Source organism: Pleurodeles waltl, chromosome 1_2 (assembly GCF_031143425.1).
Source record: "Pleurodeles waltl isolate 20211129_DDA chromosome 1_2, aPleWal1.hap1.20221129, whole genome shotgun sequence".
Lineage (NCBI taxonomy): Eukaryota > Metazoa > Chordata > Amphibia > Caudata > Salamandridae > Pleurodeles > Pleurodeles waltl.
Window position 1 is genome coordinate 1,310,801,711 of NC_090437.1, and position 72,089 is coordinate 1,310,873,799.

The window sequence follows — 72,089 nt, forward strand, 5'->3', positions numbered from 1 at the left end:
CATAAGCCAGTCTACACCGGTTCAGGGGACCCCTTAGCCCTGCTCTGGCGCGAAACTGGACAAAGGAAAGGGGAGTGACCACTCCCCTGACCTGCACCTCCCCTGGGAGGTGTCCAGAGCTCCTCCAGTGTGCTCCAGACCTCTGCCATCTTGGAAACAGAGGTGCTGCTGGCACACTGGACTGCTCTGAGTGGCCAGTGCCACCAGGTGACGTCAGAGACTCCTTGTGATAGGCTCCTTCAGGTGTTGTTAGCCTATCCTCTCTCCTAGGTAGCCAAACCCTCTTTTCTGGCTATTTAGGGTCTCTGTCTCTTGGGATTCCTTAGATAACGAATGCAAGAGCTCATCCAAGTTCCTCTGCATCTCTCTCTTCACCTTCTGCCAAGGAATCGACTGCTGACCGTGCTGGAAGCCTGCAAAACTGCAACATAGTAGCAAAGACGACTACTGCAACTCTGTAACGCTGATCCTGCCGCCTTCTCGACTGTTTTCCTGGTGGTGCATGCTGTGGGGGTAGTCTGCCTCCTCTCTGCACTAGAAGCTCTGAAGAAATCTCCCGTGGGTCGACGGAATCTTCCCCCTGCAACCGCAGGCACCAAAAAGCTGCATTACCGGTCCCTTGGGTCTCCTCTCAGCACGACGAGCGAGGTCCCTCGAATCCAGCAGCTCTGTCCAAGTGACTCCCACAGTCCAGTGACTCTTCAGTCCAAGTTTGGTGGAGGTAAGTCCTTGCCTCACCTCGCTAGACTGCATTGCTGGGAACCGCGACTTTTGCAGCTACTCCGGCCCCTGTGCACTTCCGGCAGAAATCCTTTGTGCACAGCCAAGCCTGGGTCCACGGCACTCTAACCTGCATTGCACGACTTTCTAAGTTGGTCTCCGGCGATGTGGGACTCCTTTGTGTAACTTCGGATGAGCACCGTTTCATGCATCCTCGTAGTGCCTGTTTCTGGCACTTCTCTGGGTGCTACCTGCTGCTAAGAGGGCTCCTTGTCTTGCTCGACGTCCCCTCTACCTCCTGGTCCAATGTGCGACCTCCTGGTCCCTCCTGGGCTACAGCAGCATCCAAAAACGTTTACCGCACGATTTGCAGCTAGCAAGGCTTGTTGGCGTTCTTTCGGCGGGAAAACACTTCTGCACGACTCTACAAGGCGAGAGGGATCCGTCCTCCAAAGGGGAAGTCTCTAGCCCGTTGCGTTCCTGCAGAAACCACAGCTTCTTCTGTCCAGTAGAAGCTTCTTTGCACCCGCAGCTGGCATTTCCTGGGCATCTGCCCATCTCCGACTTGCTTGTGACTTTTGGACTTGATCCCCTTGTTCCACAGGTACCCCAGATTGGAAATCCAGCATTGTTGCATTGTTGGTTTGTGTCTTTCCTGCCTTATTCCCCTATCACGACTTCTTTGTCCTTTGGGGAACTTTAGTGCACTTTGCACTCACTTTTCAGGGTCTTGGGGTGGGCTATTTTTCTAACCCTCACTATTTTCTAATAGTCCCAGCGACCCCCTATAAGGTCACATAGGTTTGGGGTCCATTTGTGGTTCGCATTCCACTTTTGGAGTATATGGTTTGTGTTGCCCCTATCCCTATGTGTCCCCATTGCATCCTATTGTGACTATACATTGTTTGCACTGTTTTCTAAGACTATACTGCATATTTTTGCTATTGTGTATATATATCTTGTGTATATTTCCTATCCTCTCACTGAGGGTACACTCTGAGATACTTTGGCACATTGTCATAAAAATAAAGTACCTTTATTTTTAGTATAACTGTGTATTGTGTTTTCTTATGATATTGTGCATATGACACTAAGTGGTACTGTAGTAGCTTCACACGTCTCCTAGTTCAGCCTAAGCTGCTCTGCTAGGCTACCATTATCTATCAGCCTAAGCTGCTAGACACCCTATACACTAATAAGGGATAACTGGGCCTGGTGCAAGGTGCAAGTACCCCTTGGTACTCACTACAAGCCAGTCCAGCCTCCTACATTGGTTGTGCAGCGGTGGGATAAGTGCTTTGAGACTACTTACCACTCTTGTCATTGTACTTTTCATAAGAGTAAAATATACAAAACAAGTTCAGTGTATATACACATAACCAAAACGTTTTGCATTTCCTCTTTTCACTCTTTTCTAAGTGCTGAAAAGTACTTCTAACTTTCTAAAAAGTTCTAAAAAGTTAAAAAGTTTTTTTCCCAGTCTTTCTAAAAGCTCTGACAAACTTTTTTTCTTTTTCTATCACTTTAACTCTCTCTAAAAATGTCTGGCACAGGCCAAAATGTTGATCTGTCCAAACTTGCATATGATCACCTTAGCTGGAAAGGAGCAAGGAGTCTCTGCATAGAGAGAGGTTTGAGTGTAGGGAAGAATCCTTCCTTGGAACTGTTACTTAACATGCTTAGAGAACAGGATAAGGCTAGAAGTGCCCCATCTGTAGAAAAAGTAGCTAATGGTTCCCAATCTGATCCAGGGACTCCCCCAGGAAAAGATTCAGGAAAGAAACTTCCTAGCCTTCCCATTACTAGACAGTCTAGCATAGTTGGTAATGATGAAGAGCCACACCATACAAATAGTGTTGTCTCACATCATAGCAAAAGCATTTATTCTCACCACAGTGGTACTGATGTTTCTGTTAGCCAAGCTGTTAGGGTGCCCTCTGTAAGGGACAGGTCTCCTTCTGTCCATTCTCACCATACTTCTGTTTCAAGGCATGTCCCTCCCACCCACCCTGATGACAGATTGTTAGAAAGGGAACTAAATAGATTGAGAGTGGAACAAACCAGACTGAAGCTCAAAAAGCAACAGCTGGATTTGGATAGACAGACTTTAGAAGTAGAGAAGGAGAGACAGAAACTGGGTTTAGAAACCCATGGTGGCAGCAGCAGTATTCCCCATAGTCATCCTGCAAAAGAGCATGATTCCAGGAATCTGCATAAGATAGTTCCCCCTTATAAGGAGGGGGATGACATTAACAAGTGGTTTGCTGCACTTGAGGGGGCCTGTGCTGTACAGGATGTCCCTCAAAGGCAGTGGGCTGCTATCCTATGGCTATCATTTAGTGGAAAAGGTAGGGATAGGCTCCTTACTGTAAAAGAAAATGAAGCTAATGATTACAAAGTTCTTAAGAATGCACTCCTGGATGGTTATGGCTTAACCACTGAACAATACAGGATAAAGTTCAGAGAGACCAAAAAGGAGTCTTCACAAGACTGGGTTGATTTCATTGACCATTCAGTGAAGGCCTTGGGGGGGTGGTTACATGGCAGTAAAGTTACTGATTATGACAGCCTGTATAACTTGATCCTGAGAGAGCATATTCTTAATAATTGTGTGTCTGATTTGTTGCACCAGTACTTGGTGGACTCTGATCTGACCTCTCCCCAAGAATTGGGAAAGAAGGCAGACAAATGGGTCAGAACAAGGGTGAACAGAAAAGTTCATACAGGGGTGACAAAGATGGCAACAAGAAGATTGATGGTAAGTCTTCTGACAAGGGTGGGGACAAATCTAAAAATGAGTCTTCATCAGGCCCACAAAAACACTCTGGTGGGGGTGGTGGGCCCAAATCCTCTTCTAATCAAAACAAGGAAAAGAAACCATGGTGCTATTTATGTAAAATAAAAGGCCATTGGACAACAGATCCCAGTTGTCCAAAGAAAAGCACCAAGCCTCCTACCACTACAACCCCTACTGCTATACCTAGTGTCCCTACTAATAGCAGTGGTGGTGGGAGCAAACCTACTAATAGCCAATCCAAGGGAGTAGCTGGGCTCACTATTGGTAACTTAGTTGCGGTTGGTCTTGTTAGGGAGACCACAGAGGCTATATTAGTCTCTGAGGGGGCTATTGATTTAGCCACCTTAGTTGCTTGTCCCCTTAATATGGATAAGTACAAGCAGCTACCCCTAATAAATGGTGTTGAGGTTCAGGCCTACAGGGACACTGGAGCCAGTGTAACTATGGTCATAGAGAAACTGGTCCACCCTGAACAACACCTACTTGGTCACCAGTACCAAGTAACCGATGCTCACAACAACACACTTAGCCAACCCATGGCTGTTGTAAATCTCTACTGGGGGGGGGTTACTGGTCCAAAGAAAGTTGTGGTAGCTTCAGATTTACCTGTAGACTGTCTATTAGGGAATGATTTGGAGACATCAGCTTGGTCAGATGTGGAGTTGGAGGCCCATTCAGCAATGCTGGGCATCCCAGGGCATATTTTTGCTTTGACAAGGGCTCAGGCCAAAAAGCAAAAAGGACAGGGAAGCTTGGATCCTGGAACAATGGACCAAGTGCTCCCTAAAGCTAGGGCTAGTAGAAGCAAACCACTTCCTACTATCCCTCCCTCTACAGTGGATTCTACTTCTGAGGAAGAAGAATTCCCTCCCTGTGCAGAACCTACACCAGAGGAGCTTCAAGCAGACACTGCTGAGCTTTTGGGTGAAGGGGGGCCTGCCGGGGAGGAGCTGAGTGTGGCACAGCAAACCTGTCCCACATTAGAGGGTCTAAGACAGCAAGCTGTCAAACAGGCTAATGGGGATGTCAGTGACTCTCACAGAGTTTACTGGGAGGACAACCTCTTTTACACTGAGGCAAGGGATCCTAAACCTGGAACTGCCAGGAGATTAGTGATCCCTCAGGAGTACAGAAAGTTCCTCCTAACTCTTGCACACGACATTCCCCTAGCTGGGCACCTGGGACAAATGAAAACTTGGGACAGACTGGTTCCCTTGTTTCATTGGCCTAGGATGTCTGAGGACACAAAAGATTTTTGTAAGTCCTGTGAAACCTGTCAAGCCAGTGGCAAGACAGGTGGCACTCCAAAGGCACCCCTTATTCCACTGCCTGTGGTTGGGGTACCCTTTGAAAGGGTAGGGGTTGACATAGTTGGCCCCCTTGACCCTCCTACTGCTTCAGGCAATAGGTTTATCTTGGTGGTAGTGGACCATGCCACAAGATATCCTGAAGCAATTCCTTTAAGGACCACTACAGCACCTGCAGTGGCAAAGGCCCTCCTGGGAATATTTTCTAGGGTGGGCTTCCCAAAGGAAGTAGTATCAGACAGAGGAAGCAATTTCATGTCTGCATACTTAAAGGCCATGTGGAAGGAGTGTGGTGTAACTTACAAGTTCACTACACCCTATCATCCACAAACAAATGGACTGGTGGAGAGATTTATTAAAACTCTCAAAGGCATGATTATGGGTCTCCCTGAAAAACTCCGCAGGAGATGGGATATTCTGTTACCATGCCTCCTTTTTGCCTACAGGGAGGTACCCCAGAAAGGAGTGGGCTTCAGCCCCTTTGAACTTCTTTTTGGACACCCTGTTAGGGGTCCACTCACACTTGTCAAGGAGGGTTGGGAACAACCTTTAAAAGCTCCAAAACAAGATATTGTAGATTATGTACTTGGCCTCATATCAAGGATGGCTGAGTATATGAAAAAGGCCAGTAAAAACCTTCAGGCCAGCCAAGAGCTCCAGAAGCAATGGCATGATCAGAAGGCTGTTTTGGTTCAGTACAAACCAGGGCAGAAAGTGTGGGTCTTGGAGCCTGTGGCCCCAAGAGCACTCCAAGATAAATGGAGTGGACCCCACACAATTGTTGAAAAGAAGGGTGAAGTCACCTACTTAGTTGACTTAGGCACTGCAAGAAGTCCCCTTAGGGTACTCCATGTAAACCGCCTAAAACCCTACTATGACAGGGCTGATCTCACCCTGCTCATGGCAACTGATGAGGGACAGGAAGAAGACAGTGATCCTCTACCTGATCTCTTCTCTTCCACAGAACAAGATGCTCTTGTGGAAGGTGTAGTTTTGGCTGATTGTCTTACTGCTGAGCAGAAAGACCATTGCATAAACCTCCTAGATCAATTCTCTGAACTCTTCTCTACTGTGCCAGGTACCACTTCTTGGTGTGAGCACACTATAGATACTGGAGACAGTTTACCTGTCAAAAGTAAGATCTATAGGCAGCCTGACCATGTCAGGGACTGCATAAAGCAAGAGGTGCAGAAAATGTTAGAACTAGGAGTGGTTGAGCACTCTGAAAGTCCATGGGCTTCTCCTGTGGTACTTGTACCAAAACCCCATTCCAAAGATGGAAAGAAGGAAATGCGGTTTTGTGTAGACTATAGAGGTCTCAACCTTGTAACCAAAACTGATGCTCACCCTATACCCAGGGCAGATGAGCTCATAGATACACTGGCATCTGCCAAGTATCTAAGCACTTTTGATTTGACTGCAGGGTATTGGCAGATCAAATTATCAGAAGATGCTAAACCTAAAACTGCATTTTCAACCATTGGAGGACATTACCAGTTCACAGTAATGCCTTTTGGATTGAAGAATGCACCTGCCACTTTTCAGAGGTTGGTGAACACAGTCCTGCAAGGGCTGGAAGCTTTCAGTGCAGCATATTTGGACGATATAGCTGTCTTTAGCTCCAGCTGGGATGATCACCTGGTCCACCTATGGAAAGTTTTAGAGGAACTGCAAAATGCAGGCCTCACTATCAAGGCTTCAAAGTGCCAGATAGGGCAGGGGAAGGTGGTTTATCTGGGACACCTTGTTGGTGGGGAACAGATTGCACCACTTCAGGGGAAAATCCAAACAATTATTGATTGGATTCCCCCTACCACTCAGACTCAGGTGAGAGCCTTCCTAGGCCTCACTGGGTATTACAGGAGGTTCATTAAGAACTATGGCTCCATTGCAGCCCCTCTCAATGACCTCACATCCAAGAAAATGCCTAAAAAGGTTTTATGGACAGCAAACTGTCAGAAAGCTTTTGAGGAGCTGAAGCAGGCCATGTGCTCTGCACCTGTCCTGAAAAGCCCTTGTTACTCTAAAAAATTCTATGTCCAAACTGATGCATCTGAATTAGGAGTAGGGGCAGTCCTATCACAACTTAATTCTGAGGGCCAGGATCAACCTGTTGCTTTTATTAGTAGAAGGTTGACCCCTAGAGAAAAGCGTTGGTCTGCCATAGAGAGGGAGGCCTTTGCTGTGGTCTGGGCTCTGAAGAAGTTGAGGCCATACCTGTTTGGCACTCACTTCATTGTTCAGACAGACCACAAACCTCTACTTTGGCTAAAACAAATGAGAGGTGAAAATCCTAAATTGTTGAGGTGGTCCATATCCCTACAGGGAATGGACTATACAGTGGAACATAGACCTGGGAGTAGCCACTCCAATGCAGATGGACTCTCCAGATATTTCCACTTAGACAATGAAGACTCATCAGGTCATGGCTAGTCTTATTGTCCTTCGTTTGGGGGGGGTTGTGTAGGAAAGTACCATCTTGCCTGGCATGTTACCCCCATTTATCACTGTATATATGTTGTTTTAGTTGTATGTGTCACTGGGACCCTGTTCTCCAGGGCCCCAGTGCTCATAAGTGTGCCTGAATGTGTTACCTGTGTAGTGACTAACTGTCTCACTGAGGCTCTGCTAATCAGAACCTCAGTGGTTATGCTCTCTCATTTCTTTCAAATTGTCACTGACAGGCTAGTGACCAATTTTACCAATTTACATTGGCTTACTGGAACACCCTTATAATTCCCTAGTATATGGTACTGAGGTACCCAGGGTATTGGGGTTCCAGGAGATCCCTATGGGCTGCAGCATTTCTTTTGCCACCCATAGGGAGCTCTGACAAATCTTACACAGGCCTGCCACTGCAGCCTGAGTGAAATAACGTCCACGTTATTTCACAGCCATTTTACACTGCACTTAAGTAACTTATAAGTCACCTATATGTCTAACCTCTACCTAGTAAAGGTTGGGTGCTAAGTTACTTAGTGTGAGGGCACCCTGGCACTAGCCAAGGTGCCCCCACATTGTTCAGGGCCAATTCCCCGGACTTTGTGAGTGCGGGGACACCATTACACGCGTGCACTACATATAGGTCACTACTGTAAGGAAATGCCTCCTTGGCATGGTTGCCCCCTGACTTTTTGCCTTTGCTGATGCTATGTTTACAATTGAAAGTGTGTTGAGGCCTGCTAACCAGGCCCCAGCACCAGTGTTCTTTCCCTAACCTGTACTTTTGTATCCACAATTGGCAGACCCTGGCATCCAGATAAGTCCCTTGTAACTGGTACTTCTAGTACCAAGGGCCCTGATGCCTAGGAAGGTCTCTAAGGGCTGCAGCATGTCTTATGCCACCCTGGAGACCTCTCACTCAGCACAGACACACTGCTTGCCAGCTTGTGTGTGCTAGTGAGGACAAAACGAGTAAGTCGACATGGCACTCCCCTCAGGGTGCCATGCCAGCCTCTCACTGCCTATGCAGTATAGGTAAGACACCCCTCTAGCAGGCCTTACAGCCCTAAGGCAGGGTGCACTATACCATAGGTGAGGGTACCAGTGCATGAGCACTGTACCCCTACAGTGTCTAAGCAAAACCTTAGACATTGTAAGTGCAGGGTAGCCATAAGAGTATATGGTCTGGGAGTCTGTCAAAACACGAACTCCACAGCACCATAATGGCTACACTGAAAACTGGGAAGTTTGGTATCAAACTTCTCAGCACAATAAATGCACACTGATGCCAGTGTACATTTTATTGCAAAATACACCCCAGAGGGCACCTTAGAGGTGCCCCCTGAAACTTAACCGACTATCTGTGTAGGCTGACTAGTTCCAGCAGCCTGCCACACTAGAGACATGTTGCTGGCCCCATGGGGAGAGTGCCTTTGTCACTCTGAGGCCAGTAACAAAGCCTGCACTGGGTGGAGATGCTAACACCTCCCCCAGGCAGGAGCTGTAACACCTGGCGGTGAGCCTCAAAGGCTCACCCCTTTGTCACAGCACCGCAGGACACTCCAGCTAGTGGAGTTGCCCGCCCCCTCCGGCCCCGGCCCCCACTTTTGGCGGCAAGGCCGGAGAAAATAATGAGAATAACAAGGAGGAGTCACTGGCCAGTCAGGACAGCCCCTAAGGTGTCCTGAGCTGAGGTGACTCTAACTTTTAGAAATCCTCCATCTTGCAGATGGAGGATTCCCCCAATAGGGTTAGGATTGTGACCCCCTCCCCTTGGGAGGAGGCACAAAGAGGGTGTACCCACCCTAAGGGCTAGTAGCCATTGGCTACTAACCCCCCAGACCTAAACACGCCCTTAAATTTAGTATTTAAGGGCTACCCTGAACCCTAGAAAATTAGATTCCTGCAAACTACAAGAAGAAGGACTGCCTAGCTGAAAACCCCTGCAGAGGAAGACCAGCAGACGACAACTGCCTTGGCTCCAGAAACTCACCGGCCTGTCTCCTGCCTTCCAAAGAACTCTGCTCCAGCGACGCCTTCCAAGGGACCAGCGACCTCTGAATCCTCTGAGGACTGCCCTGCTTCGAAAAAGACAAGAAACTCCCGAGGACAGCGGACCTGCTCCAAAAAGACTGCAACTTTGTTTCAAGGAGCAGCTTTAAAGACCCTGCAATCTCCCCGCAAGAAGCGTGAGACTTGCAACACTGCACCCGGCGACCCCGACTCGGCTGGTGGAGAACCAACACCTCAGGGAGGACCCCCGGACTACTCTACGACTGTGAGTACCAAAACCTGTCCCCCCTGAGCCCTCACAGCGCCGCCTGCAGAGGGAATCCCGAGGCTTCCCCTGACCGCGACTCTCTGAAACCTAAGTCCCGACGCCTGGAAAAGACCCTGCACCCGCAGCCCCCAGGACCTGAAGGACCGGACTTTCACTGCAGAAGTGACCCCCAGGGGTCCCTCTCCCTTGCCCAAGTGGAGGTTTCCCCGAGGAAGCCCCCCCTTGCCTGCCTGCAGCGCTGAAGAGATCCGTTGATCTCTCATAGACTAACATTGCAAACCCGACGCTTGTTTCTAAACTGCACCCGGCCGCCCCCGCGCTGCTGAGGGTGAAATTTCTGTGTGGGCTTGTGTCCCCCCCGGTGCCCTACAAAACCCCCCTGGTCTGCCCTCCGAAGACGCGGGTACTTACCTGCAAGCAGACCGGAACCGGGGCACCCCCTTCTCTCCATTCTAGCCTATGCGTTTTGGGCACCACTTTGAACTCTGCACCTGACCGGCCCCGAGCTGCTGGTGTGGTGACTTTGGGGTTGCTCTGAACCCCCAACGGTGGGCTACCTTGGACCAAGAACTGAACCCTGTAAGTGTCTTACTTACCTGGTAAAACTAACAAAAACTTACCTCCCCCAGGAACTGTGAAAATTGCACTGTGTCCACTTTTAAAGTAGCTATTTGTGAATAACTTGAAAAGTATACATGCAATTGAAATGATTCAAAGTTCCTAATGTACTTACCTGCAATACCTTTCAAACAAGATATTACATGTTAAATTTGAACCTGTGGTTCTTAAAATAAACTAAGAAAAGATATTTTTCTATAACAAACCTATTGGCTGGATTTGTCTCTGAGTGTGTGTACCTCATTTATTGTCTATGTGTATGTACAACAAATGCTTAACACTACTCCTTGGATAAGCCTACTGCTCGACCACACTACCACAACATAGAGCATTAGTATTATCTATTTTTTACCACTATTTTACCTCTAAGGGGAACCCTTGGACTCTGTGCATGCTATTCCTTACTTTGAAATAGCACATACAGAGCCAACTTCCTACAACTACCTATATGTAGCTTCACAATGGTAACTCCGAATATGGCCATGTAATATGTCTATGATCATGGAATTGCCCCCTCTATACCATCCTGGCATAGTTGGCACAATCCCATGATCCCAGTGGTCTGTAGCACAGACACTGGGACTGCCAAACTGCCTTTCCCGGGGTTTCACTGCAGCTGCTGCTGCTGCCAACCCCTCAGACAGGCATCTGCCCTCCTGGGGTCCAGCCAGGCCTGGCCCAGGATGGCAGAACAAAGGACTTCCTCTGAGAGAGGGTGTTACACCCTCTCCCTTTGGAAAATGGTGTGAAGGCAGGGGAGGAGTAGCCTCCCCCAGCCTCTGGAAATGCTTTCTTGGGCACAGATGTGCCCAATTCTGCATAAGCCAGTCTACACCGGTTCAGGGGACCCCTTATCCCTGCTTGGGCGCGAAACTGGACAAAGGAAAGGGGAGTGACCACTCCCCTGACCTGCACCTCCCCTGGGAGGTGTCCAGAGCTCCTCCAGTGTGCTCCAGACCTCTGCCATCTTGGAAACAGAGGTGCTGCTGGCACACTGGACTGCTCTGAGTGGCCAGTGCCACCAGGTGACGTCAGAGACTCCTTGTGATAGGCTCCTTCAGGTGTTGCTAGCCTATCCTCTCTCCTAGGTAGCCAAACCCTCTTTTCTGGCTATTTAGGGTCTCTGTCTCTTGGGATTCCTTAGGTAACGAATGCAAGAGCTCATCCGAGTTCCTCTGCATCTCTCTCTTCACCTTCTGCCAAGGAATCGACTGCTGACCGCGCTGGAAGCCTGCAAAACTGCAACATAGTAGCAAAGACGACTACTGCAACTCTGTAACGCTGATCCTGCCGCCTTCTCGACTGTTTTCCTGGTGGTGCATGCTGTGGGGGTAGTCTGTCTCCTCTCTGCACTAGAAGCTCCGAAGAAATCTCCCGTGGGTCGACGGAATCTTCCCCCTGCAACCGCAGGCACCAAAAAGCTGCATTACCGGTCCCTTGGGTCTCCTCTCAGCACGATGTGCGAGGTCCCTCGAATCCAGCAACTCTGTCCAAGTGACTCCCACAGTCCAGTGACTCTTCAGTCCAAGTTTGGTGGAGGTAAGTCCTTGCCTCACCTCGCTAGACTGCATTGCTGGGAACCGCGACTTTTGCAGCTACTCCGGCCCCTGTGCACTTCCGGCGGAAATCCTTTGTGCACAGCCAAGCCTGGGTCCACGGCACTCTAACCTGCATTGCACGACTTTCTAAGTTGGTCTCCGGCGACGTGGGACTCCTTTGTGTAACTTCGGGTGAGCACTGTTTCACGCATCCTCGCAAGTGCCTGTTTCTGGCACTTCTCCGGGTGCTACCTGCTGCTAAGAGGGCTCCTTGTCTTGCTCGACGTCCCCTCTACCTCCTGGTCCAATTTGCGACCTCCTGGTCCCTCCTGGGCCACAGCAGCATCCAAAAACGCTTACCGCATGATTTGCAGCTAGCAAGGCTTGTTGGCGTTCTTTCGGCGGGAAAACACTTCTGCACGACTCTACAAGGCAAGAGGGATCCGTCCTCCAAAGGGGAAGTCTCTAGCCCGTTGCGTTCCTGCAGAAACCGCAGCTTCTTCTGTCCAGTAGAACCTTCTTTGCACCCGCAGCTGGCATTTCCTGGGCATCTGCCCATCTCCGACTTGCTTGTGACTTTTGGACTTGGTCCCCTTGTTCCACAGGTACCCCAGATTGGAAATCCAGCGTTGTTGCATTGTTGGTTTGTGTCTTTCCTGCCTTATTCCCCTATCACGACTTCTTTGTCCTTTGGGGAACTTTAGTGCACTTTGCACTCACTTTTCAGGGTCTTGGGGTGGGCTATTTTTCTAACCCTCACTATTTTCTAATAGTCCCAGCGACCCTCTACAAGGTCACATAGGTTTGGGGTCCATTCGTGGTTCGCATTCCACTTTTGGAGTCTATGGTTTGTGTTGCCCCTATCCCTATGTGTCCCCATTGCATCCTATTGTAACTATACATTGTTTGCACTGTTTTCTAAGACTATACTGCATATTTTTGCTATTGTGTATATATATCTTGTGTATATTTCCTATCCTCTCACTGAGGGTACACTCTGAGATACTTTGGCACATTGTCATAAAAATAAAGTACCTTTATTTTTAGTATAACTGTGTATTGTGTTTTCTTATGATATTGTGCATATGACACTAAGTGGTACTGTAGTAGCTTCACACGTCTCCTAGTTCAGCCTAAGCTGCTCTGCTAAGCTACCATTATCTATCAGCCTAAGCTGCTAGACACCCTATACACTAATAAGGGATAACTGGGCCTGGTGCAAGGTGCAAGTACCCCTTGGTACTCACTACAAGCCAGTCCAGCCTCCTACAGAAGGGTATGCCCAGACGTGGGTCCCTTGCTCACTGTGCCACTGGATTCAAGCTAGCCTGGCTGATTAAGGGTGATACCCTAAAACCGGTCCCAGGATGCTTGTTTCCAGTCAAGGGAGGACTAAAGTTGCCCTAAGTGGGAAGGGTATGCCCAGACGTGGGTCCCTTGCTCACTGTGCCACTGGATTCAAGCTAACCTGGCTGATGAAGGGTGATACCCTGAAACTGGTCCTAGGATGCTTGTTTCCGGTCGAGGGAGGACCTGGCTTGGCAGTTCGGGCTGGACTGTTCCCATGAGGAACAGGGTCAAGACTGATTTGCATATGGCTGGGTCCAAACTGGGGTGGCATGGTGAGCAAAGGAACGATGGATTAAACCCAGATCTGTGACTGGGGGTGAGTGTTTGCATTGTTCAGCACTCCATCCATCATCCTTTTGTGTTGCTATAGAAGTGCAATGAGAAGCACTAGAAAAGCAACTATTATGACTTAGAGGAAGAGAAGAAGTCTGGGCTGATATCTCTTCTTTTTAAAAAAGAAGTTCAACAGGAACTTTCCCTTTCGGTAGGCTTGTTCCTCACAAATAAAGTTATATGTGATGACACTGTGCCTGGACCATGTGAAAAATGATCAAAGCTCAGGAATCAGCCCCAGCCCCCTCAGATTACCACACTGAAGTTCAAGTCCTGCCTGCTGTGTAGGCCTCAGTAAGGGGTCTCCCTTACATTTCTTTAGGCTGTCCACGATTTTAGGCGCTAACTTTTATTCTGCCAAGGCTTACCTTTAGAATAAGTAACACCTGTGAGAGAAACTAAGCATCACTGAGTTATTTAAACCTGTGCGGCAGTGCACAAACGGCAAGGGGACTGTCCGGGAGGGGGGGGAGGGGTGTTAGTGTGCAAATTGCTCCCAACTGGGTGTCAGGGTGTTGTGCAGAAAAAAAGAGGTGCAAGGACACCCGGCACAAAATAACCACTTTCACCCACCCACCACCCATGTCTCTGTCTTACCAGCAGACACACAGCATTGGTTAGGGGAGCCTGTATAGTAACGGTCAGAATTATGTTGTTCCACGTGTGGTAATGCGCTCGTAGTTTAGTTTATTGGTTGGAATAACATGGATATATTGCTGAGTTAGCCTAATAACAACTTGCTTAAATGAGCCATCCAGTCTAGAGTAAAAAACAGTTCTCTTTGTTACCCAGTCCTGCATGGCTAACAGTCACATACAATATGCATTCTGGATGTCCCTTTGGTTGATGATGTCAGCTTGGGTTTTGAGACTTATTGGTCAGCCTTGCTAAGTGCCACGCATCAAGGGTCAAACTAACTCAGTTCTGGAAGAATGCCCGCACTGGAACACTGTGTCACGCAATTTTGAGGGCTCCTTTAAGGCCACCGACAGTCCTTTGTTTGCCAGTGGAAAAAATATGTACAGTGCAGCTGCTATAAAAGTCTACAACTGGGCCAGATAATAAGGAGGATACTTTCTAATATGTTTCCTAGAAAGTGGTTTTTCTGTTTGTTTTTAAAGTTTCACTCTAAGTGTCTCACAAAGGGCATGGAATGTCACTCATAAGCGCACTTAAGCGGTGATCATGTCACGCACTTGTGATCTGAAAACTTGGCAACTCTGATTGTTACATCATCCACCGGCAGTCCCTTTAAAGGACCGTCTGAAAATGGCTTTTCTAAAAAATAGCGAATTAAAACTCATCCTCTGCCAAAATCACCTCCACAGCGGGAGATAAGAGGAGACGGTGATGATTACTCGCAGGAACCCCCACAATCACCGCCATCTGCTAAAAAAAAGTTTGAGCAGACTCGCCTTCCCCGCCCAGCCCTAGAATGTGTGGGGCTTTCTCCCCACTTGTAATAGCTGCGAAGGTATCTGAACGCCTTGGCGGGGGGAGTGCCCGAATTTATCTTAATAACTGGGAGATCATACATCCGCCGCAGGCTCTCAGCCTACTGCACAAAGATGTAGTTAATCTCCACCTCTGACACTGCTTTCCTAAATGCCCTTCTTGACGTGTGATCTTGGACAGATCGCAGATCCCCTTGTTCTTCGGTTCCCCTGGTTTGTCCGATTCTTAGAAAGTCGCCCACGGAAACAAGATATCTTGATTTCTCGTAGTTTGCTGGGGATGCATGGACTGTATTCGCTGTTGTGATTTGTTGCATGTTTTGAGTTTTAGAAAGCGATTGGACACTCGGGGACCTCTTATCCACGGTAAACCGATGATGGTTCTAGTGCTTTATAGAACATAGATGTGGTAATCTGTGGTATTTACCACGCGCCAGTGTAAAGAGAGGGGTTACCATAACAGACCAGCGGCGCAACCCAACCTGCATCTTGTAAACTTTGGCGTTTCAATCTGACTTTCAAAACTTGGGTTCACGTGAGAGGCTGTCCGAGGCTTGTTTCTAAGAAAATATATTCGTATTAAGGGATTATCCGGTACCTTTCTGTACAAATTCTGCTATGCACGTTGTAAACGTGACCCAGGGAGCGGATCAGAGCGGTTTGGGGTGGGGTGGGGGGGAGTGTAGGTAGGCTGTAAACTCATCTGTTCACAAACACTGAAGATCCGATGAGTTACCGATCAGGTGTATTGATCTAATGGCCTGTGATCTCCTCTCCAAACACCCATCAGACCCCGGAGAGGGCCGAGGGGGGCTAAACTGCAGTGTGCGCTCCCCAGCTGCACGCCAGGGGCCTGTTTGAGGAAGGCAAGTGGGTGTGAGCTGCCGCCCCCCTCCCGCCGCTTTGCATATTAATGCCCTGTTTGCACCGCCGAATGGAGACCCCCTCATAACGCCCCCTTCTCCTCACCCGGCATCAGCGGTCCCCAGAGGAGAGCAGACGAGCGTGCCCTGAGCTGCAGAAGTCTCCGCTCACAGGCACTTCACTGGAGTGCCACAGCACGGCACCACAGCCTCACTGCACCCCAGCTTCACTGCACGCCGGCCTCACTGCACCCCAGCCTCACTGCACCCCAGCCTCACTGCACGCCAGCCTCACTGCACGCTGGCCTCCGTGGACCCCAGCCTCACTGCACCCCATCCTCACTGCACGCCGGCCTCACTGCACCCCAGCCTCACTGCACGCCAGCCTCACTGCACCCCAGCCTCACTGCACGCCGGCCTCACTGCACCCCAGCCTCACTGCACGCCAGCCTCACTGCACGCTGGCCTCCGTGGACCCCAGCCTCACTGCACCCCAGCCTCACTGCACGCCGGCCTCCCTGGACACCAGCCTCACTGCACCCCATCCTCACTGCACGCCGGCCTCCTTGGACCCCAGCCTCACTGCACCCCAGCCTCACTGCACGCCGGCCTCACTGCGCCCTGTCCCTCACAGCACTCCAGCCTCACTGCACGCCGGCCTCCTTGGACCCCAGCCTCACTGCACCCCACCCTCCCTGCACCCTATGCCTAGCTGCCGACCCTCAGCTCACTGCACCCAGACTCGCACTGCCCCAGCCCAGACAACACTGCACTCATCCGTTCTTGCTCGTTAGACTCCACTGCATTACATACAGTACGCTTGCACAACGGACCCCATTGCAACCCAGGGTCCCCTGCACTGCCCACCCCAGCCTTGGCACTGCGTACTAGCACTGTGACGTATACCGTCCACTGCATCTAACAGTGGCCCAGGCATTGCACTGAGCTGCACTGCACACTCCAGTGCCCACCCCCCACCACCAGACTTTGCACCCCCTCCTAACTCTCTCCCAACCCCACAGGGCTTGCCCTGCACCTTCCAACGTGACACCCACACCCCACTGCAGGCCGCATAAATGCTGCAGCGTGCAGCTCTCCCTGGCCTCGGCCACCCGTGGACAGACACCGACCCCCCGAGGGGGACCCCAGAGCTGCCCCCTAAGAGCTCCTTCAACATCGACTCCATCCTGGCCAGACAGCCGCCCCGTGTCCCGGCAGAGGGGGCCCCCTGGCAGTCGGCGGTTGCCCCAGTGCCGTACGGGGTTCTGCCCTACTACCCAGGCCTGTACCTGTACCAGAGCGCGGGGTACCCGAGGCTGGCAGCGGACGAGCCGCCAGGCACCCCACAGGGAGGATACCCCTTCACGGACCCTAGGTGTATGCGAGGTAAGAAAGGGCACTGGGTGGAAACACTGCCTGGGGTTACTGTCAGGGGGCACTGCCGGGAGTCAAGGGAGGGGCACTGGAAGAAAACACTACCTGGCGTTACTGTCAGGGGGCACTGCCAGGGGCCAGGGGACACTGGACGGAAACACTGCCTAGTGTTATTGTCAGGGGGCACTGCCAGGGGACACTGGACGGAAACACTGCCTAGTGTTATTGTCAGGGGGCAGTGCCAGGGGACACTGGATGGAAACACTGCCTAGTGTTACTGTCAGGGGGGACACTGCCAGTGGTCAGGGGATACTGGATGGAATCAATGCATAGGGTTACTGTCAGGGGGGCACTGCAAGGAGTCAAGGGAAGGGCACTGGAAGGAAACACTGCCTGGCGTTACTGTCAGGGGGCAGTGCCAGGAGTCAGGGAACACTGGAAGTAAACATTCCCTAGTGTTAATGTCAGGGGCACTGCCAGGGTTCAATGGTCACTGGATGGGAACACTGCCTGGGGTTACTGTCAGGGGGCACTGCCAGGAGTCAAGGGAGGGGCACTGGAAGGAAACACTACCTGGCGTTACTGTCAGGGGGCACTGCCAGGGGACACTGGATGGAAAGACTGCCTAGTGTTACTGTCGGGAGGGGCACTGCCAGGGGTCAGGGGACACTGGATGGAATCAATGCATAGGGTTACTGTCAGGGGGGGCACTGCCAGGAGTCAAGGGAGGGGCACTGGAAGGAAACACTGCCTGGCGTTACTGTCAGGGGGAAGTGCCAGGAGTCAAGGAAGGGGCACTGGAAGGAAACACAGCCTAGAGTTACTGTCAGGGGGGCATAGCCAGGAGTCAAGGAAGGGGCACTGGAAGGAAACACTGCCTAGTGTTACTGTCAGGGGGGCACTGCAAGGGGTCAGGGGACACTGTCAGGGGGCAGTGCCAGGGGTCAAGGGAGGGGCACTGGAAGGAAACAATGCATATGGTTACTGTCAGGGGGGGACTGCCAGGAGTCAAGGGAAGGGCACTGGAAGGAAACACAGCCTGGCGTTACTGTCAGAGGACGCTGCCAGGGGTCAAGGGACACTGGGAGTAAACATTCCCTATTGTTACTGTCAGGGACAGTGCCAGGGGTCAGGAGACACTAGATGGGAAACACTGCCGCGATGTGCGACTGCCTATGGTTAGTGTCAGAGGGCACTGCCGAGACGAGTCACAGGAAGGAGGGCACTGACAAGGCTCGCTGGAACGAAGCAGTTCCTAGGGTTACTGTCAGGGGGCACTGACGCTGCCAGGGCGAGTCAAAGGAAGGAGGGCACTGCCACGGATCACTGGAAGGAAACGCTGCCTAGGGTTACTTCCAGAGGGCACTGCCAGGGTGACTTACAGCAAGAAGGGCTCTGCCAAGATTTAATGAAAGGAAACACTGCCTAGGGTTAGTGCCAGAGGGCGCAGTCTCTTCCCCGTAAATATCCAAAGCTCACTGTGCTCTCCTCACATACCCCTCGAGTACGCTGTACCCCTAGAAATACTCTCATGTACCCCTGCCAGTGTGTCCTCCGTGCCTCAGGCATACCCAGGACTCTCCTCTTCACAGATACCCGGGCTGTGCTCTGCCCCTCAGAAATACCCCTCGTGTACCCCGTCCAGAGTGTCCTCCGTGCCTCAGGCATACCCAGGACTCTCCTCCTCACAGATACCCGGGCTGTGCTCTGCCCCTCTGAAATACCCCTCGTGTACCCCTGCCAGTGTGTCCTCCGTGCCTCAGGCATACCCAGGACTCTCCTCTTCACAGATACCCGGGCTGTGGTGTCCTCCGTACCTCAGGCATACCCAGGACTCTCCTCCTCACAGATACCCGGGCTGTGCTCTGCCCCTCAGAAATACCCCTCGCGTACCCCGTCCAGAGTGTCCTCCGTGCCTCAGGCATACCCAGGACTCTCCTCTTCACAGATACCCGGGCTGTGGTGTCCTCCGTGCCTCAGGCATTCCCAGGACTCTCCTCTTCACAGATACCCGGGCTGTGCTCTGCCCCTCAGAAATACCCCTCGTGTACCCCGTCCAGAGTGTCCTCCGTGCCTCAGGCATACCCAGGACTCTCCTCTTCACAGATACCCGGGCTGTGGTGTCCTCCGTGCCTCAGGCATACCCAGGACTCTCCTCTTCACAGATACCCGGGCTGTGGTGTCCTCCGTGCCTCAGGCATTCCCAGGACTCTCCTCTTCACAGATACCCGGGCTGTGCTCTGCCCCTCAGAAATACCGCTCGTGTACCCCTGCCAGTGTGTCCTCCGTGCCTCAGGCATACCCAGGACTCTCCTCTTCATAGATACGCGGGCTGTGCTCTGCCCCTCAGAAATATCCCTGTTGTATTCTTCTCTTGAGGAATCTTCTGTGGCCACTGCCAGCACCAGAGCGCAAAATATGATAAAAGGACGACTATAAGGCCCATATTTATGCTTTTTTTAACACCGCATTTGCGCCGGTTTTTGACGCAAAAGCGGCGCAAATTTACAAAATACAATTGGCCCGTATTTATACTTTTTGACGCTAAACTGCGCTAATGCAGTTTAGCGTCAAAAAGTTTTGCGCCGGCTAACGCCATTCTGAAGTGCCATGCGGGCGCCGTATTTATTGAATGGCGTTAGCCGGCGCTAGCAGACCGGCGCTGCCTGGTGTGCGTGGAAAAAAAACACGTACACCAGGCAGCGCCGGCGTTGGGGAAAATTGCGTTAGGGCGTCTTAAAATGGGGCAAGTCAGGTTGACGCAAAAAAATCGCCTCCACCCGATTTGCGCCATTTTAACGACGCCCAGACGCCATTTACATGACTCCTGTCTTAGTAAAGACAGGAGTCATGCCCCCTTGCCCAATGGCCATGCCCAGGGGACTTATGTCCCCTGGGCATGGTCATTGGGCATTGAGGCATGTAGGGGGGCACAAATCAGGCCCCCCTATGCCCAAAAAAATTATTAAAAAAATAAAAAATTATACTTACCTGAACTTACCTGAATGTCCCTGGGATGGGTCCCTCCATCCTTGGGTGTCCTCCTGGGGTGGGCAAGGGTGGCAGGGGGGTCCCTGGGGGCATGGGAGGGCAGCTGTGGGCTCATTTTGAGCCCACAGGTCCCTTAACGCCTGCCCTGACCCTGGCGTTAAAAAGAGGCGCAAATGCAGGTTTTTTTGCCCCGCCCACTCCCGGGCGTGATTTTTGCCCGGGAGTATAAATACGACGCATTTGTGTCACAGTCATTTTTTTGGACGGGAACGCCTACCTTGCATCTCATTAACGCAAGGAAGGCGTTCACGCAAAAAAATGTCGCTCATTCCTCATACTTTGGCGCTAGACGCGTCTAACGCCAAAGTATAAATATGCCGTTAGTTTTGCGCCAAATTTGCGTCGAAAAAAATGACGCTAATTCGGCGCAAACGGAGTATAAATATGCCTCACTTGTATTTTCCAAATTTGCGCCACTTTAGCGTCAAACAATGACGCAAAGGCGGTGCTAAAAAAGTATAAATATGAAAATGCGCAAAATGCGCGCAGTCGCCATTTGCTCGCCTTTACCTCTCTGCGCAGCGGCGCAAATGTCCTTGTCCCTGAGCGGTTTCTGTGGCCAGAGTCACCCCTGGGGTAGACATGGCCAGGCACCATTACTCACAGACAAACAAACCCTTGCCCCCCCTTTTGAGGGTGAAAACTGGGTCTTGTCACTGCACAGTTCACTTTGCAACAGTCCCTCTGCCACAAGCAGCAGAAGCCGTGCAAAACCCCTGTTACCCAAATACAAAGTTTAATATAATACACGATAGCGGGAGACCTGCTAACGTCCTGGTAGATTGTGCTAAAGACACGTACGTTGGGAATGAGATCCCTGATCCACAGGAGAGGGTGCGAGGGATGGGAACTCCTATTTTATCTCGAAATGATGAACGTATTATTTCAGTGTTCTGTATTTTTTGACTCGTGTATCCATATTTATTCTGAGGCATGAAATCCCGAGAGGGCATGTGTTTGTGGGCGTGCTGTGCTGCAATAAAGGACGTATGTAGCACGATATTCAATCCCGCGATGGGGAACATGCAGTGAGAAAGATGGGCAACTATGGCCCTCTAGTGCCCCCCCAAGGCGGTCTAATGATATTTGCAGACAAAGCTGCAATAACCCCAAAATCGCATTACGTTTTTAGAATAAAGGCCCATATTTATACTTTTTGACGCTAAACTGCGCTAACGCAGTTTAGCGTCAAAAAGTTTTGCGCCGTCTAACGCCATTCTGAAGCGCCATGCGGGCGCCGTATTTATGGAATGGCGTTAGACGGCGCAATCAGACCGGCGCTGCCTGGTTTGCGTGGGAAAAAACCACGTAGACCAGACAGCGCCGGCGTAGGGGGAAAATGGCGCATGGGCGTCTTAAAATGGGGCAAGTCAGGTTACGTCGAAAAAATCGTCTTAACCCGACTTGCGCCATTTTTTAACGACGCCCATCCCCCATCAACATGACTCCTATCATTGTAAAGATAGGAGTCATGCCCCCTTGCCCAATGGCCATGCCCAGGGGACTTCTGTCCCCTGGGCATGGTCATTGGGCATAGTGGCATGTAGGGGGGCACAAATCAGGCCCCCCTATGCCACAAAATATTATTAAAAAAAAAAAAAAAAAACTTACCTGAACTTACCTGAATGTCCCTGGGGTGGGTCCCTCCAGCCTTGGGTGTCCTCCTGGGGTGGGCAAGGGTGGCAGGGGGGGTCCCTGGGGGCAGGGGAGGGCACTCTGGGCTCATTTTGAGCCCACTTGTCCCTTAACGCCATGCCTGACCCAGGCGTTAAAAAGCGGCGCAAATGCGCCGTTTTTAGCCACGCCCACTCCCGGGCGTCACTTTTGCCCGGGAGTATAAATACCACGTAAAGGCCTGGGAGTCATTTTTTAGACGGGAACGCCTCCCTTGCATATCATTAACGCAAGGAAGGGGTTCACGCTAAAAAATGACGCACATTCCGGGAACTTTGGCGCTATTCGCCTCTAACGCCATAGTATAAATATGGCGTTAGTTGGCGTTAGTTTAGCGTCGAATTTGCGTCGAAAAAAACGACGCAAATTCGGCGCAAACGGAGTATAAATACGGCCCAAAGTACCACCACCGGCTGTTTGTTGTAAGGCTATTGCAAATCACCCAGGGGTTTAGTGACTATACAGCACAACCAGTCCAAAAGCTGAGTTCCTTTCTTAGGACATGGAATTCCGAGGTAACTTGTGATATCTTTTTTATTTAAAATCATTTTTATTAGAGTTATTCGTGCATAGCAAAACTTTTATGCAGTATGCATTTCGTGCATTATCCTTTTAAAATTCAGCACTTGGTATTTTATTCCTTATAATACATGGTAACACCATCAACCTTCCCACATAACCACTTTATTTCTTGATGCCGTTTTATTTTATAAGAAAGAAATAGTATGTTTGCCCAAATGAAGATTAAAAGTATAATCTTTATTGCAAAATTAAACACTCATAGTCAGTTAATAATTTTTATAACAAGATATTAGAATCATTTTAGAATAAGTCAAATTTAAAACTTGCTGTAGCTCAGGCCATACATGCAGGGATTCTGTCGTTCTTGTACTGACCTAGGGCATAGGAAAAAGTAAACATGCTGCCAACAATATATTTTTTCCGTCTGATTACGGTTAATTTGAGGAAAACAATTCAGAAGAAGAAATTATTTCCATTGTATAAACTGCAGATGTTATATGGTCCAGGGCCTGCCGTTCACCTTGGCTGCTGGCACTGGACGTAGGGATCATAGCGTCATAACTCTACTGTAATTGTTATTATTACAGTTGAAAAGCTACGTAATTTCGTTATTAAAGACATAACCACTGGGTTGAATGAGGAAATTATTAAGACATTTTTTAATGTGGGAATTGCAGGTTATTGTACACTACGAATAATGATGTACTGTGGTCCTATAGTGCCATCTAGTGGTACTCCTGGCAAGAAAACAACATTTTTAATTGTTCAGAAAAGGGAAGTAAAACATACACAAAACACCCACTCACCTGTTTCAAATTCATAAATCCATTCAAAGTGTTAGTATGTTTCTCTCACCCCAGTCATAGAACAACTAGGGCAAATACTTGGTGGGGGTGGGTGGGCAGGGGGACTCAAGTGCATTTTGCACAGGAAACAAAAAAAATAATATATATATATAAATATATATGTAGTTCAGCCATCTTCTCCCCGAGCCATTCCCCTTTCCACCGTCTATCTTTTTTCGATTCAGTGGCAGAAGAAGACTCAATGTATAACATTCATTCCCTTTGGAGTTTTCAAAGCATATGTTTGGAAAACATTTTACGAACTTAGATATTTTTGAGTCTTCTCGGAATTACACCCCTATGTCCCACATGGTACATATGCATGTATGTATAACAGGAAGAGGCGAGAAAGGCCTCAACCAGGGGCATAACGCAGACTCCTGCACACCCTGGAGCGTGTGGGGGTAACCCTTCAAGTCCCCCCACCAATCCATCTGGGGTCCCCCATTCAGCCAAGTATATCAACCAGTTAGGTCCAGTAAGATAGCGCAGAGTAGGAGCCGTCAGAGGAAGGGCTCAGACATTGGTCCAGCACGCAAGCGGTTTTCGACCTGTTGTAACTATTCTGGGGGCTTTTAACCACGCCTACCTCACACCCATTACTTTCACTCATTCGTTGGCGCGCCTTTCAAAAATCCCCTAATGTCATTGAAAAATGCTTTACGTTTGTCCTGCCTCGGGCGGTTTTGTAACCACCTTGCAGGTTGACCCTGTTACATGGACTATTGTACGATCAGAGCCATTTCTTTTGGCTCTCCCGTTCGCGCTCCATAGCTTTCACAAAAACATTTGTAGTTGATAAATGCTTTACATAAAAAACACAGAAATCCTCAAAGCGGCTCTTCCAACAGTGGGAAAACCGATACCAATATATTCACTGCACTTGGGAAACACACCCCATAATGCTGTGCAGCGCATTACTTTTATAAAACATGTTTGCTCATAACTCAGCCTGTGGTGGTCCTAGGACAATGGGACCACCATCAAAATGTTCACCACGGCTTGCCCTACAACTTCTCTGGGTCCCCACAATGGGTTAGAGGGACCCCAAAATAATAACCCCTTCCCACCGTTGTGTCCTTTTGAGCTCTTTCAAGACTGGAACCTTTGTTTTACAGCTAAGAGTAGTTTGTGTTTTAAGGGCCTTGTTTGCAATATCATTGCAGTAGGCCTGTTAGTTCAGAAAATGTGTAACGCACTACACCCTCTAGAGGCTAAATATATGGATGCACCACATTATTTTCTGCCATTTTCTTTCCATGTGGTTATGCTCTCTAGGGGCTAACTATATGGTTATATATAACGTTTCTTACAAATGCTATTTTTATTGTAGTGTCCTCTAGGGCCTGTTCTGAGCATTACAGTCAACATATCAACATAGTACGATATTCATAGCACTTGGTCATTCGCTTCATAATGCTTTGCAGGGCATTACTTTTACAAAACATTTTTGCTCATAACTCAGCCTGTGGTGGTCCTAGGACAATGGGACCACCTTAAAAATATTCACCATGATGTGCTTCTCTGGTCTACATTAGGTTAGTGGGGACCACAAAATATTAACCCCTCCCACCATTCAGTGTCTTTTTAAATTCTTTCATGGCTGGAAGTTTTGCTTTAGAGCTGGCATTAATTTTGTTTTAAGGGCCTTATTTGTTGTATTATTGCAGTAGGCCTGGTAGCCTTCAAACTGTGTAAAGCGCTACGCACTTTAGGGGCTTAGTATATGGTTACACTGCATTACATTCTGCCATTCTCTTTTCATGTGGTTATGCCCTCTAGGGGCAACCAGCAACTCCCATGGTGGGTGGTGAAAGTGGTATTCTATTGGAATTGGCATGGCAGATTTAAATTAGGATGCTAAGTGGTAACATTTTCATTTTTGGCTGCAGATAGAGGAAGAAGGCAAATGGAAGTGTTTTAGTTATATACAGGGCCACTGGAATTATGTGGCAGGAAAAGACCAAATTTCAAGGCAGGGTTGACAAAGTTATGTGGCAAAAAAAGTCAATTTATAAATTTACAATGCCAATAGCTCTAACTCAAGCAAATGCGAGACCCACTGCAGTGCAAATGCTTAGTTTTAACCAGAAATTTTATTTCAGACTGGAGAAACAGCTGCCAAGCCAGTGTCAATGGTTTATGTTTTTAATTATTCGTGTCGTAGTGGATGTTCGAGGCATGACAGAATCAAAACACTAGAATGGTTTAACATACTAATAACGTGATACTGCTATTGTAAAGAAACACGTTAGCAAGGTTTTAGTGGCAATATGGACTAACCAGATAATAACCAGTTGCTACAATGGCACTAACACACAATAAGGTGGAAGTAACATGCCTTTGCCCGTACTTAATTTGTGCCAGTGTCATTTTTTTTTAGCAGATCACATTAAGTATTTGAAAAGTAGTTAACATTATAATAAAATTATCGCACTCACGCCACTCTTACGTGCTTGTGTTGCATGGAATTGTCCAATTTGCCACATTTGTTGGATTGTGTGGTTAGTAGGCAAGAATGGCACTGGTGTTAAGCAGTTGCTAGCAGGGGCCTGGGGCCGTGCAACCTGCAGTAGCCACTTTAATACCTAGGGGCCCTTGCACTTCCTTTTTTTCACAAATTAAGCATGGTCATTACCAACATACTAGACATAAAGCATTAAGCGCGCCACTTTATAGCACTACAGTACCAGGACAGCCGCATCACAGTCACATGAGACCAGGTGAGGTGTTAAGGGTAGTGAGGTGGCACGCACATGCCAGTGCACATGTGTCTCCCCTGCATGCATGATCCGCTCCTCACCAAGCCTTCTCTTCTCCCCGCACAGGCCTAGGCCTCAGCCCGTGTGCGGCCGCCCCCTGGAGGCCGGGAGGCTACAGGACGAAGAGGGCGAGGACGGTCTTCACGCCCGAGCAACTGGGGCGGCTGGAGCAGCAGTTCCTGAAGCAGCAGTACATGGTGGGCACCGAGAGGGTGCAGCTGGCAGCCGCTCTCCGCCTCACCGAGACACAGGTAGGAAGCCCCCACTAATGGCCCCCAGGCCCTGAGGTACAGACAAGGCCACTGGAATTATATATTCGTGCAGCCCTGGCGATTTTTGCATCTTTATAGCTATGCCGCAGTTGCCACATGATCCATTCTCTGCTGCATAATCTGCAGATTTTAACAAAGAAAAAATGTTTCTAGCTGAAACGGTTAAAATGTTACTGAAAATGCAGCAACACGTGTTGTCTCACACTAGAAGGCCCTTTGGAAAGCTGGACTGGTTACCTTTTTTGTTGCTTATTGCTATACTTGGGTATTATAATGGTACTAATGAGGTGCAACCAATACACAGACAGTGTTGCCAAATTGAAAAATTACAAAAGAATGAGTACTACTATAACAAAACCTGCCACTTCATGCCGCATAATTTGCCTTTTCTTTATGCATAATCTACTCAACCCTCTTGCATTGGCCCTCCCCTGCTGCATAATTCCAGTGTCCGTGGATATAGGATAGATTCAGGAATGCAGTGATTGCTTGCCCCCACTCAACTCCTCACTGCTTAATTTGTAAATAAAACCATGCCGGTGCTCAAACTCTCCTCTGAAACACGTGGCTGCTGCAATTAAATGTGCAAGCACAGAATACACAGGCAGCCTAATCCTGATGCCATCTCGGCCTCTTTAATACATTTACAGCCACTCCTTGCCCTTTCAGCTCACTCTTACAGTTTTCTGCTTTCTCCCTTTCTGACACTTTTCCGTCTGTCCTCGCTCTGTCTTTCCCATATGTGTCTTTTGCTCGCAGTAATTGCCTGATGCAGAAAATTAAGTGCTGGTGCCCCCCACCGAAAACCACCGGCTCACATTAAGCACTCTTCTACACTCTTAGATGAGATATTGTGCTTCTCTCGAACCCTTTTCACTTTTGCAACCTTTACATTCTATGTTTACTACATGCTCATTTCCATGGAATGAATTTTCTGTGTTGTAACTACCTGCTTTTTTCACCTGACGACCAACTTAGTGTGCTTCCCTTCTTGGCCTCCCCTCATTGAGCCAACATGTAGTTGTAGCAATGTCCTTGTCCAGATGCCACTACGTGATCACTATTTATTGTTCTTTACCACTTTATCCATGCCTGGCTTCTAGCGATATAAGAATGTTGTTGATCCTCTCCTGATGTAGGGCTTGTGAAGTGTTGGAATCAAAGCTTTACTCGCGCCATATCACTCCCTAAAGACCCTTCAATAAGTCTTACACATTTCAGATTTGCTATTCTTACCTTCACAAATATGTGCCATGATGCTTATACACACACACACACACACATATATGGTACAGGGTAATATAGGCAGAACCACTGGAATTGTGCGATTGTGCGGCCGCAGGTTTTTTTGCATAGTAATAGCTTTGCCACTTTTGCCATATAATCCAGCACCAACTGCTTAATATGCCGATCTTAGCAAAAATATTTTTTGTTTCTATCTCAAACGGTTAAAAAGTTACTAAACATGCAGCAACATGTGTTGCTCTGCAGTGAAAAGCTCTTTGCAGAGCTTGACTGGTCACCTTTCTGTTGCTTATTGCTAAATATGGGTGTTAAAGTGTGCTAATAAGGTGCAACCAATGCCAAGACAGTGTTAACAAGTGTAAAAGTGACAAAATAAGGAAGTAAAACTATCATGAAATGTGCTGCAATATGGCACATCATTTGCCTTTTCTTGCTGCACAGTTTATTGAACCCTACCGCATAATTTGGCCTCCTACGGCATAATTCCTGTGGACCTGGCCATAGGGTCTATGTGGAGTTCAGTACAGTAAATCTATAGTTACAATGTATACTCACCTTCACAATATTGTGGTAGTCGTTATTCTACCTACAATACTTTTATAGGATGATATTTAATACAAAGTATTCTGGTAAAATCCCGTTCTTGGAGTCTTCGGTTAACTCAGACCTGGGTAACATCATAAAACTCCAGCCATCATGGAGGTTTATTGAGACTCACTGTAGGGAACCCATTTGAGTTTTTCAGTGACAGCCAATCTAGACACCTGGAAATTTGCAAGAGTCATTAGAGGGACACACCTTCCCACCAAACACTGATAAAGCACATAGACATGTGTGTTCAGCTACTCAACGAAGTAAGTGGTCCGAGTTTTTTTCTCACTCTCTCACACATACAAAAATAACGCGCGTTGTAGGCTTGTAGAGCGCATTACAGACAGTTGGGCTGTAGGGCTGATATGTCCTTATGAGGTCACCAGATATGGAAGCATAGCCACACAGCACAGCACAAACCTTCAGAAATGTTTATCACTTCTCTGCAGTAGATATAATCAATCCTATTCTTGCAGGTGAAAGTATGGTTCCAAAACCGACGGATTAAGTGGAGGAAGCAGAGCCTGGAGCAGAAGAAAGCGAAGCTCTCGAAGTACGGTGTGCTACCACCTGCGGCTGAAGACCAGTCTGAAGACAAGGACAGTGAGGATGACCATGTGGAGATTGAGCTCTGAAGAGCGATCCCTTGTGGTGCCTGACATCTCTACCCTGTGACTGTCATTGAACAGGGCTGATGTCTGCAGTTACCTTCAAGGCGGCGTCTGGAGTCCTACTGGGATGTGCCGTCTCGACGGAAGACAGCACGCCAGAATATTTGTGCCTTAAGTTATCCACAGGACCTCACTGATCAATGTCCACTATGTTTGAGTAATTGGATATAGTATTCAACTGAGACCCAAAATGTTCACATTATGGGAAAGGAACACACCCTGTGCACCATATAGTTTCAATTTTATCTCCTTGGAGCCAAGAACCCCATTGCTTTTGATGCCAAGCCAACCAGCATAGACAGGCCAATGGTAATTGAACAATCACAGAGTAAAGCAGTTGTTACCTCTAACTGAGGTAGGACAGCGGTGTGCTTGCTTAGGAATATCATCACAACAGAGGTTGATGGAAAGCTATGCAGCTCGCCCATACCCACTTGGCCTCTGTGATAACTTCCTGCCTTCTGGGCTCAGCAGACTATGCGGCAAAGCATTGCTACAGTTTTTTCGGACATTACTGCCCAGTTCTTTTAATCTGGTACAGACGTTATTTCCCTCTGTGTTCAGCCTCTTATAGACATTCATGAAATGTGTTTTCAGACAAATGCATATTTGTTTGCCTAGCGTTTCACTCTGTTATAGATTTGACTGTGTGTGGTTTCCAGACTGGTCCAGAAGTTATTGCTCAATCTTGTCAGAATGCTATGCAAACTTCTACGTGATGTTTTAAGCCTAGTACCAATATTGCTGCCCTCTGTTTTAAGCAGGCCGTCATTTTTGTCATTTCATTATGGCTTGGTGTAGCACCTTGGCTGCTGGGTTCTCCTGCGATACAAATGTAACATTATATATGTTTGCCCACAACCTTGTCTGCCAGGCCAGACTTGCTTGGTTTTCCAGTTGAAGTCTGCTCCGTACCTCATCACTTGCTCTGTTAAATTGAAATTGCATTGCACAGACTCTGAGCTTGATTTAGATATTGGCAGAGCGATTACTCCATCACATCGGTGGCGGATATCCCGTCTGCGGAATCTAAATCCCTTTGGATATAATGGGATATAGATTTCGGCAGAGGGGATATCCATCAGCGCCGTGACGTAATAATTCCTCCGCCAATATCTAAATCAGGCCCTCAGATGTTACACTAAACGGTAACCTAGAACTGACGTGTTCTACCGGGAAGCTTAAAGGTCGGTGGTGAGGGTATGTTTTCTACTGGTATTAAGTTCTTGATTTGGCACAAGAAGCTTTTTTATAATTCCTAGTTCAAATTCTAATTAATAAGGGTTACCAGCACTTGAAGAGGTACTCAGGTGTACGTTAAATGTCTCTCTAACATCATGGTCTATAGAGTGGATTGATCTTTACAATGGAACTGTTTCCACAAATGTCATTTTGCTGAAGGTCAGAACAGACAGCACTTGCCAGTATAGACAACATAGCCTTCCACCTCTTCCCATCAAATCCATGCCAAGAGGTCAGATGGCAGTGTGTGGGTACTTACAGCACCACAGCCGTTAGGTGTCATTGTAACCCGTGATTAGCCCAAACTCTAAATTTACCTCCAAGTGGATTTTTTTAATGTGTCATATATAGGCAGTGGGGGATATACATTATTGATCAATTCCCTTCCCACAGGCTATAGTACATGAAGGAGCTGATTTTGAGTTTTACATGCTAAATTTCTGTCCACCAGTGAGGTTGATGTAGGTTCTCTGTTCCACTGGCAGGGGTGAAAAATCCACTGCAATTTGTATTTGTCACAGTGGCTGCAGGTTTCTCTATGAAAGCGGCAGCCCCTCCCCTGTCTTCTTTAACATGCTGGGTGACCTTTTCTAGTAGGTTATGAAGATGTACCTGTTTCTGAAGGTTTTCCCTTCTTTCCATGGAGGTCTCTAGTATTGGTAACTAGCTATACATGGTGGTGGATCACACACTGTAAATGTGACGGCTGAACAGAAGACATCTTTTGGAGTCAGCATCACATCCTAGTATAACTAATGGTGAACCAGGCAGTGATGCCAACCATCTGCTGTCTTTGTCTAAAAGTGACTTAGAAACACTCTGGCATATGCATGTTGAACTTCCCCTTAGTCTCTTTGCATACATTGCAAACCGCATCGCCCTGTCCCTGCATTGGTGGTCTCTACACTGGGGTCCTCATCGACTTTTGACAATTTGTGATCTCTGCTGGACTAACACTGTCCGAACCAATGCCAAAAAGACAAGCTGCTCCAAAACCTCAGGATAATTTATGGAGCTTACTTTAAAAAAAGTTCAGACTAAATAGATTTTTTATAAATGCTTTATTCTTGTATGCTTATTTATATTGTCCCAGTACACCATCTCTTTTTTTAAATGTTCTTTATTTATTGGCCTCTTTTTTACCTTAATAAAAATGTAGTTTGATTTAAGAAAATGCTACAAGCTTTGCTTTCTTTCTTGGAGAGTACTTGTTTCCCTGCTCAAGCCACAGATGCAGAACTGTTGTTATAATAATTCATCAAACATATGGCATTTTATTTTTCATAAACTGGTCCATTTTGTTAGTTTATAATTATTCCGTTTAGTAGAAACTGGCACACTACCATTCCTCTGACTAACATTATTTCATTATTTCCATCTTCACCATTCATACTATTGGCATTCATAAGATCATCATTCATAATATCAACATTCATAAGATCATCATTCACACTATCACTACCCAGACTGTTGTTGTTATTACTCTCATCATTCAATCTATCAACATTCATAAGATCACCATCAATACTATAATTACCCAGACTATTATTATTAATATTCTTATCATTCATACTTTCAACATTCATAGGATCTCTATCCATACTATTGTTACCCAGACCATCAGTATCAACACTCTCATCATTCATGCTATCAACATTCATAAGATCATCATCCATACTATCATTACCCAGACTCTCATTATTAACACTCTTAACATTCATAATATCATCATCCATACTATCATTTCCCAAATTATCATTATTAATACTCTCATCAGTCAATCTATTAACATTCATAAGATCACCAGCAATACTATCATTACCCAGACTATAATTATTAATACTCTTATCATTCATAAGATCCCCATCCATACTATCATTACCCAGACTATCTTTATTATTACTCTCATCATTCTTACTGTCAACATTCATAAGACCATCATCCATACTATCATTACCCAGACTATCATTATTAATACTCTCATCATTCATAAGATCACAATCCATACTATCATTAACTAGATTATCAATATTAACACTCCCATCGTTCATACTATCAACATTCATAAGATCATCATCCATACTATCATTACCCAGACTATCAACATTAACACTCTTATCATTCATAATATCATCACCCAGACTATCATTATTCTCATCATTCTTACTGTCAACATTCATAAGACCGTCATCCATACTATCATTACCAAGAGTATCATTATTAATACTCTCATCATTCAATCTATTAACATTCATAAGATCACCATCCATACTATCATTACCTAGACTATCATAATTAATACTTGTAAAAAATAGGGTCTCTAGTTGGCAGAGATGTGCATCTCTGTCCAAGTAGGGACCACAATCCTAGTCAGAGCAAGTAAGATACACAATAAGGGGCATATTTATGAACCCCTAGGGCCACCAGAGAGTCATTTTTTGTGATGCTCAGTTGGTGCTATGGCCTGCGCCGTATTTACAAGGTGGCGTTAAGCCACTTTTTGTGACTTAATGGCACCTTGTAAATATGACCCCTTCACACGCAGCCCTTTGCGTGGAAGGTGCGTGCAATGAGTGCTGCTGTGCGTGTGCCACAGCAGCACCCATTGCATTTTGATGCTGACTTAGATTTACGAGTTTTCGTAAACCTGAGGCAGCACCAAAATCTAATGCCACCGCAGCGGTGGCATTAGCAAGGCGCAGCGAGGTGGAATACTTTTATTCCTCCTCGTTTTTTGCTTTTTCTATGCGTGCTGTATTCTGCAGTGCACATAGAAAGAGCAAAATGCCAGACATGATTGATTATGTGTGGGAAGATGTCCCTTCCTGCACATAAACAATCATTTCAAAATGACGCTTTGGCACTTCTGCATTGTGCAGCACACACAGAAGTGACAAATCGCCATTAGTGATTGTTTATGTGCAGGAAGGGACACCTTCCCGCACATAAACAATCAAACCCCTCAACGCAGACATCCTCGCACGATGGTGCAAGAATGCCTGTGCTGGCAGATAAATTTAGCGTCAGCACAGGGGACAATACAGGGGTGCGCTGTATTCAATTAAATATGGTGCATCCCTGCGTTATGAAAATGACGGAGCACGGCGCTGCCAATTTTGGCACAGCGTCGCGCTCAGTCATTTTCCTTTACATATGGGGCCTAAAAGTTTACCTGTGCTCATTCTCTGGTAGCTTGGCACAGAACAGTCATGCTAAACTAAAGAGGCAATGTGTAAAGTATTTATGCACTCAGTGCCTTGAGACCCTACCGCTGATTAGCAGCGCTTTGCAAATCCTTGATTGATTGATTGACACGCACAATAACGCAGTGAAAAAAACACAAAACAACTCCACACCAATTTAGAAAAATAGCCAATATTTATCTGAGTCAAAGAAGGCCAAAATGACAAAAATCTAACATACACAAGCAAAGTTATGAATTTTGAAAGATCAAATTAAAATGCAGTCCTTAGAAGACAATAGCTCCCACCCGGGGAGTTCTTTCAAGTAAAATAACTCATGCCCTAAGGTATCCATAACTTGTGTCCTCGTATGCACAGCTTTTTGTTAAAAAATGCGACTGCTAATGTTTCATTTATAGTTTTAATGGACGTTAAAGAAGTTGTCATGGCTGCTACAATATCTGGGGTAATTAGCAGTGCATGGCGAGAGAGCAAGTTATAGTTACCTTAGGCCGCAAGTTATAGTTACTTGAAATAAGTCTATCTATAACTGCTGAATTTCTGTGGTTTTGTATGTGTAAATTCAGAACCTCACTGTAACATCCCTCTATCCTTTCTTTGTTTTTTTCCCCAGTAAATATATATATATATATATATATATTTATATATATATATGTATATATATATAAATATATATATATTTATATCCCACACTCTCTTTCAACTTGAGAAAAGGTACTCTGTCAGCCTGCTACCCGTATTTATTAGAGATCAGCACATCCCAAGGAAACAGAACATGTTTTGGCAGCAAACTGCCTTTGTCAACCTGTACGTTGCCATTTTGTTTGAAGTTAAATACCCCCACTGCGTCATTACACTCTACGTATAAAATGGCTTTCATCATAAAAGACACAGAAGACATTTCCAAACATTTACCAACTTGCATTTAAAAACTATAACTCTTATTCATCAACCATCTCTTAAAACTGGTCGTATATGTCATTTCCATCTCACAGTAATGACGTAAATCTGTTACAAAAACTACCTTATTTCTGTCGGCAAGGTACAATCAGTTTTTGTCCATATTAATACGTGTCTGCCCTAGTGGGCTATTACCACTCCTATACAGAGAATTGCTGGCTCCTATGGTAGTGGTAATAGCCCACTAGGAAGTACATGTATTAATATGGATTTCTGATGAAATTATAGACTTTTATGCCTGAAGAGAGAGCAAAGCGCTAGTACTTCCTCTCCATGTGACATGCAGTAGAAACCTGAGGTAAGATGGCCACTGGGAGGACGCACAGCCATGTCACTTGAACTCATTGGCATGACTGTCTTTTGGAATGAGGTGATTAGGCTACTAAAGTGATAATGTTCATGGCCTGTTATACTCTCATACTGCGGTTTTTGTAAAGCTACTGTGAGACTGTTGTGAAGCATGTGAACCATTCCCTATCAATGAGGTGATAGTCAAGCATCTGAATACTTGAAAGATCCATGTTGGAGGATAGGGAAATCTTGAGTGGAATGGGAGATTGTAGCATGACTTGAAGACTTGTGTTAGCAGGATTTCTGATATCAGCCTTCACAGTATTACTAGTGCGGAAACATGAAGCCAGGATGAATTGTGATAGGATGGCCAATGATAATATGGATGATGATAGTATTAATAATTATAGTCTGTGTAATGATAGTATGGATGGTGATATTATGAATGTTGATAGATTCAATGATGAGAGTAATAATAATGATAGCCTGGGTAATATTAATATGGATGGTGATCTTATGAATGTTGATAGTATGAATGATGATAGTATTAATCGTGATAGCCATGGTAACAATAATATGGATGGTGATCTCATGACTGTTGACAGTAAGAATGATGAGAGACTTAATAATGATAGTCTGGGTAATGATATTATACATGATGATCTTATGAATGATGAGAGTATTAATAATTATTGTCTTTGTAATGATAGTATGGATGGTGATCTTATGAATGATGAGAGTATTAATAATGATAGTCTGGGTAATGAGAGTAAGGATGGTGACATTGTGTAGGAAGTTGGCTCTGTATGCACTATTTCAAAGTAAGAAATATACTTTCTTAGAGGTAAGATAGTGGCAAAAAGAGATAATTCTAATGCTCTATTTTGTGGTAGTGTGGTCGAGCAGTAGGCTTATCAGAGGGTAGTGTTAAGCATTTGTTGTACACACACAGGCAATAAAGGAGGAACACACACTCAAAGACAATTCCAGGCCAGTAGGTTTTTATATAGAAAAATACATTTTCTTAGTTTATTTTAAGAACCACAGGTTCAAGATTTACAAGTAATACTTCAAATGAAAGGTATTTCACTCAGGTATCTTAGGAACTTTGAATCAACACAATGTCATGTACAGTGTTAGCAAAAATGGCAATAAGCTATTTTAAAACTAGACACTGCAATTTTCAACAGTTCCTGGGGGAGGTAAGTTTTGGTTAGTTTTGCAGGTAAGTAAAACCCCTACAGGGTTCAAAGTTGGGTCCAAGGTAGCCCACCGTTGGGGGTTCAGGGCAACCCCAAAGTTACCACACCAGCAGCTCAGGGCCGGTCAGGTGCAGAGGTCAAAGTGGTGCCCAAAACGCATAGGCTTCAATGGAGAAGGGGGTGCCCCGGTTCCAGTCTGCCAGCAGGTAGGTACCCGCGACTTCGGAGGGTTTTGTAGGGCACCGGGGGGGACACAAGTCAGCACAAAAAGTACACCCTCAGCGGCACAGGGGCGGCCTGGTGCAGAGTGCAAACAGGCATCAGGTTTGTAATAGGTTTCAATGGGAGGCCCAGGGGTCTCTTCAGCAAAGCAGGCAGGCAAGGGGGGGGGGGGCTCCTCGGGGTAGCCACCACCTGGGCAAGGGAGAGAGCCACCTGGGGGTCGCTTCTGCACCGGAGGTCGGATCCTTCAGGTCCTGGGGGCTGCAGTGTCTTTACCAGGCGTCGGGTTCTTTGAAGCAGGCAGTTGCGGTCAGGGGGAGCCTCTGGATTCCCTCTGCAGGCATCGCTGTGGGGGCTCAGGGGGGTCAACTCTGGCTACTCACAGGGTCACAGTCACCGTGGAGTCCTCCCTGTAGTGTTGTTTCTCCGCAGGTCGAGCTGGGGGTGGCGGATGCAGAGTGGAAAGTCTCACGCATCCGGTGGTAAACATGGAGTCCTTTAAAAGTTGTTTCTTTGTTGCAAGTTTCAGTCTTTGTGGAACAGGGCCGCTGTCCTCTGGAGTTCTTGGTCCTTTTAGATGCATGGTAGTCCTCTGAGGCTTCAGAGGTCGCTGGACCCTGGGGGACGCGTCGCTGTTGCAGTTTTTCTTGAAGTGGGGAGACAGGCCGGTAGAGCTGGGGCCAAAGCAGTTGGTGTCTCAGTCTTCTCTGCAGGGCTTCAGGTCAGCAGTCCTTCTTCGTCTTCAGGTTGCAGGAATCTATTTTTCTAGGTTCTGGGGGCCCCTAAATACTCAATTTAGGGGTGTGTTTAGGTCTGGGGGTTAGTAGCCAATGGCTACTAGCCCTTAGGGTGGCTACACCCTCTTTGTGCCTCCTCCCTGAGGGGAGGTGGGGCACATCCCTAATCCTATTGGGGGAATCTTTCATCTGCAAGATGGAGGATTTCTAAAAGTCAGATTCACCTCAGCTCAGCACACCTTAGGGGTTGTCCTGACTGGCCAGTGACTCCTCCTTGTTTTTCTCCGTATCTCATCCGGCCTTGCCCCCAAAAGTGGGGCCGTGGCCGGAGGGGGCGGGCATCTCCACTAGCTGGGATGCCCTGTGGCACTGTAACAAAGGGGGTGAGCCTTTGAGGCTCACCACCAGGTATTACAGTTCCTGCAGGGGGAGGTGAGAAGCACCTCCACCCAGTACAGGCTTTGTTACTAGCCTCAGAGTGACAAAGGCACTCTCCCCATGTGGCCAGCAACATGTCTGGTGTGTAGCAGACTGGAAAAACTAGTCAGCCTACACTGGAAGTCGGGTATGTTTTCAGGGGGCATTTCTAAGAGGCCCTCTGGGTGTATTTCACAATAAAATGTACACTGGCATAAGTGTGCATTTATTGTGCTGAGAAGTTTGATACCAAACTTCCCAGGTTTCAGTGTAGCCATTATGGTGCTGTGGAGTTCATGTATGACAGACTCCCAGACAATATACTCTTATGGCTACCCTGCACTTACAATGTCTAAGGTTTTGCTTAGACACTGTAGGGGCATAGTGCTCATGCACCTATGCCCTCACCTGTGGTATAGTGCACCCTGCCTTAGGGCTGTAAGGCCTGCTAGAGGGGTGACTTAGCTATGCCATAGGCAGTGTGAGGTTGGCATGGCACCCTGAGGGGAGTGCCATGTCGACTTAGTCATTTTCTCCCCACCAGCACACACAAGCTGGCAAGCAGTGTGTCTGAGTGAGGGGTCCCTAGGGTGGCATAAGACATGCTGCAGCCCTTAGAGACCTTCCCTGGCATCAGGGCCCTTGGTACCAGGGGTACCAGTTACAAGGGACTTACCTGGATGCCAGGGTGTGCCAATTGTGGAGACAAAGGTACATGTTTAGGGAAAGAACACTGGTGCTGGGGCCTGGTTAGCAGGCCTCAGCCCACTTTCAAATCATAACTTGGCATCAGCAAAGACAAAAAGTCAGGGGGTAACCATGCCAAGGAGACATTTCCTTACACCTTATGCATGATGAGAGTATTAATAATTATAGTATGGATGGTGATCTTATGAATGATGAGAGTATTAATAATGATAGTCTGGGTAATGATAGTATGGCTGGTGATCTTGTGCATGATGAGAGTATTAATAATGATAGTCTGGGTAATGACGGTATGGATGGTGATCTTATAAATGTTGACAGTAAGAATGATGAGAGTATTCATAATGATAGTCTGGCTAATGATATTCTGGATGATGATTTTATGAATGTTGATATTATGACTGATGAGATTATTAATAATGATAGTCTGGGTAATGATACTATGGATGGTTGATTTTATGAATGCTGATATTATGAATGATGAGGGTATTCATAATGATAGTCTGGCTAATGATATTCTGGATGATGATTTTATGAATGTTGATATTATGACTGATGAGATTATTAATAATGATAGTCTGGGTAATGATACTATGGATGATGATTTTATGAATGTTGATATTATGAATGATGAGGGTATTCATAATAATAGTCTTGGTAATGATAGCATGGATGATGGTCTTATGAGTGTTGATAGTATGAATGATGAGAGTAATAACGACAGTCTGGGTAGTGATAGTCTTCACTACTGATGATCTTATTAATGCTAATAATATGAATGGTGAACCTATAAATAATGAAATAATGATGGTCTTGGTACTGGTAGTATGGATGGTGACCTTATGAATGTTGATAGTACGAATGATGAGAGTAATAACAATGATAGTCTGGGTGATGACATAAGGGATGATGATCTTATGAATTTTGAAAGTGTGAAAGATGAGAGTATAGTTTGACCCGTCAGCTCTTGACATGGTTTTCCCTTACTTTTTTGCTTTCTGACCTCTTGCTTTGAATGTGTGCTGAACTTCATTTTTGCTGCCTTCATGACTCTGCACCCTTTACCACTGCTATCTACTGCTAAAGTGCACGTGCTCAGTGTCTGAAACATGACATTGGCTTCTCCATGATTGACATATTTGATTTACTAGTCAGTCCCTAGTAAAGTGCACTATGTGTGCACAGGGCCTGTGAGTCGAATGCTACGAGTGGGCCTGCAGCAGTGGTTGTGCCTCCCACTACAGTAGCCTTTCAAAGATGCCTCAGGCCTCCCATTGCAGAGCCTATGTGTGCTGTTTAAACTGCTATTTTGACCTGGCAAGTTTACCCATTTACCAGGCCAAAACCTTCCTTTTTATTACATGTAAGACACCCCTACGGTAGGCCCTGGTTAGCCTTTGTCCCTGCAACCTTTGTTTTCTTTTAGGTGAATTTCTAAGAGTTTTTTAAATTCTATTTCCTAACTGTAACATTGTTACTGAACATTTCAGCTAACTAAAACATTACTTTAATCTTTTTTTTTTTAGTGAATAATTTTATATAAATAGGGGTTTTACTTACCATTAATATACATACATGCATGTTAATGGCATCTGCGTGGAAAAGGCATTCATGGTAAAGGTATTCATCGTAATGTCATACTCTCTCGCAGAGGGATCATAGGAGCAAGACTGCCACCACAACCAAAATCATCAGCACAAGAAGCTTCAAGCAAAGCACACCACTGATATAGTTAGCACTAACCAGTGCTGGTACACATAAGGATATGGGGATGCCATTGTTTTGAAAACAACAAAGAACAGGACTCTGATAAAAAAAAATGGGTGCAAAAGGAAGTGAAGTAGCCAGTGAGCTTAGACACCCCAGCAAGTAAGAGACTAAAGCTGTGCAGGGGCTCAGAACCCAGTGTTAACCTTGAAAGGCAGGCCTGTTGTAGTGGATGCAGAAGAGCTGGATGCAAAGAACTTGGTCGAGAGGGTAGAGAGGGCATCAACAAAATCAGGCAGGTAAACCGTCTGAAGCAGGTGCGTGACCTGTGTGGCAGTTATCTCCTAATGGAGAGCTTACCATTCAATTGCTACAGTGAATATCATAATAACAGAGAGACTATGGGCCTGGTTTAGACATTGGCGAATATCCTGTCTACTAAAATCCAAATCCCATTATAGCCTATGGGGTGTCAATTTAGGCAGACGGGATATCCGTCACCGTTATGAGGGAGTAACCCCTCCACTCATTGTGGGAAACTGGCACTTCGTTGCAGTACCCCACACCCCCACTTTTTGTCTGGCTTCTGGGTGCAATTTGGACTGGCGTGCACTGGGATCCTGCTAACCAGGTTCCCAGTGCCAGTGTTCTTTCCCTAAAACATTGTAAAGGTAATTGGATACACCTTTAGCTGCCACTATTAATCCCTAGTAAATGGTACTTAGGTACCCAGGGCATGGGGTACTAAGAGTAGGCCCCTGAGGGCAGCAGCACTTATTGTGCCACCCTCTAGGGCCAATCAATCAAAATTTGTAAAGCGCACTACTCACCCGTGAGGGTCTCAAGGCGCTGAGGTGGGGGGCTGCTACTGCTCGAACAGCCAGGTCTTGAGAAGTCTCCTGAAGGTAACGAGGTCTTTGGTGTGATGCAGGTGGGTGGGAAGAGTGTTCCACATCTTGGCGGTGACGTGCGAGAATGATCTGCTGCCGGTTGAGGTTCTGCGGATGCGTGGGACGGTTGCGAGGACGAGGTCGGCAGGGCGGAGTTGCCGGGTCGGGGTGTAGAAGGAGAGCCTTCTGTTGAGGTAATCTGGTCCGGTGTTGTGCAGTGCTTTGTGAGCATGGGTGAGGAGTTTGAAGGTGAATCTCTTGTTGATGGGAAGCCAGTGCAGGTCTCTCAGATGGCCTGTGATGTGGCAGTGGCGGGGTATGTCCAGGATGAGGTGTACGGAGGCATTCTGGATGTGTTGCAGCCTCTTCTGGAGTTTGGCCGTGGTTTCTGCGTAGAGGGCATTGCCGTAGTCCAGGTTGCTGCTTACGAGGGCTTGGGTGACTGTTCTTCTGGTTTCGGTGGGGATCCATTTGTAGATCTTTCGGAGCGTGCGGAGGGTGGTGAAGCAGGAGGAGGAGATTGCGTTGACTTGCTGGATCATGGATAATGAGGAGTCCAAGATGAATCCTAGATTGCGTGCGTGGTCGGTGGGAGTTGGAGGGGATCTGAGAGTGGCAGGCCACCAGGAGTCATCCCATGTGGAGGGGGTGGAGCCGAAGATGAGGACTTCCGTCTTGTCAGAATTGAGTTTGAGGCAGCTGTTCTTCATCCATCCGGCAATGGCCTTCATTCTTTCGTGCAGGCTGGTCTTGGCGGAGTCCTTGGTGAGAGAGAGGATCAGCTGGGTGTCATCGGCGTATGAGATAATGTTGAGGTTGTGAGATCGGATGATGTTAACGAGCAGGGCCATGTAGACGTTGAAGAGGGTCGGGCTGAGGGACGAACCCTGGGGTACACCGCAGATGATTTTGGTGGCTTTGGAGCGGGAAGGGGGGAGGGGTGACTGTCTGGGTTCTGCCGGTGAGAAAGGAGGTGACCCAGTCCAGGGCTCTGTCGCGGATTCCTGCATTGCTGAGGCATGTGCGTAGGGTGTGGTGGCAGACAGTGTCGAACACGGCTGAGAGGTCCAGGAGGATGAGGGTCGCGGTTTTGCAGTTGTCCGGTATGGTTCTGATGTCGTCAGTGGCGGCGATGAGGGCAGTTTCGGTACTGTGGTTGCTGAGGAATCCGGATTGGGGAGGGTCCAGGGTATTGTTCTCCTCGAGGAAGCGTGTGAGTTGTCTGTTGACAGCCTTCTTGATTACTTTTGCCGGGAAGGAGAGCAGGGAGATAGACCGGAAGTTCTTGAGGTCCTTTGGGTCTGCCTTGGATTTTTTTAGGAGGGCATTGATCTCGGCGTGTTTCCAGCTCTCCGGGAAGGTGGTGGACTCGAAGGAGCTGTCGATGATCTTCCGTAGTTGGGGTGCGATGACGGAGCTTGCTTTGATGAGGATGTGGTGAGGGCAGGAGTTGGATTGAGAGCCGGAGTGGATGGTGTTCATGATTTCGATGGTGTCGTTGTCGTTGACGGGGGTCCAGGAGAGTAGGAGGCTGGTGAGTCTGTAGTGTTGGTGGTTGCCGGGGGATCTGAGTGCTGAAGCTGCCGTGGATGTCTGCAATCCTGCGGGGAAGTAGGAGGCTAGGGAGTCGAAGAGGTCTTGAGATGGCGGGATGTCGTTGGCGTTGGAGCTGAGGTTGGAGAGTTCCTTCCAGTTGCATCCAGATGTACCAAGCACTGCCATAGCAGGCTGAGTGTCCTGGTGCATCCCTAAAATGCAAACTCAATATGGGATACTGCCTGTGTGCCCTGTCCACCATACACTGCATACCATATAGGTAAGTTACCCCTCAGGCAGGCCCTTCAGCCCTAAGGCAGGGTGCACTATATTGTATGTGAGAGCATATCTGCATGAGCAATATGCCCCCACTGTGTCCTTGCCAAACATAGTGAGCAAACAGAGCAGCCATTTTAAATGTATGTGCTGGACACTGGTCAGTACGAGTTTCACAGCTACATGATGGCCACTCTGAACCCTGGGTTGTTTGGTATCAAACAAATCAGGATGATAAATCCAAACTGGTACCAGTACTGGATTTATTATAAAACGTACCCAGGGGTCACCTTAGAGGTTCCCCCTGCAAAAACAAACTACCCTGGCATGGTTGCTGGCTGGTCCCAACCAGCCTGCCACCTCCAGACACAAGTCTGAACCCCTGGGATGAGAGCTCCTGCTCACTGGGATTCATAGCAATTTCCTTCCTGGGTGGAGGTGCTAACACTCCCTCCCCCAGGAATGTGCACTGCCCTGCTGGTGAGCTTCGAAGGGCTTACCACCCTTGAAACTCGACCCCAGGCCTGCTGCTAGCAGCAGATGGCCTCCCCCTTTGCAAACCCCCACTTTTAGCGGGAGCAAAGGCGGGAAACTCCACAAAGGGTAGGAGGAGTGGCCCCACCTGGCATACACCACCCCAAAGGTGTTGCCTGCGAGGTGGACACTCCATTTCATTGTCCTCCATCTTAGATGGAAGGAAAATAGCCAATCAGGGATAGGGAAGTGACCCTTCCCACAGGAAGCGGTCAATATAGTGGGTGTAGCCACCCAAAAGCAGGTGTCCCATTGGACACTACCAGGTTCCCCTAAAATGCCCACTAAATTCAGTATTTAGTGGGCAGCCCTAGACCAGATAATCAGATTCAAAGGATACAAAGAAGACCAGAACAAAGAAGATCCAAGGCAAGAGAACTGTGGATCTGCTGCACAAAGAAAAGGCGCCAAACCCTGCCTGCTGCACCCAGAACCCGACAATCACTGCTGAGGAGCTGCTGGACAACTGGACTGACCTCAAGAAACCCAGAACACCTCCAGGCTTTGTCAATCGCCCAAGAAATTCCTCCAGAGTGGAGGTACCACTCTGCAACAAAGAAGAAACCAGCAACCCAGTGAGGGTCACTTCACTGACCGACTGCTAACTCCTGAACCGGAAGTCGCAGCCAGACCCAACGACACATCAATGACCACAAGGACAAACCCTGCAAGTGTGACAAGTTTGGTAGCACTGCGCCCTTCAGTGGCCGAACAGTACCAATACCCTGGGTACCGCTCAGCTGACTTCGGACACTAAGAAAACCAGTCTGCCCGGGACTGAAAAAGGACCAGGAGGAAGCCCCAGTCGAGCGACTTCAGGAACATCCTGGAACGTCTGCCAGAGTGCCCCCGTTGTACTGTAAGCGACCCTTAAACTGACTTACCTCCAGATCCAAAGGGCATCTTTGTGCACAGCTCCTGGCTCACAGATTCGCTCTGCACCCGGATACCATGTGCCCTACAACAAAGAACCCGCAATGCTCTAAGGGCTCCTCACCCCTTGCAACCTTGACACTCCAAGGGGACCCCCAGGAACCACCTCTAAACTTACCTGTACAGGCCTTTTCCAAGTGGTCTCTCGCAGTGGCCCTGTGCCAGCTCCAGAGTCTTTTCCCAGTTGCTCCCGCCGGAACAGAGAGCTGCCCAAGTTTCTCCAGCTGGCACAGTGTGTCCACCGACGACCTCGACCAACCTGCAAAAGAAGAACTTGGTAAATCAACTGTGTGATTTAATATGTATTTTTAAAGGTGATTTTCCATTGATTCCTATGGTGCGTAATTACGCACAAAAATACTATTTTCTTTAAATTCAAAAATCGATATCTCCAAAAGTACTTATCCAATTTTGATATTCTTGGTCTTAAAATGTATATAAAAATCTGAAGTATCTTGAGTTATTCCTTCGAATATGTGAGTTGCATGATTGATACTGTGAGTACAACAAATGCTTACACTTTTTCAAGACTGGCCTAAGTGCGCAACCAAGCTACCATAAAAATTAGAGCATTATGTGATCTAGTTTTTACCTCTGTAAACCAACGTGTGGTTGCCTGGACCCCCTGCACAGTGTGCCTAGCTTTGCACACTACATAGAGGGCCAGCCTTCTACAACAATATGTAAATAAGGCCCTATATTTGACGATTTATGAATGTGCAACAGGGTTAATTTATTGGAAGATCAATGCAAGAAAGTTGCTGCTTTGTGCGGCGCTGTGAAGAAGGTGACAACGCAACAACGTTCTGACACCGTGACTAGATAAGAATCCCAGCACAGATACTACAGCTTGGGCATGAACACCTAAGACCCATTTTGTAATAAGGGATAGCGTTGTGGAACGAGAGATCTAGGAGCCACATTAAAAATTACCCTGGCTGAGAACTTCTATAGAAAACGTATCACTACTTCCCTACAAAAAAGAACAAGCCGACAGCACTCAGTAATACAAGTTCATAGTTAAGTAGATAGTAATATGTTTACAGGCTGTCCCCTCTGTAATGTCTAATATTATAAGGTGGACGTGAAAAACACCTGAATAGTTTAATAATTGGAAATCCTTCAAAACAATACACTAGGGCCCGTTTTTATACTTTTTTAGCACAGGATTTGCGTCATTTTTTTACGCAAATCAGCGCAAACATACAAAATATAATTGTATTTTGTAAGTTTGCGCCACTTTTGCGTAAAAAAATGACGCAAATGTGGCGCTAAAAAAAGTATAAATATGGGCCTGGCTACTTCCAAAAGCATTCAGAGCAAAAGGTTGGAACAAAAGGTGTATCATCCAAGAGAGACCAGGGACTTCTGTGTAATCTCAGTGCTTCTAACGCCTATGCACATTAAAGATGGGTCTTTGTGGACGCTGATTTCAGTCATCCCTCACTCAGTGACAGCAGTGGAATCCTGCTCAGACACTGAGGCCCATATTTATACTTTTTTGTATTTTGTAAGTTTGCGCCGCTTTTGCGTCAAAAAGTGACGCAAATGCGGCGGTAAAAAAGTATAAATATGGGCCTGAATATATTGCTGAGCCACAAGGTGCACATTGTCTGTGGCAGAGCAACTTCGATGTTTTTACTTTCAATCTCTCATACGTACTTAGATTTTTTTTCTGGTGTGAGTAAACAGATTTCTGCATGAGGGTTATTAGATTGAGTGGGAGGAAATCTCACTGCTGTTTAATTGGACGAGTTGGACCTGTAAAGAAAACATCAACATGCGCGTTTTCATTCATCGTTGTGCACAGTTACAGAAGGAATCAGGTCACTGGAGGCCTTTTTGGAACAGTGGCAGCTGATGATCCCTGAAAGTGGTGGTGCGTAATACTTGCCACAGGTTCTCCTCATTATTTTTTCAAAATGTGCCTTGGGTGTCCTCTGTATGTTAAGAATTACCTCCAGTGTGCCAATGCCAGATGTTTTTCATGGGTACCCCCTTATGTCGAGAATTTCACACAATAGGTCAGTATCAGAATCTTGCCATTGACACCGCCCATTTACCATTGGTGACCCGTATGTCAAAATTACCCTAGTACATCAGATCCAGCATTTTCTCATGGTTTGCTTCCTCCATCCAGATCTCCCACACCCATACCCCTATAATATGGTTGCCACGTTTTACATCCAGTATGCCAGCACCATTATTTTGCCATAGGTGTCCTCATACGACAAGAATTACAACCAGTATGTCAGGGCCTGCATTTTTCAACGGATTCCTGCCCTTATGCCAAGAATTACCTTCAGTATGCCATGCACAGCAAGGAATCTTGGGTGTCCCCATAAGCCAAGAATGATCTTGAGTGTTTGATGATCAGCAGCAGATTCACAAGCATACTCACTGAGACTCTGTTTCATTCTCTCTCCACCTCACTCACTCTAACTCAGACTCTCACATAATCATTCTGATTCATACTCATCCCCAGACACTGTCACTCACAAATACATTTACCCATACGCTCACACTCACTGATTCTCGCTTTCACTCACATACTTACGCACACACTCTTTCTCAATCACTGACCCTCATTCATAACTACTGCAATGCAGGGGCTTTGGTTGTAACTCCTGAGGTACAGGTACTCTGCTTCAACATATAGGTGTTAGAAGGCTTTTCAGGCCTGTAGGCTCTGGATCAACTGCAACTGCTGCACCATTAATAGCAGCACCCCTGACTCACTTCCTCCCCTCCTCACTCACTCATTCTAACTCACTCACTTTACTTTACTCACTCTTTCGCTTTCACTTATTCATACTCACTGTCACACTCACTCACTGATTTTCACACTCTTTTACTCTTATTGACACTCCAAAATCACAGGTGTCCTGTGCAAGCAGTGGACTGACGGTCCCCAGAGAGTGAATGTAGACTACTCTCAAAAACACTAAACACACTCTCTCTCTCTCAGTCTCATTCTCCCTCGATCACTCACAAATTCTCACTCACAGACACCCTTTCACTCACACATGCACAGAGAAACAACATTTCATTTGTTTTATTTACCTCTCTTACTTTGCTGCCAACTCAAAGGCTCCATGGCAGCAGCAGAGCCGGAAATCGACTGTGGGCATTGGAACTAGTAGCCCATGATTCCCAACGAGGAGCCAGACAGAGTAGCAGGGCCACGAGTAAGAGGAAGACCGACCTCAAGCCCTCTCCCATCTTGATAGGATTGGAAGCACAGCCCTATAGGAAGATGGGAAAGTGCGGTGGGCCGTGCCCCTGCTGTTTTGTGCGCTTCTTGTTGGCCTCAAGAGTGTACTGATGTGCGCCCTGACAGCCCCATTATAGCAGATATACCATGCTGCCTGAGGCATGCGTAGTAGATCGGCTAAATAAACTGGATGCATACCTGTGCCTGTGTGAGGGGGTCATACTCAAACTGGTCCCCTCACATGAACAATCAAGATATTCATATAAATCGTGCAGTGTTTTTAAACAACGCTTTGTAGATGGATTGTTCCTTTCCCCTCTCTCCTTGTCATCAGGAGCTTGGAGCAGAGGACGAGAGGGCTGACCTGCGCACTCAGGCCCTCATTATGACTTTGGCGGTCAGCTGACCGCCAAGCCAGCGATGGCGGTAGTACCGTTTCCAGGCTGGTGGCGGAGACCGCCAAATTATGGCGACGGCAGTGATCCCTCCCATATACAGCCAATGAACTGCCTGAACCACCAGTGTGGTCTGGCCACTGACCACAGCGGTTGCCATCTTCAGGCCGGCAGAACACCATTCACCGCCCATCATATTACGACATAGCAGACCTCCAGGATTTCCAGGGCGGGATCACGCCACGAAAAGCTTGGCGGAAATGACCCAACCCAAACTGGAAGTCCAGTCGATGCTGTACCGTGCGATGGGAGTCCAGGGGCAGCCACGTTGACGAAAACGACGACGGTGAGTACAGCCTCCTAGCACACAAGGGAGGGATGGGAGAGTGGCACACCCACACGCACTACACCCAACATACACACATACCACACACGGAGAACAATCCTCTGAAAAGTACAACAACAATATAAGCCAGAAGTAAAGAAAGCCAGGACAAATACCTTTGATTCAACCACTGTATTTCGGTGGGAATAGCGACCACATAAAATTAACTGAACTATATACTCAAAGGGCCATTGGCCAGTCCAAAAGTGTCAATGCCACTACACAGGGCAATGTGAGAGGCCCATCTTGAATCCTAACAGCCCAAGTGACTCCACTGGGCAGGAGCATCAATGTGGAAGGCAGGCACCTCAGGGGGCAGGGAGGGGTTTCTTGGAAGGAGGTTCTTTGGATTTTGGTTTGGGAGAGGCCAGGCTTTTGCTCCTCTGTTTAGGGGGTGGAGGAGTGGGCCTGAAGCGGGGGTCGGAGTGGCTGCCTTGTGTTCTGTAGTGGGAGGTTATGTAGTGGGGGAGGGACATGTGTAACACTAGGGGGGCCATGAGAGGACTGGGAGCTGGAGGTACTGGGCTGGGGGAGCGGGACCTTCCGTTTCAGGAGAGAACACAGGATGGATCAGGAGGACAGGTGGTCAAGAGGGGAAGGATAAGTTTCTCAGGTACAGTGGGGCAGAGTGTGGGAGGAGGTTTGGGAGTGGAGGTAGAGAGAGTGGTTGTAGGAGGTGTGGGTGTTCTGGACTGGGTTGTAGGTGCATGTGAAGTGTGCGTGTATGAGGTGGTGTTAGAAATGGGGGCTCTAGATGGCAGTTGGTTTGCACCCTGTGCAAGTAGGGACCCTCACTCTAGTCAGGATAAGGGAGATACCCGTGTCGGGAAGACCCGCAAACAGTACCTTGGATTTGCAGGGCATTGTGATCCTTGCGGTGAGCTCCGGAAGGCGGCGTAACTGACGTCGCGGTGTCGGGTCCGGAGTCGGTGCAGGAGTCGTCAGGCCCTTGAGGTCACATGCGTTGCAGATCGAACTCCAGGCTGATGAAGTCAGGTGCGCCGGCGTGGATGGCGTCTGGGCTGCGTTGTGAAGTGGGACGATGCGACGTGCAGAGCCCACAGGTCACAGTGCAGGCAGCGGCTCGGTGACGGCGTCCAGCGGCATCGGTGAGACCAGGGCTGCGGTGTGAAGCGGAGCGGTGCGACATGCGGTGTCAACAGGTCACGGTGCAGGCAGCGGCATCATCCTTGCTGAAGCGCTGTCGTCGGTAGGCCCAAGCCAGCGGTGCAGGACGGGACGGTGCTTCATGACCCTCACGAGTGGTGTCCACAGGCCATGGTGCAGGCAAGGATGCCTGGTCATGACACTGGAGCCGATGGTGCTTTCATCGGTGGACCGGGGCTGCGGCGCAGGACGGGACGGTGCTTCGTGCTCCTCATGAGCAGTGTCCACAGGCCACGGTGCAGGCAGCGGCGCTGGTGTCAGCAGGAGCGACGTCGGGGATGCCCAGGCTGCGGTGTGAGCAGGTGACGACGGAGTGCAGGGCCCACAGGCTCGGTGAAGTCGTCCGATGACGGCATCAGTGAGACCAGGGTCGCGGTGCGAAGCGGGGCAAAGCGACTCTGTGCGGCGGTGGCAGGTCACGGTGCAGGCCAGCGGTGTCATTGGTTGCGGCGCAGTAGTTTCTCCTCTTGAACAACACAAAACGTACAGTTCCCAGTGCTGCAGGTCGAGGAAGCTGAAGTCTTTGGTGTCCCTGAGACTTCCAACAGGAGGCAAGCTCTACTCCAAGCCCTTGGAGAATTTTCTCAAGCAGGACACACAGCAAAGTTCACCCTTTGCACTCTTTTCAGGCAGAAGCAGCAACTGCAGGCAAGTCCAGCAAAGCAACACAGCAAACGGACAGTACTCCTCCTTCTGCTCTTCCCAGGGCAGAGGTTCCTCTTGATTCCTGAAAGATTCAAAAAGTCTGGGGTTTTGGGTCTTCTTCTTATACCCAGTTCTCCCTTTGAAGTTGGCAAACTTCTAAGCAAAGTGTCAAGTGTTTGCAAGATCCTTCCTTGTCCAGGCCAGGCCCCAGACGCACACCAGGGGGTCGTAGACTACATTGTGTGAGGGCAGGCGCAGTCCTTTCAGGTGTGAACGACCAATCCTCCCTCCTCTCTAGCTCAGATGGCTCATCAGGATAAGCAGTCTACACCCCTGCTCCCTTTTGTGTCACTGTCTAGAGGAGAGGTGTGAACAGCCCAACTGTCAAACTGACCCAGACAGACAATCCACAAACAGGCAGAGTCACAGAATAGTATAAGCAAGAAAATGCCTACTTTCTAAAAAGTGGTATTTTCAAACAGACAATTTAAAAACCAACTTCACTAAAAGATGTATTTTTAAATTGTGAGTTCAGAGACCCTAAACTCCAAATTTGTATCTACTCTCAAAGGGAATCTGCGCTTTAAGGATATTTAAAGGCAGCCCCCATGTTAACCTATGAGAGAGATAGGCCTTGGACAGTGAAGCCTTACATGTAGTAAAAGGGAAGGTTGAGGCCTGGCAAGAGGGTACACTTGCCAAGTCGAATTGTCAGTTTAAAACTGCACACACAGGGGCATAGTTATACTCCGTTTGCGCCGGAATTGCGTCGTTTTTTTTGACGCAATTTCGATGCAAAACTAACTCCATATTTATACTTTGGCGTTAGACGTGTCTAGCGCCAAAGTCCATGGAGTTAGCGTCATTTTTTAGCGTGGACACCTACTTTGCGTTAATTATATGCAAGGTAGGCGTTCCCGTCTAAAAAATCGACTCCGAGGCATGTGCGTCGGATTTATACTCCCGGGCAAAATTCACGCCCGGGAGTGGGCGGGTCAAAAAAAATGACGTACGGCCGCTTTTGCGCCGTTTTTTAGCACCTGCAAACGGCAGGCGTTAAGGGACCTGTGGGCTCTGAAGGAGCCCAGAGGTGCCCTCCCATGCCCCCAGGGACACCCCCTGTCACCCTTGCCCACCCCAGGAGGACACCCAAGGCTGACGGGACCCATCCCAGGAACATTAAGGTAAGTTCAGGTAAGTGTTTTTTTTTAAAAAAAATTGTGGCATAGGGGGGCCTGATTTGTGCCCCCCTACATGCCACTATGCCCAATGACAATGCCCAGGGGACAGAAGTCCCCTGTGCATGGCCATTGGGCAAGGGGGCATGACTCCTGTCTTTGCTAAGACAGGAGTCATTTCTATGGGGGTTGGGAGTGAAAAAAAATGGCGCAAATCGGGTTGAGGCGAAAAAATTGCCTCAACCTGACTTGCCCCATTTCTTGACGCCCAAGCCCCATATCCCCCTACGCCGGCGCTGCCTGGTGTACGTCGTTTTTTTCCACGCACACCAGGCAGCGCCGGCGGCTAACGCCGGCTAACGTCATTGATTAAATACGGCGCCCGCATGGCGCTTCAGAATGGCGTTAGCCGGCGCTAATTTTTTTGACGCAAAACTGCGTTAGCGTAGTTTTGCGTCAAAAAGTATAAATATGGCCCACAGACACTGCAATGGCAGGTCTGAGTTATGTTTACAAGGCTACTAATGTGGGTGGCACAACCAGTGCTACAGGCCCACTAGTAGCGTTTGATTCACAGGCCCTGGGTGTCAACACCAGGACAGTGCGCGCTCTCCGGGCATCTAGAATGCAAAAACCCAACACTCACAAGATAATGTAATTTATGCATTGTGATGATATGTTAATGTTTAACCTTTTACATTGCAGAATTCCATCCAAAAGATTCATTTTTAAGGTGCTTATAAATACTGTACATTTGCAATGTATTGCTGCAGACATTCAGAGTGTGTTAGGGTGTGGTCCCTTTCCAGGGCCTTCTAGAGACTTTCCCTGCAACATGCCTGGGCGTGGTTCTAGGCTGGGCCAAGACTCTATTAAAGAGAGTCAGCCCAACTTCCAGTGCTCACTATTCAGAGGTCCCGGTGCAGAGCAGCAGCTTCTTCCTGAGCTCCTGTCCCGGAAGCCTATTTGGATTTTCCAGTCTTCTGCACTCATCTCTCATTGGTGATCACTGTTTCCAGGCGGTAAGACGGTGTTTGGACATTTCCCAACACCGTAATTGAGAATATTCATATTCTTGACTTTAATTCTTAAATGAATAACAGATTACTTGTGCGCTGCCATTTTTTGACATTTGTATGGTGGTTTGCAAATAGGGAGGACGCGCAATTTATTCCATAAAGATTTGACTTCGTTATTACATTGTTGTTCATTGAGCGCTGATATTTCTTGACATTTACATGATGTTTTACGAGTTGGCAAGACGTGCAACTCATTTCATGAGCATTTAACTTTGTTGTTCATTGCGCGCTACCTTTTCTTGACATTTACATGGTGGCATTCGAATCGGCGAAACTCGCAATTCACTTCTCGTGTGTAATTCATGCTGTTCATTGTGCGCTACCATTTTCTGGCATTTACATGGTGGCATTCGAATCGGCAACACGCGCAATTCTTTCCTTGAGTGTTTTTTCATGTTATTCATTGTGCGCTACCATTTCTTGGCATTTGCATGGTGGCATTTGAATCGACAAGACGCGCAATTCTTTCCCTGAGTGCTTTTCATGTTGTTCATTGTGCGCTACCTTTTCTTGGCATTTGTATTGTGGCATTTCAATCGGCAAGACGCGCAATTCTTTCCTCGTGTATAAATAATGTAAATTACTGTGCGCTACTATTCTAAGACATTTTCTTGGTAGCATTTCTAGTTGACACGTTGCGTGATTTATTCCTTGAATCTACGTTGTGTGATTTCATGGTGCACATTCCTTTATGGTGTTTAATACTCATATAAAAATCTGCAATGTGCGCAATTCACTTCCCAATGTTTTTTCTGAGAAGAACACAACAATACCAGAGTTCTAGATGTAATGCTGTGTGTTACTGATATGTATTCTTAAAAGGAGATTCATATGGTTGTTTAGAAATTGCTCAGAGTGTTTCCTGATTCTCATGCTAAAGAAAGTATTTGAATCTGAAAGTCCTATTTAACTTTTCCTGTTTCCTCCTCAGGTATTCGGTCATCTAAAGCCTAGTCAGTTTTAGGACTCTTCTAGGGTTGTTCATGTTTTTCGGAAAAAAGACGAAGCTTAGAGTTGTAGCATGGTACTGAATTCATGAGATGTAATTTTGATGTTGTGTTTTAACCTTTTGCTTCCTACAGGTCTCCTACCCAGCTGTTCCCGTCCTAATCCCCTTTTCCCCACTTGGACTCTCTTAGACTCTGTGATAAATCTAATCAGAGTATTGGAGCTGTCTTGTGGTAGAAGTGTTGGGAACGTGCACAGACCCCGAGGATCTGGTGACTCTGACAGAATAGTGAACCCACTAATTATTATCCTCCTGGTTTGTGTATGTTCTCAGCATGGCCACACTGGACGAGCTAGTCAAGGCTATCACCCAGCTCCAGTCAGAAGTGGTATCATCAAAGGATTTGACAAATAGTCTAGCTGAGAGGGTGAGTCAGTTACAGAATAAGGTTGAGAAGAAAGAACAAAGTCCCACAGGTGTGTCTTGGCCAGGTACTTCTTCTCAGGCTTCTGGAGGTAATCCGACTAACATTTCCCTCAATGTTCCTTCAGCCATTGCTTTAGCTCCCCCAGAACGCTTCTCAGGTGATCCCTTGAAAGCGCAATCTTTTCTGGTTCAAGTGGAACTTCACTTCACCTGCAGACCACATACTTTCCCCGATGCCCAGTCTAAAGTAGCTTTCTTGTTTTCATATCTGTCTGGAGATGCAGCTACCTGGGCTATTTCTCTTGTGCGTAAAAATAGTCCCCTGTTGTACAACTGGAAAAATTGTGTTCGTGAATTTGAGAGAGTTTTCGATCGTAGAACTGTAACACAGTCAGCAGATCGTGAATTATTAGACTTACGCCAAGGGAATCAGGACTTAGTGTCATATTTAGCCAACTTTAATCGGCTGGTCGCTGAGACATCCTGGCCTGAAGAAAAACAAGCGGCCTTGTTTTACAGGGGACTCAAAGAGGAGCTAAAAGACATCTTAGCGCAAATCGACCCACAACCTGCAAACTGTCAAGATTTAATAAACCTTGTCTTGAGGCTTGATCATCGTTTAAATGAACTAAAAGGAACGCGTAAAAATACTGAAAAACATTCTTGGCATGCTCATGATAACAAAGACTCAAGAACTCCGAGAGAAAGAATGTCGGAACCGGTGGAAATTGGAACCATCAGGAGACCTTTGACCAAAGATGAAAAGGACCTACGCAGAAAAAATGGGCAATGTCTCTATTGTGGTCTGAAAGGTCATTTCGCCAAAGATTGTCCAATCAAAACAAAGAGTAAGCGAGGCCCAGTTCAGAAAGTTGCAACCAATGCATCAGTCGAGTCGGAAAATCTAACGCACCCAAGTTGCAGAGAAGGGTTGCTCTTGGGTGTCACCGTGGATCCTTCACAATCCAAACATCTAAAATTGGAAATAAGAGTTCAGGTCAAGAAAAAGACCTATTTCAAGAAGGCTCTAGTCGACTCTGGGGCTACCGGAAACTTTGTTGGCGCCCAATTGGTTCGTGCATGGGGGATCCCATGTATTGAAAAGAAGACCCCGGAAACCATCCAGGCAGTTCATGGAAAACTCTTGACTGGAGGTCCGATAACTCTTCAGACTGTCCCCTTGCCAATAATTTGTGAAGGTAAAAATCAAAGAAAGAAACATAAAGAGGAACTCATCCTTGACGTGATCCATGCTCCCCAGTATGGGATCATCCTTGGCTTGCCATGGTTAACTCATCACAATCCAGAGATTAATTGGGCAGAACGAAAGATCGTGTTCTCATCAGTGCTATGTAAAGAACATTGTCTCCAAAGGACTCAAGAATCGGAAGTTCACCATTCTTACATAGCTACCGCCGCAGAGAAAGAAGTTCAGTTGCCCAAACAGTATTCGTCTTATGAAGATGTATTTGATGAGAAGGAAGCAGAGAACTTACCTCCTCATAGATCTTATGACTGTCAAATTGATCTAGTCCCAGGGGGGATACTTCCCAACTGTCGTGTGTATGCCCTGTCAGAACATGAAAATCAACATTTACGAAAATACTTGGATCAATTCTTAGAGAATGGTTTCATCCGCCTCTCTAAGTCTCCCACAGCTTCTCCTTTGTTTTTTGTTCCAAAAGCGAACGGAGAGCTTCGAACTTGTATCGACTATAGGGGCTTGAATAAAATCACCATCAAGAACAAATATCCTTTGCCTCTAATTCCGGTCTTACTGGAACAAGTAAAGAAAGCAAAAATCTACACGAAGCTTGATCTTTGAGGTGCTTACCATTTGGTCAGAATGAGAGAGGGTGACGAATGGAAAACGGCATTCAAAACAAGATGTGGCCTTTTTGAATACACCGTCATGCCTTTTGGTCTGTGCAATGCTCCAGCAGCATTAACATTTTTCTTAAATGACGTTCTTAGAGAGTACCTCGATATCTTTGCCATAGTTTACATTGATGACATTTTGATCTACTCAGACAATGAGAATGAACATGTTCAACATGTCAAGAAAATGTTGGCAGCCCTTTGTAAACACCATTTATATTGCAAGCTAACCAAGTGTGAGTTTCATGTTAGGACAGTTGAGTTTTTAGGGGTTATCCTTACCCCTCAAGACTGTTCATGATGTACAATGTTTCCTGGGCTTTGCAAATTTTTACCAGAGGTTCATCAATCATTTCTCCCAGACAATGGCTCCAATTACTAAGTTATTAAGAAAGAAAGAAAAATTTGTATGGTCCCCAGAAGCAGACCAAGCCTTTTCAACTTTGAAAGAAGCTTTCTCCACTGCCCCAGTCTTGACTCATCCAGATGCGGATCGACCTTTCATAGTGGAAGCTGATGATTCGGATGTGGCGATAGGAGCAGTCTTGTCACAACGAAACAAAGACACTGGTCAGCTTCATCCTGTAGCTTACATGTCTCGGAAGTTGAACGAAGCCGAACAGAACTATGTCATTGCTGAAAAAGAGCTTCTGGCGATTCGTGACGCCTTTAAAGAATGGAGACATCATTTGTTGGGAGCTAAATATACTGTCACAGTATATACTGATCATCGCAATCTTCAATTCATGAGTTTTGCCAGACTTTTGACTCCTCGGCAATTACGCTGGATGCTGTTTTTTGCCGAGTTTGATTTTGTGGTAACCTTCCGGCCTTGTCCCGCCAAGAGTCTACCACATTGCCTGCAGTTCAAACCTCCAGAGCTATCATTGCTCCTGACAAGGTCCTATGTATCATAAAAACAGAAGATTTCTTTGAAGACATCCGCAATTCATTCACTGTTGAAAAATGGCAGGCGTGGGCCCAAGCAGATCCGAAAAGATCAATCAAGCAAGGATTACCCTTTCACGATGCTCGTTTGTTCATGCCCACTACCAAACTTCGCAAGATAGTGTTTCATTGGTTGCATGTTATACCTACAGCAGGTCACCCTGGTACTCCTAAAACTCTTGAATTAATCCAACGCTATTTTTGGTGGCCTACCTTAACAAAGGATGTAAAAACAATGGTAAACAACTGCGAAGTCTGTGCTCGCACTAAAACAAGTCATTCAAAACCGAAAGGGTTGTTACACCCACTCCCAACCCCAAGTCGTCCGTGGGAACACATCTCTTTAGACTTTATTACAGGTCTGCCAGTGGTTCAACAGCATTCAGTAATTCTGGTGGTAGTAGATAGTCTCACGAAATATGGACATTTCATTGCCTGTAAGAAATTACCCACCTCTAGTGAACTGGCAACTATCTTACTGAATAGAGTGGTTCATTATCATGGACTGCCAAAAGTGATCCTCTCCGATCGGGGATCGCAATTTGCCTCCAACTTCTGGAAGACATGGTGTAAAACACTCCAAGTGACATCTACCCTATCTGCTAGCCACCATCCTCAAACAGATGGTCAAACGGAGAGACTAAATCAGACTTTGAAGCAATACCTACGTGCTTACGCTGAAAAAGCACTTAATTCATGGACATCAATGCTCTGGTTAGCTGAGTTAGCCTACAACAACTCCTTCCACACTTCTACTGGCGTTACACCCTTCTTTGGTTTGTTTGGCTTTCATCCTGACACCTTGCCCATCACGATTCCTCAAGAAAGTTCTCTCACTCCAGCTGTGTCAGAAATCATTCAACATTTGCATCAAACTCAGAAATCGATTCAACAACATTTAGAAAAAGCCAAAACAAAATACAAAAAGCATTATGACAAGAGACATTGTGAGGGACCGCAGTATCAACCTGGTGACAAAGTGTGGCTTTCCACAAAACATATAGACTTCAAGAAGAAGCACATGTTCAACCCCAAATTTATAGGTCCTTACACTGTTCTTCAGCAAATCAATCCTGTGACCTATAAACTACAATTGCCAAAATCATTACGGATTCATCCAGTGTTCCATACTTCCCTCTTAAAAAAGGCAGTCCAAAAGGTCCACCCTCATCCAGCTCCTGTTCTAGTACAGGGGGAAGAAGAATATGAAGTCAAGAAAGTGTTGGACTCTAAACTGAGAGGGCGTAACCTATGGTACTTAATCTCATGGAAAGGTTATGGCCCTGAAAGTAATTCATGGGTTTCCGCATCTGATGCTCATGCTCCAGTACTTGTGAGACGCTTTCATCGTCTCAATCCAGATAAACCAGGCCCTAGAGCGCGCCTGGCAGAGGGGAGTACTGTCAACACCAGGACAGTGCGCGCTCTACGGGCATCTAGAATGCAAAAACCCAACACTCGCAAGATAATGTAATTTATGCATTGTGATGATATGTTAATGTTTAACCTTTTGCATTGCAGAATTCCATCCAAAAGATTAATTTTTAAGGTGCTTATAAATACTGTACATTTGCAATGTATTGCTGCAGACATTCAGAGTGTGTTAGGGTGTGGTCCCTTTCCAGGGCCTTCTAGAGACTTTCCCTGCAACATGCCTGGGCGTGGTTCTAGGCTGGGCCAAGACTCTATAAAAGAGAGTCAGCCCAACTTCCAGTGCTCACTATTCAGAGGTCCCGGTGCAGAGCAGCAGCTTCTTCCTGAGCTCCTGTCCCGGAGGCCTATTTGGATTTTCCAGTCTTCTGCACTCATCTCTCATTGGTGATCACTGTTTCCAGGCAGTAAGACGGTGTTTGGACATTTCCCAACACCGTAATTGAGAATTTTCATATTCTTGACTTTAATTCTTAAATGAATAACAGATTACTTGTGCGCTGCCATTTTTTGACATTTGTATGGTGGTTTGCAAATAGGGAGGACGCGCAATTTATTCCATAAAGATTTTACTTCGTTATTACATTGTTGTTCATTGCGCGCTGATATTTCTTGACATTTATATGATGTTTTACGAGTTGGCAAGACGTGCAACTCGTTTCATGAGCATTTAACTTTGTTGTTCATTGCGCGCTACCTTTTCTTGACATTTACATGGTGGCATTCGAATCGGCGAAACTCGCAATTCACTTCTCGTGTGTAATTCATGCTGTTCATTGTGCGCTACCATTTTCTGGCATTTACATGGTGGCATTCGAATCGGCAACACGCGCAATTCTTTCCTTGAGTGTTTTTTCATGTTATTCATTGTGCGCTACCATTTCTTGGCATTTGCATGGTGGCATTTGAATCGACAAGACGCGCGATTCTTTCCCTGAGTGCTTTTCATGTTGTTCATTGTGCGCTACCTTTTCTTGGCATTTGTATGGTGGCATTTGAATCGGCAAGACGCGCAATTCTTTCCTCGTGTATAAATAATGTAAATTACTGTGCGCTACTATTCTAAGACATTTTCCTGGTAGCATTTCAAGTTGACACGTTGCGTGATTTATTCCTTGAATCTACGCTGTGTGATTTCATGGTGCACATTCCTTTATGGTGTTTAATACTCATATAAAAATCTGCAATGTGCGCAATTCACTTCCCAATGTTTTTTCTGAGAAGAACACAACAATACCAGAGTTCTAGATGTAATGCTGTGTGTTACTGATATGTATTCTTAAAAGGAGATTCATATGGTTGTTTAGAAATTGCTCAGAGTGTTTCCTGATTCTCATGCTAAAGAAAGTATTTGAATCTGAAAGTCCTATTTAACTTTTCCTGTTTCCTCCTCAGGTATTCGGTCATCTAAAGCCTAGTCAGTTTTAGGACTATTCTAGGGTTGTTCATGTTTTTCGGAAAAAAGACAAAGCTTAGAGTTGTAGCATGGTACTGAATTCATGAGATGTAATTTTGATGTTGTGTTTTAACCTTTTGCTTCCTACAGGTCTCCTTCCCAGCTGTTCCCATCCTAATACCCTTTTCCCCACTTGGACTCTCTTAGACTCTGTGATAAATCAAATCAGAGTATTGGACCTGTCTTGGGGTGGAAGTGTTGGGAACGTGCACAGACCCCGAGGATCTGGTGACTCTGACACTGGGCACCTCTAGGGCACGTTACTAGGGACTTCTTAGTAAATCAAATATGCTAATTATGGATAAACCAATCCACAGTACAATTTATACGGGGAGCACTTGCACTTTTGCACTGATTAGCAGTGGTAAAGTGCGCAGAGACAATAACCCAGCAAAAACAGAGTCCAAAACCAGGAGGTCAGAAGGCAAAAAGACAGGGGATGCACGCCAAAAAGCTGCCAGGTCTAACAGGTGGATGGCTGTTGAGTGTCTGAGTGGGAGCGTTTATGTGTTTTGGGAGGGGGCAGAGAGGGAGGGAGAGAACAAACAGGTCGTGTGCATGTATGTTGGGGTGGTGTCTGCAAGTGAGGTGGGTGTGCTGCATGTGATTGTGATGGTGGTGGCTGTGACTGCGCATGTGGTGAATGGGGTGCTAGTCTGCGTGCCTGCTGTTGTGGTGACTGTGGGAGAGGCTGAAGAGGTGGCAGGATTTAGGACTGAGGATGCAGTGCTTGCAGGTGTGAGAGCTGATGTGACTGTGAGGGAGAAGGTGGAGGGGGAGACACTGGAGGCAGTGGCTGTTGTGTGTGCTTCTGTGTGTTGGTTGTGTGTATGCTTGTGGTGTGATCTGTGGTGCTTGTGCTTGTCTTTGCAAGTCCTGTCTGTTGTCTTGGGTGCATGCTCGTCTGATTGTGTGCTTGGGATGGGTGAGGGGAGAGAGCTCTGGGACTGGGTACAGGTAGTTGGAGGAGGGACGGAAGAACTAGGGACACTGGCTGCCATCAAAGAGGAGGCCAGAGCCTGAAACAATCTCTGTAGGCCAGCCAAGCCACTGTGAATGCCCTCCAGGTAGGCATTGTGTTGCTGCATCTGGGATGCTAGCCCCTGGATGGCATTCACTATGGTTGACTGCCCTACAGAGATGGATCTCAGGAGGTCAATAGCCTCCTCAGTGAGGGCAGCAGGGCTGACTCAGGCATGGGCTGAGGTGCTTGTAGCGAAGGAGACGTCCACCCTCCTCGGTGAGCGGGCATGGGGAACTGGGTGGGGGGCTACTGTGAGGGCAGATCCGGTACGGGGGTGGCAGAAGATAACGATGCTGGGGTGGTCCCAGAGGGGTCCGCCACCACCAGGGAGCTTCCATCGGAGGAGGAATCAGTCTGTTGTTGTAGCTCCTGTCTCCCCCGTGGTGCTCCCTTCACCCTTCAACCCACTGGTCCCCTCGGCGTTGGACACTGCCTCCTGGGTTCCGTAGGCTGTAGCTCTCCCACTCTCCGGTGCCCCTGCTCCTTCGCCAGATGATGGTAATGCACACAAGGACAAGAGAAGAAAAGGAGGGAGGGTGGGGGAGAAAGAAAGGGAGAACAGGGTCAAAAACAGTAATCACAGCACATATGGCATACACATCACAATGACTCACTGGTAGTTACACTATGCAGTAACAACCACAATACCACATCATTGCCTGGGAACAGCAGCTGAAATGAACTCAGCAGACACAATTATCTGCACACCTACTGAGACTCACTAATCCATGTCTGCCTGTTGACAAAGGCACAGCTACATTACTCCAACAAAGTGACTGCACAACCTGCAATTGCCAGGTCACACTACCTAGGCAGTGGACATCAGAGCATCACTCCAACATTGGTGAGTTTGGATGTAGGCCCTTACTGAAGCTGGATTTCCAGCAAATTACCAATACCAATTGCACATACCACTCACCATAGCTATGCAGAACTTGACAACGTAACCTACAGGGGCATATTGAGGCATACACTGACTATTACCTTGCATCCAAACACCATGCCAGACATGAGTAATTAATTTAACACAGTGTGTACTCACCCTCTTGTGGCTGCTGTGCTGCCCTCAAGCGTCCATCCACCTCTGGGCTGGCCACCGCCAGTATGCGGACCATTAAGGGGGGTCAGGGTCCGACAGCCATCCCTCCCTCGTTGGGAGGACGTCCCCCGCTGGGCCTCCACAGTCTTCCGGGCCCAGCGTCGCAGGTCCTCCCACCTCTTTCTGCAGTGGGTGCTTCGCAGGCTATGGACCCCCAGGGTCCGCATGTCCTTGGCGATGGAACGCCATAACCCTTACTTTTGATGGGCCCTGACCTGCGTAAGAAACACAGACAGAAGGACACCATTAACTACACCCTATGGCCCTCATTGCGAGTTTAGTGGGCAGCCTACCGCTGCAATGGAGTTGTCGTCTGCACCGCCACAGGCCTGGTGGTGAAGACCGCCACATTACAAGTCCCAGAAAGGTACCTACAGAACACAGGCAGTTACCGTCCGGGCTGCCACAGCGGAAGTGCTGGCCCGCCAGGCAGCAGCCATCTCAAGCCTGGTGGTCAGGCAGCAGCCAGAAACCATATTACGAGGTTGCACACCGCCAGGATTTCTGGGGTGGAACCACCGCCACCAAAACCCTGGCAGAAATGAACAAGATAAAGGGAACACCTACCTTCAGGAACACAGGCACGTCCGTAGGTGGCATGGCACGTGAAATGCAACTCTTCCAATCCTCTACCTGGCCCTGAAACACCCAGACCAGCGACCGCGACCACAACACCAACTGTAAGTACACCAGCCTAGCACACACTGGAGGGGACTACGTTAGTGCACACACACACCACACACATCACACAGGAAGCCATGCCCACACACACACGAAAACAAACACCCATACCAACACACACACACATCAATACCCACAACCACTAAACAAACATGGAGAATGAAAGCCAGGACTAGGTAGGTAACAACTACACCAACGATGTACTGCCATGTGATAACCATATATTTTTACATTTTGATAAAACGTTTGTACTTACAGGCCCAAGGGCCAGCCCAAAAACCATAGTGCCTCAAGCACACTGGGCACAAGTTGACGCCCCAACTTGACTTCTGACTGCAAAGTGTGGACCTCCACAGGGCAGGGGCATCATTGGGGATTGCAGGCACCTCAGGGGTGAGGGGGGGGGGGTGGGTGGGGGGGCTCTTTGGGCTTCAAGGGGGGTCCTTCCGTCTGGGCCTGGAGGGGCCCCCTTAGGGGTGCCTTAGATGGGGGGTCCCTAGGCTTGGTGGGGTCTTAGCAAGGGGCTGTGGTTTGTGCTTGCCCTTGGATGGTGGGGGCTTAGCAAGGGGGTGGACATGGGCTTGGCCTTGGAGGTGGTGTTGCGTAGGCTCTCATTATCCTAATGAGACTACTGGATTTTTGGGCGGCAAGATCGTTCGCAGTGTGGGGGACTAAGTCTGACCCATGGTGAAGGACCATTGTCACCCCAAATCCGGGTTATGCTCCGGCTAACTAGCAGTGCCTTATCTCTCCCGAAGGAAAGAGACAATTGGGCAGCCGAGTGCATGACATCTTAGTACTTCCCAGGGAAGTCGTGGTCACTCAGGTCACAACCGGTGCTCTCATACACAGTAAGGTCTCATATTAAAATGACAAAGGCAGTTTAAGGTTTAAAGATTGGTTTAATAAAACGACTGCATTTTATATAGTAAGGCGTGAGCTGCAATAACCAGAACAAAACAACACAGTAGGATTAAAATAGTAACTATGAGAGTGAAGCACAAGAATAAGGCTATCATAGTGCAACTATATTAAGTTCTCTCTAAGTTATATTATGAGCACAGCATGTGAAGCTCTAAGCCTGCCTTTCAGGTTCCCCCGGGAGGACAGCAACCCTCATACCTGAGAAAAGGCCTGTAAGCTGCATCAGCATCTGCAACCGGGCAGTCAGCATCTAGTTGTAGGTTCCTGGTCGGAATTTCCCTCTTACCTGTACTAGGACTAGAAAGTGATTTTATAACTAACACGCAGATGTTCTAAGAAAATGTCCCTTCGTAAGGATGCGTATCGTCTATGAACACTAGAGACTAAACTTCTACCACGTGTACCGGCAATGTACCAAACTGTAGCCTTGACTGAAGCACAGGGTGAGCAAGAATGCATTGTTTGAGAACACAGTGCTGAACTAACCTAAACAGTGTGATAGAAAGAAATAAAACAAGACCGTAAAACTAATTATTGCAAAATAACAGTGCGAGGCTGAATAAAATATATCTAGGGCAAAGTGCACAGAGGCCTAATATGTTAACCTAACGTGCATAAAGCTTTATTAACAATGGCTACACTACACCCTCCCCTTGTCGGTAGAAAGTGGTTCAAGCCGAAGCTAAAAATGCCCTAATGCTAAAATATAAGAAAAACCCTATTCAATTTCAACAAGTTAAGAGGACACACAAGCATGGTGATTTTCAATTTAAAAAATAGGCATGCGGCCAAATGCCGAATTCAAAGGATAATGTCAATTTAGAATAAGTCCAATTCAAGCATCGGTCATGGAAAGCAGGAGATTCTCCACTTCGGCAAATGACAAAACCGGAAAACCCACGCCAAAGACTAGCAAGGAGCAGGTGTGTTCCAAAGCCCCAGTAGCAACCAAGGCGGCATCCTGTGCAGTGCCTATGAACGAGTTAACATCAACTTCCTCCAGGAATGGTATCTCGTATTCAGCTTCTCTAAGCAAACGCAGCCGCAGCGCGCATGTCGGGTAATGAGCCCTCATCGAGAACATCAACAGATCAGCATCAACCACTGGGGGGCGTTGCTGTGGAGACAGATGTCCAGTGCATGTTCAAAAGAGCACCAACGGCACCGAAACACGGACTGCACACAATTCAAAACCGGTCTGAATGACAGAGACCAGTCACACCCCAAATGTTCCAGGAGTGTTGCTCCAAAGTACTGTATCATGCGTTCACGGCACAGCTGCGCTGATGGGAGCGCCCACATTCGTCCTTGTTGTGGTGGGGCAGCCATTGCGTAAAAACAACAGCAACAGTAAAATGCCGACTAATAAAGCCAAAGTTATCGGAAATCCCCCCAAAATGCTTCCGAAAATTGAATGAATAGCCGAAGGTATTAACCGAATATGGAAGAAAAGGTATGAATGAAACCAACACCAACAGCTTTGAAAAAATGTGCTAATCCAACTGTGCTGGACGCATTAAATATACGTCCCACGAGTTCACCAAAGTGGCTCGGAAAGTTGGTATTTAACAGGGACTGTATTTTCGCCGATGACCTTGCCACTTGAAGTGCGTAGGTCTCGCGTGCAGATGTAAGGGCCACATGCTTCTGAAACAACAAAGCCTTCAGTCTGCTTAACTTGTCAAAATTCACCTTGGAAGTAGCAATGTGAGGCCAAATATCAGCTACCTCTCTAATTTTAGTGGGGGGAAACAACACGTTCCTGCAGCAAGTAACGACCTTAGTGACCAAAACAACGTAAACTATTCCGGCCCGCATACCACAACAGTCTTCACTATTGAGGAGGACGTAGCTGCCGTTTGAAAGCACCTGGAACGTGCATTTAATCAAGGGGACTGGAACTCCCTTCAGATAGCAAGCCAAATTCGCAACCGAGGCATTACACGCCCCATGCAAGGACAGCTGCTTACAAATCATCGAATGGCTGACTGAAGTCTCCCATTCACTGCCGCTAAGAAAGACCTCTTTCATACCATTGAGGCATTTGTACAAGAAGGGAAGCTCCCACACCTTATGGACGTAACTATCTCCCAGCTTCTCATATCTGCCTACCGGAACATGTTTCAAACAAGAAGTGAATTGTAATGTAGAAATAGGCAGATTAATAACCCCGTGAATCAACCACTCTGCAGAGGGAATCTCGGCCACGGTAAAAGGCAATCTTTCTAACTTTTCAATGTGTGAAGCATGACATAAGTTGCCTCCTTCTTAGCCATTAGTTGTTGTTGTCGCATCAGATTAAAGGAAAAAAATATTTCCCTGGCACTGATGTGCTGCCATGGAACGCGACCCACCTTCAATGTCTGAAGCGTCCAGCCCAACTGCATAATGGACCTGGTCTGACTCTGTCCATGATATAAAGAAGACATATCAGATCGTATAATGTCTATAGCAGAAGAAACAATGTTGTTAATTGTATAAATTCGGTCGGACAAGGTGTGAATTCCATTATCCACAACAGCTAATGCTTTTTTCAGATTTTCCTGATCTATCTGCCGTAACCGGGCTGCAGCTTCTTGTTGTGAAAGTTTCCAGATTTCTTTGTATACTTCATACAAGAAACGCTTCCTACGTGGCATCTTCGGGCCTGACAAAAAATCTTGTAAGTCAGTGTCATTAGACAGGAGAGTGAGATGTGTCTTAACTGCATCTAGCGAGGATGATTTTAGCCATTGCTGGCATAATTTTCCCACACTATATGTCGTAATTATTTCAGCATGTTCTGGTGATATATAGCGAGGGTCTGACCTACTCGTTCGGAGACCCCCTGAGGAGGTGACAAAACGTTGATGACACCCGTTGGTATCTATTGGCCACAATAACCACCCGCCTGGACGTGTCAGTGAAGTGTTAAATGTAAAATTCTGGACCCATTCACTAAGCTCACTAAAAGTTGCATTTGTGTACTTTTGTCAGTTATTAAATTTTGCAGGTGCAGGTATACTGGGCATGTTTAATTCTCTGATTGTAGCTAAACCTAAGCGGCTGGTCTGCTGTACTGTTTCATTAAAAAAAAATCATTTGAACGGGGATGAGTCATGCTCTAAACAGTGTTTCTCTACCCTTAGTTTGCCAATTCTTTGTTCCCCAAACACTTTTCAAATCAACATTTACTGACCAATATTCATAACCTTCAATTGACAACCGGGAAACAAAGGAATCCGAATATATACATTTTGTGTCGGTCAATAACATTTGTTTATCCTTAGTCGGAGTTAACTTAAAGTAATATGACTCAGCATTCTTTTGATGGTGCCCACAAAAATACGTACATTTATCAAAATAAGTTTTGGAACTCCCTTGCGGGGGAGTCGGCAATGTTCCCATTGCGTATAGTCAAATATCGCTTTGGGAGTACTTGCTTTATGTATGAAATGGTGCCCATAATAATTATAGAAAAACATGTCACCATAATTGTCTCTAAACTGGTAAACATCTTCATTTTCATAGAAAGTGTAATATTGCAATTCTGTCATCATTGAGTCAACTGTTTTCACATCCCAATCATCAGATACAATGCCTGATATTGCTATATCATTCATAGATAACTTTAGCACATATGGTATTTGAATTATCTCAGTGAGACCGTATATATCAAACATTACTTTATCCCACACAATCCCATCAGGAATTGGCACAGCAGAAATGTTCACAAAGGACAAGTCTCTTCGAACCCTATGTGATGAAAAATGTGGTTTCAACACCTCCTTCACCTGTTCAACCGCTGATCTCTCAGGAAGAAAATGACCCTGTATCAACAGAAAAAAGGTAATGACAAACCCAACCCGAAGAAAAAACGCTAGCATAGTCAATAAAAGCCATAGATAGTTCCATGGAAAAACAAAATACGTATCTTTAAGCCAATGCATCAGCTTACGTGGACCTGACAGGTCAGTAGTCGAAGAGGTAAACGAGTCCGATAGACCATCCTTGTTGTCGGCAAAATAACCAGAGGCAGTTCGTGCAAAAGGCGTTGCCGTAGTCAATGGAGGAGTTGGTGTTTCTTGTGGCGGTACACTGTAGACAGCACCATCCGTCACGTCCGTATTCATGGTGACTCGATCAAATGTTTCTAAATTGGTCGTTGTTAATGGAACTAATGCGAGAGCATCATCCATCCTCCCCAAACTCGGAGAGGCAACAGTGTTGGTATAGACAACTTGAAGCTGAACTTCTTCTCCAGTAGTGAGAGGGATTCGGGAACTACTGGACGTTCCTTTTGGTCAGCTGTGTAGAATCGGCCACATGTTGTAACTTGACATTGTCAATAGAAACAAAGCGATTTTCTTTGGCACCTGGCAATGGTGCCAGAATAACAGTTCTCGTTCCGTGTATCCCCAACACAGGGACTGGTGCACGATAAGAAGGGCCAAATTCTTTTTTTACTGTGACCTTTTCATGCACAAGATCCCCAACCCTGGGAATCCAGCCGGTAGGTGTTACTGGCACATCCTTAATTCCCGTGGAGGCACCACTTTTAGAAGAGTTATCTTCACGGAAGTGCTGTAATTCCTGTAAAACAGTGACATGATCATTTATGTCAAAAGGTGTCTCCGCCGCCTCCACCCCAGGACCATCAAGATCCAGAACAAACATTTGTGTTCCGAACAGGCACTCATATGAAGTATGACACCCAAGGGACCGTCTAGGCAGGTTATTTAGTGCTCTCTGAACTCCATACAGGTGGGTTAGCCAACTACGACCCGTACCTAAGACTCTGGCTGTTAAGGATTGCTTTAAATCGCGGCTTAATTGCTCCACGACAGAATTTCCCTCGGGATGAAATGGAGATGAGTACTGGAGCTGGACCCCCAACGAAGCCATGGTGTCCCTGAATGCCCTTGAGGCGAAAGCAGGGCCTTGGTCTGAATGGAATGCCGCAACTGCATATGTACCGACAAAGACGCGCAAATCTTTAATAACAGTCAGAGCGTCAGCCGAGCGTTGTGGCCACACTCACACAAATCTGGAGCAGGAATCAACAGCGACTAGGATATATTTGTATGCACTATCCGGTGTTAATGGACCACAATGATCCAGGTACACACATTGTAATGGTCTGTTTGAGATTAAGAGAGGTGTCTGCGGCGGGCGCTTAGCTGTTGAAACTTAAATTTGTTGACTGATGTCACAACAAAGGACATACTGCTTGGTCTCTTTATAGAGACCAGGCCACCAATAGCGGGCCTGTTATAGCGAAATCATAGCTGCCACTCCAGCATGTGCAGATGCCACCCCATCATGCGCTGCTTTAATCAATTGTGGTCTTATATCTTTATTGGGGATGTCGCGTACGCCTACGCTAGGAATTTTAACTTCAGCGTTCAGCATACTTCCCATAAAATATTGATATTTATTCGGAAATCCTTTTGGATAAGGCGTGCCATCAACCGTAGCTCATATGGCAGCCATAATCTCCATGTCTGGTTTGGTACTCAAACGAGTCACTGCAGCTACAGTGGCAACTGACACTGCCGACTTTGCGGCTTCATCAGCCAAAGTATTACCAGCAACGTGTATTCCAACGCGCTGGTGTCCAAGTGTATGCACAACATGGACTTTGGGTAGCGTCTCTTTCAGGTCTGCTACCTTCCCCCACAGTAGTCTGTGTTTAATGGTGTTGCCTTTTGAATCTCTGAACCCATTCAAGCGCCAGTAATGTAAGTATTCGTTAAAAGACTGGACACAATAATACAAATCACAAACAATCAGTGTGTACTGTGTCGGATCCGAATGTTCCAGTGCCATTAGTAGAGATTTTAGCTCAGCCAATTGTGCAGTACAGTCACCTAAGGTCTGGGCATAAGTATGTTGGGGGCAGAATTTCTCCCCTTCCATATAACCGCTCACAACCGCACACGCAGCAGAATATTGATGTTTTGTTCCTATCGCTGGTTGCGCAGAGCCATCGGTGTACATGACTACCTGATATTGGGCAATAGGCAATGTGTCATCGGGAGGATATTCAACTTCATATTGTAGAAATTCCTGAGTTTGTAACTTTGGGTCAAAAATGTAGTCTACATCAGTGGCTGTCAAGGACGTGGCCCATTGTATCCATCTTGGGTGGAGTGCTTTTGCGTTCGGGACACTAGCTTTTGTAACAGCCTCAAGGGCCGTAATAGGAGAAACGACAATAATGCGTTTTCCCTGGGCCAGAGGTATTTCTTTAAGAACAGCCATCTGCACAGCAGTGAGAATTTTCTCTGTGTGTGCAAATCGTTGCTCGGCAGCGGAATACAATTGTGACTTGTATGCTATGGGGACTGTCTCACCTTCATTAAATGTGACATAAGTAAACCCAATGGCCCCAGCTATCACCCTGATGACCAAATGTGTCTTATTGTCCCGTGTGTGTAGATGTTTCGCTGCTAGCATATCTGCTTGTAACTCCCGAAGAGTATGTGTATGTTCAATTGTCCAGAATTTGCTAAAAAAATCAGGATGTATTAATTCATATAAAGGTTTTATGCGTGTAGCATAATCAGGAATGTATGTTCTGCCAAAATTTAGAAGGCCCAACAATGATTGGAGTTTCTTATTCGTATTTGGTGGTTGCAATTGTGCACATTTTTCTAAGAATTGTGGCGCTAGGCTCTTACCTTCACTTGACAGCTCATATCCCAGGAATATGACGCTGAGGGAGGCAATTTTCGATTTTTTGAAGTTAAATTTGTAGCCGATTTCGGCAAACCCTACAACAATGTGGGCTACCCGTCTTAAATGTTGTAGCAACTCGTCATCCGTGAGATATATATCATCCACTTATGACAACGCTTCAGGGTCGAACTCGTGCAAAATATCAGTCACATGAGCTGTAAACAGTCCTGGGCTGTTCTTATACCCTTGAGGCAAACAACAGAATGTTTCTGGGAGCCTAGTGCGCTAAAGCTGGTTAAATCCCTGCTTTCAGGTGCTATATTCTGGCAGAAGCAGTGCTTTAAATGGGCCGGTACTCACAGGTACTGAGTACCGGCACTTCTTATTTTTTTCACTCTGAGTACCGGCACTTCTCTGCTGCCAAGGAGAGTACCGGTACTCATGAAAGGTAGGCTCATTAGCTGCTAGTGCTGGTGAGCACTAGGCTCTCAAAGTTGAACCCGCCTCTGACAGCAAAGGTGCTTCTGTAGCCCTAAACTGACCCGCGCTGAGCTATTCAGTGGGGATTATGTGCCTAATGTTTGGGTATTTACGATCACTCTGTGTTTGTCAGAACAGGGTCCATTCAGGCCCTATGCTGTCAATCACATTTACACACTCGTGTGCTCTTGTGTAAACACAGGAATTGAGGAAGCCCCACTGACAGTGACAATTAAGAAAGAAATGGGAGGAAAGTTTAAAATGGCTTTGATCTCACCTGAGTCTCTTGAACAAGGGTCTGCTTATGTATGTGTGTTTGCCTGCTGGTATGTGTGTGTCTTTGTGTGAGAGAAAATCGAATGAAAGAGAGAGAATCGGGGCACTTTAAGGAGGACTGTGTGGAATGCTTTGGGTGTGCGCCTCTGCTTGATTCTTTCTGTGTATGCACATTCAAGAATATATAGTATTGTGCAAAACGACAGCAAATATGTATGCCAGTAAGATAAATAGCGTTGTGTTTCGCTTACATTTCGTTTGACAAGATAACTTGTTTTGTTTGTTCAAATACATTTCTCATGGGCCTTGGCATGTGCTGCAACTGGTATATAAGTCAAAGTATCCCATGTCTTGCTCTTAGCCCCGCCCCTAGCTCCACCCACCACACTACTAGTATATGTTAATGAGTACCTGCACTTATTTTTTCCCATTTAAAGCACTGGGCAGAAGAATCCATTTGAGATATCCAAAGTCGTCCTATATTTCTTCCGCACAATGTTGCTCATTAGTGCAGTGCTATGTGAATTTTGTATAGCATATGTGCGTGTATGTCCATTCAAATGTCTGTAGTCTAAGACTATTCTATATGAATGGTCCGGTTTAGCTAAAGGGAATAAGGGATTATTCATCGGTGAGACACAGGGTTCAATTACCCCCTTGTATTCTAATTGTGTAAGTATTTCTCTCACCGGTGCCCTTGCTTCATGTTTTATGGGATACTGCGGTTGTGGCTGAGGCTCACCTTTAATAGGAATTACATGATATGGAGAATCCCTATCCCACCCTACGTGATTTCTATATAACCCAGGTGCCTGTGTGAGAGCCCATTCAGTTGCATTCCTAAATCTAAGGCCGGGGCAACCCCGTATTCATCCTGAATTTGTTTAAGCACTTCCAGTAGGTTGGCTAGTGTCGGTGTACCGTGTGCCATAGTATAGAGCGCGGCAAACACTGTGCCCATGTATTACAATGTTCCACTGTGGGAACCATCCCAAAGGGTAAACACATGGTTAATATCCTATGTTTGTCCTGAGGTCCCGTATGGGGAAATACCGCCTCCAGCGTATTAATTTTTTGGGCCAGCCAAAACGGAGTCTCCTCTCGTTTTGCTGGGACTTTACCCATAATAGAGTATACAGTCACTGGATTGATACCTGGTGTTACTGTGTGTGGTTGTTCTGGAGTAGCATACGTTGGGTTTGTATTTAGTGTCTGCATTACAAATTGTACTAAGCGTCTATATATTGCCGTTAAGTCAGTATATAAGCGCCGAACCTCAGCCAGCGCCATATTTGCAGCCGCAGGATGTGGTGTATATGTGGCCAATAAAGGCCAGGTTGGACCTCCATTACTTAGTGGACCTAACCTTACTGGTAACATTGTATGGGGTAGGGCGCCATCAAGCCAATTATTATGGTCTTGATAAGATAGAGGTATCTCTAAATATGCGTACGCCCTGTATTGTCCAGGCACGTTCGCTACTGTATATGTATGGAATGTATGTGTGTTCCCATCAACTGCTGGAAATGTGACCCAAGAGTAGAAAAGTTCTGTTCTGTAAGCTGCGTGGGCATCCACCACAAACGTGACTGGACCGTGGGCGTGGCGGGACAGCGGTTGATCAGTTACTCTTTCACCGTGGGTTGAGCTGGCGCTGTTGGTTTTGTGTCTGTGTTTGGGCGGTTTGTGTTTTGTGACTCGTAAAACGGCAGTCGTGTTACCGCCACCACTGCCAGGATGGTGGCGGCATTTTACATGGCGGTCTTGGCCGGAGACCGCCAGACTCGTAATAAGAGCCAAAATTCTGTGACAGCAATGGAGTACATACTGCATTGATCCCACATTCATCTTACACCTAACTCGTACGTCTGCGTACATATTGCATGCAGCAAAAAGCACTCCCTAAAGGACACACTGCCTGCACACACATACATCTACATACATCCATGTCGCATCCAAAATACCCAAAAAGTGCTCACCTGTTAATCTGGAGGCCCATACAACTGTCCATACAAGGGTAGGACCCCATCCACAAGCTTCTCCAGTTCTTCAGATGTAAAGGCTAGGGCCCTATCTCCTTTAGCATGGGCCATTGTGAGTTCCAGGTACAGGACACAGCAGCTCAAGCAGTGGAGGTGTTGATAGGATGAGAGTCAGTAGTCAAGTGACATGGGCTTCTGAAAATAGTGGTCACGTCCGCGCCGGTAATCATCGTCACCGCCGGCGGTG

General features: G+C 46.9%; 2 protein-coding genes across 2 annotated transcripts; both read left to right on the plus strand.

The window, feature by feature from the left end:
• Nucleotides 1–16,650: 16,650 nt before the first annotated feature.
• LOC138250831 (homeobox protein not2-like) lies at nucleotides 16,651–31,036 on the plus strand. Its single transcript, XM_069205598.1, has 3 exons — nucleotides 16,651–17,089; nucleotides 25,998–26,182; nucleotides 28,516–31,036. The coding sequence occupies exons 1-3, from the start codon at nucleotides 16,780–16,782 to the stop codon at nucleotides 28,672–28,674; spliced, it is 654 nt and encodes a 217-aa protein (XP_069061699.1). The 5' UTR covers nucleotides 16,651–16,779; the 3' UTR covers nucleotides 28,675–31,036.
• A 3,736-nt stretch (nucleotides 31,037–34,772) lies between these two features.
• LOC138257030 (putative uncharacterized protein DDB_G0286751) lies at nucleotides 34,773–35,198 on the plus strand. The gene has a single exon (XM_069205881.1). It carries the CDS (start codon nucleotides 34,773–34,775, stop codon nucleotides 35,196–35,198), a length of 426 nt encoding a protein of 141 aa, XP_069061982.1.
• The last annotated feature ends 36,891 nt before the right edge of the window (nucleotides 35,199–72,089 follow it).

What these genes read in the sequence shown, in the direction of transcription:
- LOC138250831 (XM_069205598.1), top strand. Translation starts at nt 16,780, where the DNA reads ATGCTGCAGCGTGCAGCTCTCCCTGGCCTCGGCCACCCGTGGACAGAC. An exon ending in GGACCCTAGGTGTATGCGAG is followed by an intron (nt 17,090 to 25,997) that starts GTAAGAAAGGGC and finishes CTCCCCGCACAG; the next exon opens with GCCTAGGCCTCAGCCCGTGT. An exon ending in TCCGCCTCACCGAGACACAG is followed by an intron (nt 26,183 to 28,515) that starts GTAGGAAGCCCC and finishes CTATTCTTGCAG; the next exon opens with GTGAAAGTATGGTTCCAAAA.
- LOC138257030 (XM_069205881.1), top strand. Translation starts at nt 34,773, where the DNA reads ATGGCCAATGATAATATGGATGATGATAGTATTAATAATTATAGTCTG.